This window comes from Panthera tigris, chromosome C1, assembly GCF_018350195.1.
Source record: "Panthera tigris isolate Pti1 chromosome C1, P.tigris_Pti1_mat1.1, whole genome shotgun sequence".
NCBI lineage: Eukaryota > Metazoa > Chordata > Mammalia > Carnivora > Felidae > Panthera > Panthera tigris.
This window is the reverse complement of record NC_056667.1, coordinates 29413693-29485781: the sequence shown is the minus strand read 5'-3', so window position 1 is coordinate 29485781 and position 72089 is coordinate 29413693. Positions and strand designations below refer to the sequence as shown.

The 72089-nt window shown below is 43.8% G+C and overlaps 1 long non-coding RNA gene across 1 annotated transcript; it reads left to right on the top strand.

Moving 5' to 3' along the window:
• Window positions 1-24476: 24476 nt before the first annotated feature.
• On the top strand, window positions 24477-50064 carry LOC122241196. The gene is made up of 4 exons (XR_006221226.1): window positions 24477-24596; window positions 28173-28270; window positions 48481-48639; window positions 49946-50064. It is a non-coding gene; the product is annotated as an uncharacterized LOC122241196 (long non-coding RNA).
• The last annotated feature ends 22025 nt before the right edge of the window (window positions 50065-72089 follow it).

Genomic DNA, 72089 nt, shown 5'->3' with positions numbered 1-72089 from the left:
CAGTGTGTGTGTGTGTGTGTGTGTGTGCATGTGTGTGTTTTCTATGTGGGTTGGATTTGGGACCTGGGGACTTTTTCCCCTGAGGAAGACCAGGCTCTGGCTCCCTCGGGTATTTGAAAGACTGACACACAGAAAATGGATTTGGCTTTATTCTCAGTGGCTCTGAAAGGCTGGGTGATAGTCCTGGGTAGGTGTTAGAGGTAGGTGGGGTTTTTGAACAGATCTGTCCAAAAACACAGTGGCCACTGAGGGAGGTTTTAGGTGCCTTATTGCTGGAGAGGCCAGGAAGGAGCTGAGCTGGAAGGCATGTGCCATGATACTTGCCAGGGGATTGGACTAGAATATCTTTGGTGGCCCCTCCTGCCAGAGGGTCTGGGACTCTGTGCCACTGCCTCTCAAGAGGGGCTTTGTTGAGAAGAGCCTGGGGTATATTTAGACTCTGCCTTGTTTTGGGCTGATACAGAAATATCAGACTGAGCCTTGCCTGCGGGAGCTCCCACACTCATCAGGGAGAGAAGCACATGAAAAGCTGCAGATAACTCACAAGTGGTTTTGTGTACAGATTATAGGAGTAAAAGAAGTTGAAGGAAGGAGCACCTGAGAGGCCTAGGATGGTAGGGTTTACAGTGGAGTGAAGAGTCCCTCTGGAGTCAGTGACCTAGGGTTCAAGTCCCACTTTTGACCCAGACAGTGAGGGGTATCTTTGGAGCAGCCGTTTCACTCTCTGAGTTTTCATTAGCTTCTCTGGGAATTAAAGGCCCCATTTGAACTGTAGTGTTGCAGGGTCCCATGACTAGCATCCCGTAATGACCATTTCAATAGCTGATAGCTGGGGGGAGAAAAGAAGCATTTGCTCATTAATTCATGCATTCATTCATTCATTTCATAAGTACTAGTCAAGCTCTCCCATGGGCTTGACCACTAGAGAAGGAGCTAGACAAACACAGTGATGATAGCAACGGTCCATAAGAAGACACAAACCCAGGATTAAAAATCCATCAATAGGGAAATGGCTAAGTAAATGTGGCTTATTCTTATGATTGCATAATATTCCTCACTTACAAGGAATGAACTAGATCTCTATGTATCAAATGAGTAAATCTCAAAAACAAAGCATTCAGTGAGAAAAGCACGACGCAGACCCGTATACACTTGGCTAATATGTGTCAGATACCAATTGTAGAGGACCTTGTTGCTTTTCCTGCACCCTTCCCTTCTCTTGATATGATTTTGTGCAGATATCCACAGCAAGTGTGCAGCCTGTGTGCTTTGGAAGAGGCAGACTCTACCCTTCTCTTAGAGTGCAGGATGTGTCTCGGGCCAAAGCTGATGGAGACAACCCACCCCGTGGCTATAACATCTGGTTCAGACACAGTTGCATGAGCCATTTGAGGCCATGAGAAGTGAGGAGAAGTTTGTTGGGGCTTCACCGGAAGCTTCCTCATCTTAGAGCATTTCCTGACCGACCCCCTCTCTCCCTGGATGTGGACAAAGAGGCATGCCATCCAAGGGTGGTTGGAAGCCACCTTATAGGGAGGAGGAGGAGCTGGCCTTGGAATGAACCTGAAGCCAGGGAAAGAAGAGCCAGGAGACCAAAGAGATTGGGTCCTTGATGATCTTGATGGTCCTTGATGACACTGTTGAATTGCTAAATCAAATCAACCTTGAAATCCTCCTTGCCACTAAACATTTCAGTTATGGGAGCTTGGATATCCTCAGTGAGAGTTGGGCTTTCTGTATTTGTGACTCAAAGGCACTAACCAATAAGCTATGTAAATTAAAAGAGCACATGCAAAAAATACTATACATTTTTTATGGATATATACATATGGGAGTAAAAGTACCAAGCAGGGACTAAGAGCATGTGTACTCAATTCATGATATGGTTGACTCCATTAGGGGTGGGAAAGGAACACTGAGAAACAGGTCTAGAGATGGACGACCAATAACAGCTGGCATTTATTGAACATTTACTATGTGCCAGGCAAGCACAGTTCTAAGACCCTTACATCTATTGACTTGCTGAATTTTCTTGACAACATTTCTCATCCATTTTACAGATATGCAAACTGAGGAACAGAAGGGTTAAGCAGCTTGTTCATGGTCAACTGGCTGTTAAGTGACAGAAGTGGGATTTAAACCCAGACAACCTGGCTCCAGAGTCACTTATTAGCTTTATGTTCTCCTGATAGCAATATAAGGTGACATCAACCTTGTCTGTAACATTTTGTCTTAAAAAAAAAAAAAGTGAAGCAGGGGTGCCTGGCTGGCTCAGTTGGTAGAGCATGCGACTCCTGATCTTGGAGTCGTGAGTTCGAGCCCCATGTTGGGCCTAGAGCTTACTTAAAAAAACAAGTGAAGCAAATATAATACAAATTGAACCGTCATTTGAGCTTGTGAGGAGGCCTGCAGCTGATGGTCTCATTATTCCTTGTCCTTCTGGGTGAGCTTGCACATTTCTTAAAGGAAAAAATACAGCTAGAGACAGCTCTTGTTCTCAAGGGACTCTCGGTCCCCCAGACGCATGGTCGCAGCACAGATTAAGTGCCAGAAGACAGTCCGAATTAAGTAGAGGGAGAGACCAGGCAAGCTTGGGTAGACATGAAAGTCTTTGTAACAGCCTGGCATTAGAGGCTGGGCCTAGAAATGAGTCTAAATAAAGTCTGGACGTGCCAGGTTGAGGGCAAGTGAGCAACCAGGCAGAGAAGTAGGAAAGCGCAGGAACAAAGGAGCCCATTTGGATGATACAGGGAGTGAGTGAATGTTGCTAGAAATCAGCCGAAGTCAGATGGTGATGGGGGCTCAGACTTCATTCCCCCCCTGCTCCCTACCCCCAAAGGATGGCCTTTTGTTTGCCGGGGGCTGGCTGGTGCTTCTGGAGCTTGAGTCCTCACCATCCTTGATGTTCTCACTAACATCACGAACATCTGGCTGTTTTCGCGGCATCTCCAGATGTTCTCTGGACTCCTGCTGTGAATTATCTGCTGACCCAGCAGTAGCCCCTTCCTGAGCACCCAGGGTGCTTTCAGGGTAGAACGGACAGCCACATTTAAACCGGCGAGACCCTGTCTGCCCGGGAAGCCATAGTCAGACTGAGCTGCTGCGTAGACTCTATTCTGGGCTTCCAGCCTGCTCAGGGTCACCTGCGCCGAAGCGGGTGTGATGTCCCCGGGCCATCCACAATGGCTCCTGACAGCCAGGGGAGGGACACAGATGCAGGCTAGCATGTAATTAGTGCTAGGAACGCAGCTCTCTGATCACTTTCTCCCAAGAACGTGCCTCTCTGGCTGAGAGGCAGATAATGGACAATCACAGAAGATCCTTGATTATGGCTTGATTGAGCTTATGGGAGCTCCAGACGGCTAATGCAATTGTGGCTTCCAAACCATTCAGTGGAGGGCATTTCCATATGGACGGGGAATTAAATAAAGCTGTCCTGAACACTTTACTGGGCTGTGCCTCCAGTGTCTGGCCGGATACAATCTTCCGCTTCAAGTGACCTCGACAGAGACCGTAGGGAGTGGTCACGACCTAGGACGAGAAGGCCAGCTTCCTCCTTAATTACTGTCACATTTTTCCTTCAGGGCTCCTGACCTGCCGGGCATTAGCTTTTTGCTCCTTTTCCCGGAGCCAGAGATCCACTCCCTGCCCGCCCCGCCACCCCCCGCCATCGGCACCACAGCTCTAGGCCTTGGGCTTTTCCAGAAGAATTGACTTTCAGTAGACAGAGGATCATTCTGGATGCCTTTTCCGCAGGGAGGTGACTCACTGGTCTGGTGGAGATGAGCCAGGAAAAAGCATGGGGTGAAGCACAGGTCGAAGGTCAGGGCCTTGGGGGTAGTCCTAACTCTGCCCTGACCCATGTTTGGCCAAGTCCTTCCTCTTTCTGGACCTCAGGCTGTCATCTGCGACATAAGGGAAATGAGTTAAAGGATTTCTAAAGTCTAGGGATTGAACCGGTTACCCTCACCTACGAAAGCAATAATGTAAATGAAATAGGATGCTGAATGTACCTCCCAGCTGCCTTGAAGTGTTGCCAAAAGATGGAAACCGTAGCTGCCACATGCCCTGCCTGCGGCTTCCAGAAAGAGGGTTGAACTGGTCCCAGTCTTCTCCCCGTCATCCATCCTCAGCCCTGTAGACAGAAGAACTAGAGCTCCTCGAAGGAAGGAATTTGGAGGAGTAGCGAGCCGCTGGCTTCATGAGAAGAGCTGCGCCATTCCCTCCTCTGTCCCACGGTGAAGTTAAGAAGAGAGAGTGTTCCCCCTGCTCAAAGCCAAGTGACAGTAATTCCAAGAGAATTACTCAGAGCCTGAGGTGCCAGCAAAAGTGCAAACAGGCATTTCACTCTCCAGCCGGATAACTGCCAAGCTGCAGAAACTTCCAAGCCTACCCGGTGATGCCCGGGAGTGGAGTGCGGTGGGAGAGCTCTTGGAGGGCTTGGCATGCATCCCCTGGAATGTACATGAATAGAGAAACTGCTGCCTGGAAGATTCTGAAAGTAAGTGGTAGTTGGAGTCATTTGTGAAGCCAAAGGTAGATCAAAGGACGGTCAGCCTGCACATCACTGTTGGACATGGCAAGGGCACACATACTTCATGAGGGAAGTAGCCGCTATGGCGGATACCTGGGTTTAGGCAGTCTTAGGTGGTGAAGCCACTCTACCTTTCAGGCAAGGGAACTCTGTCAGTAGAGGTCCTGGGGTGAAAGAAGGATTACAAGAGGTTACAGAGGGTATGTTGCTCATGTCAGGAGACTGTTTAGGATACAGAGCCCAGAAAGGACTCTCCCAATGAGAAAGCCAGTATTTGAAGGCCTGTCACATCAAGGGTATCAATGCCAACAGCACTGGCCAAGAGAGAAGATAAGACCAGTTAAGTTAAAGATAAGACTTCTGTTCTTTCCTTCCAATCCCTACACCTCCTGCCCCGATTCTAGATTAGCCAAGAGCATCATGAGAAGAAGCAGCACAAGTGGAGAAATAGACCATACACCTTCTCCATGGCCAGTAGACCACACCCCTTTCTCCATGGCTAGTAGACCACCCCCCTTCTCCATGGTCAGTAGACCACACTTCCTTCTCCATGGGCAGCAAACCACATACCCTTTCCATGGCCAGTAGACCTCACCCCCTTCTCCATGGCCAGTAGACCACACCCCTTCTCCATGGGCAGCAAACCACACCCCCTTCTCCATGACCAGAACATCACACGCCTCTCTCAGACTCAGGGGTGAGTCTTGAGTTTGGTTAGGGGAAGGAGCTTTGAGTCCCATGTAAGATAGAAGTTTCAATTTGGGTCGTTTTGATTTGGATAAGTTTGGACTTTTTAATACCTGAATATAAGTCTTAATTGCCAAAGAGAAAACGTTCTCACGACTGTAAGGGAGAGGATAACTCTGAGTTCTGCCTGCGATGGTATCAGGGGACAGGGAGGGGAAATCAGAAAGCTTGTGTTTAAAGGCAGTGGTTGGAGAAAAATAAAGCTATTTCCTATTTATATGCCATCAGTTTCAGACTGTTCAATATGCAGTTTTCATAACTAATTCTCTGATTCAATTTGTTATCATATTTAGTTTGGTTTAATGTCAGAAATGAAAAGGTGGAATGTACTGTATTCACCCCTCAAGCTGGGCAAATACTGTCTTGAAGGTGCAAACCACATTCCTTGGCCCCAGTCAACCTTCCCTGGCTCCCCAGAGAGCTAGGGGCTTGCTTTTTCTCCCACAGTCCCTCATGTGCTGCCCACCATCCCAGGCTTCCCCTGCTGGATTGGATTTTTGCTTTGGTCTGTCCTTTAGACACTGTGCTCCCCAAGAACATAGGCTGTATGTCTAATGTTTGCTCTAGAACAGCTCTGAGCACGTACAACTGAGGAGTGTTTCTGGCTCTGATCTTACCTCACTGCCCAGTCCAGAGTTGGGGGTCTCAGTTTTCTCATCCATAAAATGGCACCTTGGACTGGATGATTTTAAGGGCCCTTCTAGGTCCAGAAGCCTTGGACCAACAGCATGGGGTTGTCTGTTTATTTTCCCCCTGGGAAATATTCTGACAACCAGCTGTTGAGTATTCAGTGCTGGATTCCTCTGAAAGAAAGGTCTGAAATGGGCAGTAGGGACAATTCACCTCTGTGCTGACCACATAGCATGCAATCTGTTTTGCCTCATGTGGCAGGATGTACATGGGGTCACTGCAGCAGGACTGACAGATTGGGAAGGGCCAGGAGGGAGTAGCCACCATTTCTCCTCCCCAGTCTGCAGGTCGAAGGAGGGTTTGTTGTCAGGTGGCCCCTAATCTGAGTTTCACTGGGACCACACTCCTTGGGAGAGAGAGGACAAATAAGCTGGATCCCAGTCCAGGTGGCTTTGTGATAGGAGACAGGACTATGTACATGGCTGAAAACCGGGAAACAAGGTCAAGGTCTGACTCACACGACAGGGCCGCTGCTGAGTCCCGGGTATTGGCTAGAGTTTCTTAAGTTTCTGCTGCCTGGCCTCAGGATTAGTCCTCGTGTTGGGAGGCAGGGATGCTGAGGGCACAGATGAGGATTCCCAGGGCCTTGAAAGCACATGGGACACGTGACAGCCCCCAACTCACTTCTGAGATTTCCCTATTGCTCTGTCTGTTGTTTGTACTTGTAAAGGGTTGAGCACTGTGATTTGCACATAACTGTCCACAAAAGCACAGAGCTCATGCAAGGGGAGCGGGTGGGGTTGTGGTAAGCATTGGATTTGGGTTTTTTCCAGGAGGTCGGGGGTACTCTGGAGTGCTTAGCTGGGCTGAGAAAGCCTCCTGAAGTTGGGGAAGGACCACAGAGAGGATTCTGTGGGCCTCAAAGCTGTGTCATTCTGACATCACATACACACACACACACACACACACACACACGCCCTCTGTCTTTTCAAAAGACACATGCCAAGCTCTGGAACTTATATAATTAGCATAGTCACGGCAGCTGATTACTTCAGACTGCAAGGGCCTCTTATCCCTCCGTCGCTTCACATTCGGTCAGAATATTTACCACCAACATCATCCCCAAGGGCCTCAGCCTCTTGGGGGAAATTTCAGCACAGAGGGATGCGAGAGAGGTCTCTGCCTGCGAGGATGTCTAGGCGGGAGAGGCAAGGGAGAAAGAACAGAAGTGCCATTTCTGACCCCAGTCATCTCCTTGGGGGCTGTGTGTCTCGCATGAAGTGTGACTTTGCAGAGAAATTCAAACCTCAGCCAGTGGGACGCCTGGCTGGCCCTAGGCCTTCCCACGCAGTGATGACTCAGGCGGCTGGCCCCACTGGCGGCAGATTTTCATGGCTTGCTGAAAGAAAGCTGTGCTTCCTGGTCTGATTTCTTTTGGGTCTAAGCTAAGTCCCCTTAGGAATGCACCAGTGATTTTTTTTTATTTATTTATATTGAGAGAGAGACAGAGAGCAAGCAGGGGAGGGGCAGAGAGAGAGAGAGACAGAGAATCCCAAGCAGATTCTGCACTGTCAGCATGGAGCCCAACGTGGGGCTCAAACCCACAAACCATGAGATCGTGACCTGGGCAGAAATCAAGAATCAGACAATTAACCGAAGAGGCACCCAGGCACCAGTGATCGTAATTTAGGTCTCCTCGAGGTGTCTTGGGTATACTGGTTTATAGAAGGTGACTGTTTCAGCAGGAGAAACAAAAAACAAAAAACAAACAAAAAAACTTACCACAGTGCCTAGCTTGGGCCAGCATGTTGGAGAAATGTTTTAGCTTCCAATGAAAGGAGTCTCTGAAGCATCTTACTTCTTTTGGAGTTTTAATGATAAAATCAAGCAAATTTATGGAGAAAAATAAACACGAAAGTTGGTTTTATTTATGGCTCGTTTTGGTTGCAAGGAATAACCTTTATCAAACCATCGCAAACACAGGGAGAAGTTTGGGAGAAAACTTACATTGGGATATTTGAATTCAAAAGTGGGGTTCTCACAGGGGCCCGTGTGCTGATCTTCAGTCTCCCTGTGGTCAGAGCAGGAAGGAGTTGTGAGATGAAGGTGTCTCTGGGGGCCTTGGAGACAGCTGTCCCCAGGCCTTCCCCACCTTATTACTGTGGCCCAGTGTTGGGGGATGAATTGTGCCCCACCCCCAAAGATATGTTGAAGTTCTAACCCCTGGTACCTGTGAAGGTTCCCCTACTTATAAGTAGTCTTTGCTGATGTAATCAAGGAACATGAGGTCACACTGGATTTGGGTGGGCCCTACATTCAATCACTGGTGTCCCCATAAAAAATGTCACAGAGATACACAGGACACTTGGAGGGAAGATGGCCATGTGAGGATAGAGGCAGAAACTGGAGTAATGCAGTCGGGGGCCAAAGAATGTTAAGGATCACCAGCCAGCACCAGCAGCTAGGAGGCTAGGCTGGCTTCTTCTGTCCAGCCTTCTAAGGGAGCATGACTCTGCTGACATCTTCATTTCTGACTTCCAGCCTCTGCACCTGTGAGAGAATAAGTTTCCATTGTTTTAAGTATCAGTTTGTGGTACTTTGCTAGCGCTGGCCTAGGAAGTGGATACACCCAGCTACCCGCCACGACCCTGCTAGCAACTGGCTTCCTCCTTGTTTCCCGTTCAGGTTCCTGATACAAAAGGATTCTGGCCTCGGTCATCTTTTGTGGCTGTCCTGGGCCAGTCAGCTGTCCCTGGATGTGTTGGGGTCATGTGGAACAGGGCAGGACTCCTTCAGCTCAAAAGACCAGAGGGGCGCCCGGGTGGCTCAGTTGGTTAAGCGTCTGACTTTGGCTCAGCTCATGATCTCATGGTTCATGGGTTCTAGCCCTGCATTGGGCTCTGTGCTGACAGCTCAGAGCCTGGAGCCTGCTTCGCATTCTGTGCCTCCTTCTCTCTCTGCCCCTCCCCTGCTCGCGCTCTCTCTCTCTCTCTCTAAAAAAAATAAATGTAAAAAAAAAAAAAAAAAAAGACCGAAGAGGTCAAACCTCCTAAGCATGTCCTGCGTCCCCAGGTATCTGGCTACGAAGCCCTTCTGACCTTGGGCAGGATCGAGAAGGGGGGGTTTCTATGGAGCTGTGATCAGCCCCCCGAGGTCGTTCACAGTCTCCCCCTTTGCCTTTCCACGTACCATCTACTTCCTACTTTTCATTGCTAATGGCTTGGGAGAAAATTAGCCTTTTTTAATGGCATTTCTGTGAAAAAATACAGAGACTTGTGTCCTAAATTCAGATTCCTGGGTCCTGAGTTTAAAGCTAGATTTTGGTACCTACCAGCTACATGACCATGGCACTGGACAGACCTTTCCACTTTGCCAAGCTTTGATATCCATCCTATGAAACGGAGTCGATGTCACTGTCCTGCTTAGAATTCGATCAAGTAAGAAAATAGACGCGAACATCCTTTGATCGTGTTGAAACCCCAGCCCCACAAGGAGCCCTGGAGGGGAGAAGCAGCCCCCCAGTTTCAGGTGGGCCTCCGTGCAGTCGCTGGGATGTGCAGATGCAGGGACAGGCTCAGGGCTGGGGTGCTTGCTGGCCGCCCGCTTTTCCTTTGTCTTTTTCGATAATGCTAATTTGGTTACTCTTAGTAACAGCTATTCTCCATTACTATTACTCATTCCAGGCTCTGAATCATTCTGATGGATACAACTTGACATCAACCAATTTGCCTAATTCATCACCTTTGCATTTCTTTAACAGTAAAGACAAAGTAGGAAGGTTTTCCAAGTGGCTTTGCAATTCTTTTCTCCGAGGGGCTGCTGGGTGGAGAAGTCAGCTGGCCATTCACTGTGTGGGCTCGATTAAGCTCAGGGTGACCAGAGCTTTGCCTTATCCTTGACTCTGCGGCCTCCAGGGCTGGCTGCCCAGCGGCCATTCGGTTGCTGTCTGTGATTAAGCCCAGCACAGCTGGGGCTGACAGTGCAACCAGCTCGTGCACTGGCTTGAGCTTATCCGTGGCCTAAAGGTCAGAACAGTTCTCCTTCCTCAGCTGTCGTGATTCTTCCTTCCCCTGGATCTGGAAGGTCCGAGGTGGACTCACCCTTTCAAGTCCAGCCCTGCCACTGTCCCAGGGCAGAAGAAATCTCCCACCCAAGACTCTCTTACCCCTTGTCCTCTCCTTCCTTAGGACCCTCAATGCTTTCTTTCACGTTACAAAAGAGAAATGCTCACTCTCATAAGTCAAACAAGACAGAAACATGTAAAGGAAAAAGTTAATATTTTTTGCGTTCTCCTCTCCTGTTTTCCCCTCACCCTTGCATCCCCTTGGGTAATGCTTTGTTTTGTCTGCACCTTCCAGTGCCTTCCGGTATGTGCTCGTGCTAACATATTCATTCATATACTCACACACATAAAGGGTTTTTCTTCTCTTTTTTAAGTGGGATCATACTGGGGCGCCTGGGTGGCTCAGTCAGTTAAGCGTCGTACTTCGGCTCAGGTCATGATCTCACAGCTTGTGAGTTCGAGCCCCGCGTCAGGCTCTGTGCTGACAGCTCAGAGCCTGGAGCCTGCTTCTGATTCTGTGTCTCCTTCTCTCTCTGCCTCTCCCCCACTCATGCTCTATCTCTCTCTGTCTCAAGAATAAATAAACATTAAAAAAGAACTTTAAAAAAATAAATGGGATCATACTATGTATATACACAATTACCTTTTTTAAAAACTTAATATATTATGAACATTCCTTCATGTCAATTCACATCTATTTAGTTCATCCTATGGCTTCATAATGTTCGATATGTTTATTCAACCCTTGATGTTTTCTGGTCTTCAATCTATATATACATATATGTATATATATGTATGTATATTTTACAATGGTGCTTATGTTTCTGTGGAAAGGGTCACAAACATGGTTTCTTGGTCAAAAGATATGACATGTTTAATTCCATTTTTTTTAAGTTTATTTCTTTATTTTGAGAGAGAGCGCTCATGCGCATGCACAGTGGGGGACGGGCAGAGAGAGAGAGAGAGAGAGAGGGAGAGAGAGAATTCCAAGCAGGCTCCCTGCTGTCAGTGCAGAGCCCAATGTGGGATTCAAACTCACAAACTGCAAGATCATGACCTGAGCCAAAATCAAGAGTTGGACACTTAACCAACTGAGCCATCCAGGTGCCCCAACGTGTTTAATTCTTATAGTTTCTACCAGATAGGAGGTGGTGATTGGCTCATCTGTGAAGTAAGGGCGTGCCTGTGTCCTCATACACCCACCAGGCTTTAGATGTTACATGCAAAGATTTTATGTTTGCCTATCTTCTGGGTGACAAATGGCATGTTATCATTTTCACTCACATTTTCCTAAATACCTAGTGAGTTTGAACATCTTTTTATATTTATTGGCCATTTGCATTTCTTTTTCTGTGAATTCCTTGTTCAAATCTTTTGCTCATTTTTTATTGTATCTTTTAACACTTAATGCCTGATAGTATAGTTATTTTTGTACTTGTCCGACATTCCCCCATTCTAATAGCTAACATTTGTATAGCACCTAAAGTACTTTCCACATACATTAGCTCATTATGTCCTCACTGTGATTTTGCGAGGAATGTATTATTATCCTTAGTTTCAGGACACTAAAGCTTGGAGATCCGTTCAAGAGTTGTGCTATGGATAGCAGAGCTAAGACTCCAACAACCGCCCCCCCCCCCCCCACAGCACTGTGCAAAGAATCACAGTGACTTTTTGTCCCATATAACGCCTCCACAGACCTTATACCAGGGGATACTTGCAGAATGGGTAAAGAGACATATAGTGGATGGAAGAGGGAGGGACTGATGGATAGACGGACAGACAGAAGCTTGGCTCTGCTGCCTGATTCAATGCTTCCTCCCAGTATCTGTCTTCCAGATTTCTGCTAAAAAATGTCCTTTTTTGTAAAAAAAAAAATATTTATTTATTTATTTAGAGAAAGAGAATGGTAGAGGGAGAGAGAAAGAATCTTAAGGAGGCTCTACACCCAGCATGGAGCCAACATGGCACTCTACTTGAGGATGACCACACAACCCTGAGATCATGACCTGAGCCAAAATCAAGAGTCAGGTGCTTAACTGACTGAGCCACCCAGGCACCCCTAAAGATCGCCCCTCTTGGGGTGTCAGGGTGGCTCAGTGGGTTAAGCTTCTGACTCTTGATTTTGGCTCAGGCCATGATCTCACAGTCATGGGATTGAACCCTGTGTTGGGCTCTCCACTGAGCGTGGAGCTTGCTTGGGATTCTCTCTGTCCGTCTCTGCCCCTCCCCCCTCAAAATAAATAATAAACATTAAAAATCATAGCAACAAAAAATAAAACAACAAATGTCCTTCCTGTTCTTCATCACCATGGCCAGTGGTCTTCCACGGGTGTCCGACCTCGCTATGTTTCTTGACTTCTCCGCATGTAGTGAGGAATTCCTGGCCCACACGTGCAAAACAACCCCTGGCCTCAGGTAGACAACATTTAAAGAGTGCCAAACAACGGGAAGATATAAAACAGCAGTTCTCCGCTGGAGGTGACAGGGCCACCCTCCGGACATTTGGCAACATCTGGAGACAGTTTTGGTGTCACAGCTGGGGCAGGAGATGTTACTGGCATCCGGTGGCTTGAAACCAGGGATGCTGCTAAACATCTTACAATGCACAGGATGGTGCCCACAACAAAGAATTATGAGGCCCAAAAAGGTCAAGGGTGCCACTCTAGAAGAGCGCTGGCTTAAAGTCACAGCAAGCCCGTCAGTAGCGAGTGATGAAACAGAAGACAAAACAAGTCAGGGGGTTGGTTTTGAGTGTAAGGGTGACTATATATGAGCTGTGTGCTCTTGGGCAGGTCACTTAGCCTCTCCAAACCTCAGCTTTCTCCAGTGTCAAATGGGGATGGTCTTACCTCCCTTGAGAAGCTTCTGGGAAGATGTAGCAGAATGGTGTGTGTGAAAAGGTGGTGGGTAACATGGGAAATGGCCATTGTCATAGGAAGCTTTGGGGAAAGTCTCTTATGTATCCAGGTGTGAGTTTTTTGAGGGAGCTTGGCTTGGACTCTTTTGGTTTCTGGGCAGACTGTACATAGGGTCTTTGGATGAGAAAGTGCAGGTGTTTGTGGTTTGGAGTCCAAAAGACTAGCTGAATGCTAATATCCCAGTGTCCTTGTTTGCTCCTCTGGAAACTTTGCGGGTGGACAGCTAATCAATGGGGGGAAATGATGACTCCTGCATTGTGCACATGCAGACTGGCAGCCTGTAGCTGAGACCCAGGCCTTGGGAACATGATTTTACTCTTGAAGGAAGGCTGTGCAGGGAACCACGGTGGAATTCCTAATACTGGATCTGGTTGGCTGGGGATCAAGGTCTGATCCGTTCAGGACATCAAACAAAGCAGCAAAGGGAGAAAGGAGAAATGAGTCACAGCGTCAAAATCAGGGCCTGGAAAAATCAGGAAAAACTAAAAGGGAGAAAGAAGGGAAAGTGGGAGGAGGTCTTGAGGAATTTTGGAACCTGGGAGGGGATGCTTCGAAAGTCATTCTATATTCTCGGGCTTGGGGTAGGCAAATGATTTTTCTAATCAGACCCACACGGTTCCAGCTAAGACCTCACCTTCCACTCTCTGACCACATTTGCTGACTGAGGCTTTAGTTTCTGCTCTGTCCCGAGCCAGTCCCTCTCCTCCCTGTTCTCGTTTCCCCATACCTGGACTTCCAACCTTTCCTTTAATCTCTTTGCTCAGACTAGAATCCCACCCACCATCTTGACACCATCCAACATCTACCATGTTGACTTTGGTAGGGAAAGAGGAAGCGAGAGAGCCTCGGGGAGGGGCTGGACTCTTTTGGCCCCAGGAAATCAGATTCCTCAGCGTGCCGCCCATTTATTCTGCCCCAAGGAGCGGAAGGGTAGTCCTTTCCTTAATATTCCTGGGCTAGAACCAGTCTGCCTATGCACGAATACACATGTTCTGTGTTGAGTCATAAATAGTGGTTCATAAGCATCTTTTACAGTTTATGGAATTCACAGCATGGATACGATGCACATTCTGCCCAGGGTTCGGGCCCCAAGCCAGGCTCTGTATCTTCCCAGCATGAGTGGCCCGAATCCATTGGCCTTCTTGTCTTTCTGGAACTCTTGGGCTGGGGTTGCCCTCCTCCCAGTAAGAAGCTTCTGTGAGGGTGGAGGAGAGGAGCGATAAAGTCACGGATGTCAGGATAGCTTGTAAGGTGATTCAGACCCTAGTTCTGGGAAGGAGGAACCCGGGGAAATTTCGTTATCAGTGTTTCTCGCTCGACATAGTAGCAGGCGGGGTGGAGAGGACACAGACCGCCTGTCTCCCCATGTGGGGACCAGCCCCTCGGGGGAGCGGACTGCAGGCTGCCTCCAGCCAGGCCGGGTGGGGCGGGGACTGCGGGGGCTGGTGTGGCAGCTGTGGGCTGCACCGAGGCCTGTCAGGGAGGAATGATTAATGAACAGCCGCACCAGCTGAGGCTAACCTTTGGAGAGCCGAGCAGGACATCTGCAGAACTGTCAGCGCTCTGACAAGGACAGAGCTGAACAACCAATTATGCCGCCATCACTAAGGTGGGCTGTCACTTTAATCCCAGCCATTCACTTAGGCAAGGACAGGGAAATTTCTCCTCTGCAGAGGCGTGTGCCTTGACCACCTTAACCATTTCAGGACAGGGCAGGGACCCTCACGGGGCGCTGCTGGCTCGAAGCCTCCTGACAAGGCTTCCCACTTCTGGGCTTTCCCGGTTTCCAGGGTCTCTCTCTCGTACCGGCCATTGGAGCAGAGTTCCAAAACCACACACATGCCTCCCATTTCATTCCGCTGCCCCTATGGCCTGAAGGATAAAGTCTGAATTCCTTAAGTTGCCATCAAAGCTTTCCTTCCCATGGGTTTACTCAATCATTTATCCGGTGAACAGCTACCTATTGAGGATTTGCTACATAGTAGGCTGTCTGCTATCTGGTGAGCACAGTAATTAAATATGAGAGAATTCTTACCTTTAGAAGCTGGTGATCACAGAGTAGAGGCAGATAAGTTAGTCCCTGAGTGGAGAGGATCTCTCGGAGAGGTAGTAATGGAAAGCTGTGGGAAGGCAGAGGAGGAGCCCTATAGCCAGATCCGTGGCACAGGGGCAGGGATAATCCCGGGCTTCGTCTAAAGCACTGAGCACACATTAAGTGGGGAAAGGGAAAAGCAGGTGCAAAGACATGAAGGTGAAAAATTCATGAATTCCAGCATCCCGTGTGTCTAGAATGCCAAGTACGGGAGAAGTGGCCAAGAAGTCCGGAAAAGTGGGGACCAAGTGGTGAAGGGCTTTGAATGCCAAGATAACATGCTTTGGGTTTTACCCGGCTCCTTAGAGGGGAGTAGGTTTGGGCACCACCCTCCTACTTACATATTTGATGTTCTCTGTCACTCTGTCTTGCCACACATATCCTGGATTCCAGCTGCACTGGACTCTCTGTTGTTCTCTGACCTTGCCATATTTTCACACCTCCGTGGTTTTGCTCTTGCTTTTTCACTCTGAAATGTCCTTCTCCCGTTCCTTTTTTTTTTTTTAACTTTTTTTTTTTTTTTTTACATTTTATTTATTTTTGATAGAGAGACAGAGCACAAGCAGGGGAGGGGCAGAGAGAGACGGAGACCCAGAATCCAAAGCAGGCTCCAGGCTCCGAGCTGTCAGCACAGAGCTTGACATGGGGCTCGAACCCACAAACCATGAGATCATGACCCCAGCCGAAGTTGGACGCTCAACCGACTGAGCCACCCAGGCGCCCCTGTCCTTCTCCCATTCTTTGCTATAAAGCTAGGAATCATGGGTTAGCTGCTAAAAAGAGAGGCATCAAATAAGAGAGGCTTAAGCAAGATTGGGGATGCTATTTATTTTTTTCCTGTAACACAAAGTCTCATGATACGTAATTCAGGGCCAGTGGTAGCACATCAGCATCATCAAGGACCCAGTCTCCCTCTATTCTTCTGTTCCATCATCCTTAGTGTGGTTTCCATCTTCAGGAAACAAGAAGGAGAAGGGGAGGCAAAGGCAAAAAGAATGTAGTTTTCAACTAAGCCAACCACTTTGAGTTTTTCTAGAAGCTTTGCCTGAAACTTGTGATTTTATTTCGTTGGTCACTCCATCTGCAAACGGAAGTGGGAAATGTGGCAGGTTTTTTTTTATGGAGTTCATTCTGTCCCCCAACAAAATCAGGGTTCTGTTAAGAAGGAAGAGACAGAGAATGAGTCATAGGAGACTAATCTCTGCCACAAGGGCTGAGCAAAAAGCACTGTACGTGTGCCACAAAAGAGTCAGATATGAAAGAAATTAAGGGTTCAAAGATGGAGAAGTCATGGCACGAAAAGTAAAAGGCCTAGGAGAGAACAATGAAATGAGAATAATACGGGTAAATCAAAACAATTGTTAAAGCCTAGGTATCCTCCAGATTTCTAACATTTGTCTTGGAAAAAAAAAAGTTTTGTGTGATATAAAAGGAGAATAATATGATACAGTAATCTACCACTAAAGCTCAAGTTTGAAAGAAAAAAAAAGATGCAGCATGAAGTTGAAAGAAGAGAGCAAAAGTATGCTTAACTATCCATCTTAAATAAAAAGATCTCAAAGGATTCCAATCCACACTTGATTCTGATAATTAAAAGAATGTAAATTAGGAATTATTTTTGAGAAATGTCAAGGTTATAAATAGTGGGATTGGCACCAACATTTATCCTCTAATACATTAGAGAAATAAATGCAAAGAAAATAGAATTCATCTACCAATAGACAGGTAAAAAAGTAAACAAGAGAGTTACTATAAGAAATGACAAGAAAAAACAAAACAGCTGGTTATAACAATGTGTAGAAATGCATCAAACTCCCCTATTAAATACAAAGACTTTCAGATTTTACGAAAATAAAATTCAACTATATTCTACTTATAAGATAATCAACTGAAACAAAGTTGGGAAAAATAGATTTTTTAAAAAGGGATGGGCAAATGCTTCAGGCAAACAGAAAAGAAATCAAGGACCACAGCATTAGCTGGGCAAAGTTTCATCCAAAGCAATAAAGACACACACAAAAAAAGAGTCTTGTTTCCTGTAGAGGGAATCCCAGCCTTAGCCTGAGTAGGACTCAGAAATCTCTGAGCATTTCTTTTGAGATGTGAACTGAGGCTGAGGGTCTCCCGGGAAAGAATTCAAGCTATGTCCACTGCAGTGGTTGAGATATGGCTAGGCGTGTCTTAGGAGATGACAGGCCTTACTGTGCCAAAAGTCTTTTTGCCTGAGATTCTAGGTGGCTCATCATTTGGGATAAAGAAGCCAAGTACAAAGAGTGTGACGTGGGAAGGAAATCATAGTCACCAGAAAGTTGAAGCACTTCTTAGGACAGTGTGGTATCTATTATCAGGATTCGCCTTTTGGTCCATTCTCTGTTATTTTTCTAACCTAAGTCTTGTGGAAAGCATGGAAACTACAATTAAAGACTTAAATGAATTCTTTCCTCAAACCATAGTCGAAGGGGAAAAAAGTCAACAGGGTGACCTTGAGATCTTATAACAGAGTATAATGTAAAATGTGGAAAGGGCTATTCATTCACATCAACTTTGCATTTAATACCATACAATTTGGTGTTTTGGAAGTATTACTTTGGGAGCAGTATGGAGTAAGTCTGGAGAGAGACCAGGCACTAAGAAGATGTTACAGTAATCTAAGAGAGAAATGCGATTTGGCATCTAAAGGGCCTTAGCATATTGTCACTGGTGCACAAGGTAAAATAGGGGTGAGTGACAAATAATGCATGATTGTATCCCATACATGCCCAGAAGAGGGGCAGTGGAACTTCCACTTACAGTCATAATGGAGCAACCAGGATCAGACTTCCCTCCCACTGTAAAGGGATCTAGATGAAGGATATGAAATAGCTCTTTCGAAGCATTGGATAATGCTAGTGTGGTGCTGTGATGCTTTAGAGAAGGGGAACAAACAAGATAAGCTCTACCGTTATTCCAGATTTCTGTCTGGACGTGTCTTAGAGATCATGGTCCCAAGAGAAGCTAGAAGCTTTCTAGAAAAAGAAAAACAAATTAAACCTAAGATAAGCAGAAATAGGGAAACTAAAGAGTGGAGCTCAATAAAATGGAAAATAAGCAATAGAGAAAATCACTGACACCAAGAGATGGTTATTTCAAAAGTTCAGCAAAATTGACAAATCATTATCTGGCCTAAATCAAGAATAAAAGAGGAAGGACACAAATGATCAATATCATGAAAGAAAGAAGACATCCCTACAGATCCTACAGACATTAAGGGAGGAGAAGATATGGCAACAATGTTACACCAATACATTCAACAGCTTAGATGAAATGGACACAAATTAAAACTGACTGAATTAAAAATAGAAAATCTGCTTTGTCCCATATATTTATACAAGAAATAGAACTCATAATTTCAAAATCTTCCCACAAAGAAAACTCCAGGCCTGGATGGCTTCAATGATGGATTTTACCAAATGCAATCCTCCACAAACTCAAAAAAAAAAAAAAAAAAAAAAACAGAGGCAGGGGGAGCATCTCCCAACTCATTTTATAAGATGAGCAATCTCCTGATACCAAAAACAGACAAAGGCATTATAAGAAAAGTCTTTATAGACATTTATAGACAAGAAAAGGCATTATAGATCCTAGACTAATATCATTCATGAACCTAAAAGAAGGGCAGAGGTACCACGTAGCCATCGCAGTCCTCAATAGAATTCTGATAGGAGATTATGGCCCGAGAAGATACGGAGCTTGTAAGTGGCTGCCTCGTGGTGCAGAGGCAACATTCTGTGAGAGACAACTTGTTAATGAGCAAATGTGAACCCTTGTCACCCAAGGACTCCTAAATATAACAGAAAGAGATTAAGAAAGTCTGTAGATCCTACATGTGGGTGGGAGCAAGAGCTGGTGAAATTATGGTGTCATTTTTTTTCCCACGTGGTAGTAAGAGCTGGAAAACTTGCATTTTACTGACAGAATGTACACTTTACCATGAAAGTATAATTTCAAGAACTCTTAGGCACAAGATAACTTTGCATCCAAAAATATAGAGCAAAAAGCTTTTAGAAATATAAGAATAAATAACCATAAATGCAACCATACTGAGAGGTTTTACTATTCCTCCTTGTATTTATTTTTATTCATAACTTGGTGAATCTTTTTGATCTATATATTCAGCTTTGATTTTGGCTCAGAAAGCTTTGCCTTTTATTCTTCTTTTCATTTTTAAAAAATTACGTCTTTGATTATTGCTTCTGTTTTAGATATTCTATATGCATCTTTGGAAATATCTTTGATTTTTCTATTTAGTTTTCTTTTTCCTTTTTGTCCTCCATGTGACTTTTTCACCCATTGCTTTATCCTTGCCTTTTTATTTAGGAGTTTTATAGCTCTACTCCCAAGTCTCTCACATTAGCAATTCTTTTAAAATACTATTTTATTATTGTTACTGTTACCCTTGTTATATTATCAGTTCTATTCTATAAACCTTTGTAATCTGCCTTTCCCTTGAGCCAGAGACATGGGCGCAATCTCTAATTCTATCCTCTCTCTTCCCCTCCTATTTTCAATGCCTCATCAAGCCCTATAGCTTCAACCTTCAAAAGGTGTCTTGGAACCACCTTACCTCTATTCTCCCAGCTACTCCCTTTGTTTGGTTCCTCATCATTTCTTTTCAGGGTTATAACAAAAGCCTTCGAGCTGATCTCCTGGATGCCAGCATTTTAGGACAATAGCCTGATTCTTTAGCTAAGCTAAGAAACTCCTTATAATTTCACCCTTGTCTCCCTCACAAGATGCATCTCTCCTATTCCTCTTCTTGGATGCTCCAGTAATTAGCATTCCTGACCAGCCAGGCTTCCTCTCCTTGTGATTTTGCATGTGCTGCCTGGACATTACTGCCTATACCCCTTGGCAAGCTCTAATTCATTCTTCAAGATTCAGCTCAAACATCGCATACTCTGGGGAGGCTTCTCTCACACCTGCTACCTCTCCCTAGTGTGTGTTAGGTGGGGCCCTCCAGACCCCACATTCTCCTTCAACACAGCACATACCACATGATACTGCAGTCCACTCTTTATTTGTCCATCTCTTCTACCCCCAAATAGTGAGCTCCTTTGGAATAGGAATTATCTTATTCATCTTTATTTCCCTAGCACCTCACGCAAGGCTAGTATGAAGAGTTTTTACTTAATGAAAAACTTAGAGTGATGACCCTAACACCAAGTCCTGGACGAACAGCTCTCATGTTCACCCTTTGCTTAATGCTGCTTTAACCCAGCACCTAGACTCTGTGATACACACAACAGAGAGTCAGCCCCTAAACCAGCTGTGTCTCCAGATCCTGGCACAGGGTTTGGCACACAGTAGGCATTCAACAAACATTTTTCGAGCTGCAGTTGGCTGCAATATATTATTCTGTCCTAAGTCAGATCTGTGCATTGGAAAGGGGGCTGGAAGTCAGTGATGAAAGGCTATTTAACTGCATCCACACCAGTCTCCACAGGGATTGTATGGATTTTGTTTTATGTGGGGAAGTGATAGGACTACTGAATAGAAGAAACCCAGGGTTGCTCACTGGAAGGGTTGTAATGACAAAAGACCTGGTGGCTCACAAGAAAAGGCATCTACTGGACAGTATTTCTGAAGTTGGCCAAATTCAGTGTGATTTGCAGCAACATAGCAATCTCCTGCTCATTTGTGGGGGTCATTCAGCGGGTGGAAATCAGAATTAGAATGAAATCATGTTTACGAGACAAATAAATAACAGGGCATCAGGCTCCCTTCACCCTGCTCCTCTAACAGCTGGATGCAGTGAAGGGTCTGAAAGGCAGGATGGTGGCTGGATATTGCCAGCCAGTGGTGCCCACAACCAGGAGGGTAATTCTGGGCAATCCCAGAGGAGACTCAGAAGTACATGCCGTAGGATGGTAGTGCCGCCTTATGCAGCAGTGGCTGCGTCCAGCTGGATGGGGGCCCTGCTGGGCGCCCCCCACCCCCCATGGCCATTTGAAGAAGTAATGATACGATCTCATCAATTATTGTGCGGGACAGGGAGAGAGAAACGGTAGCCAGTAAATCTCTCAGTTAGCTCCCCCAACTTTCCTAAGCCCTCCCTGCTGAAATCTCACATTGTGGAAGAAAGCGTTCACTTTCCCTTGCCTTTCGGTTCAATTTTAATTGGATGCTTTTTTTTATTGAGCACTTCCTCACTCCTGGTGACTGCATAGAGGCCAAGGATCCAGAGAGGGGTGAATCACAGTGCCTGCGGTCATGGGGCTCTCAGCGTGCCGGGATGGTTGGGGGACAGAGACAGAGGGGCTGGGCTGGCGCAGGGTCTGACGTGGGAAGAGGACTGTGCCAAAGGCAGAGCCCAGAGCTGGGATGGCCAGAGAGCTCTCCTTTTGGCAGAATAGGGCCTGGTGAGTCCCAAGGAGGTTGAAATCCCAGGGGAAGGTTATCTAAGCCAGTGAATGGCAGTAGGACATAGGGCAGCACCGAGGACAAGAACAAGGCAACCAGCAATGGGGTTAGTAGGGCTGTTTATGGGGGTGGTGAGGACAAAGCAAAGACCTAAAAATAACCCCAAATTGACCAGGTCAGAGAGTACCCAGAGCATCCAAGGAACCAGAAGAAAAGAGTCACTCCTGCTGACTCTGGTCCCCTGGAACCTCACGAAGTGTTTCCATCTCAGGTATTAAATGCCCATCACATGGCTTCTGTCCCCAGGAGAGTAGGGTGACAGACATGCACCACTCAGGGTTGAAGCATGGTGTGAGCCACGAGCCCAGGGTGTTGCCAGGGGCAGAGGGTGAGAAGTCAGCTTCATGGAAGCAGGAGAGGCTTCATGCAAGCCATGACTTTGACTGAAAGCTCCCAGAAGGGTCAGGACAACCCTGACCTTGACACTTGCCCCAGAGAAATCGCCCCCACTAGTACCGGATGTCTGGGTGACTGACAGTTCTGTTTTATCCCTTTCCTGAAATTCCGTCTGCTCCAACTGTTCGGGGCTGGAACATTGAGATTCTGCGCAGCCGCCGGCCTATTGGAATGCACAGGAGGCAGCTAGCTGCCTGCCATCTCCCCGTCTTTCCCTGGGCTGTGTTCCCACAGAAGGCGCGAACCTTCTTTTCCGTGTCTCCTGGGTGGAACATTTGAATTCCCCTGGGAAACCCCACTAATTCAAAACCCAGTGACTCAGAATTTGTGATCATGTGACTAGGATTCAGATTAACTTATTCCCTGAACTTGATGTGAAGGGAAGACTCTTTTAATCACATAAATAGGGCAAGGTTTCATGGGTAATGATGGATTTAAAAGCTATTTTTCAAGGGTTTTAGGAGAAATCAGAGTCACAGAAGAGATCTTGGATCATTCAGCTCAATCACAGGTAGATTTGGTATCCCAGCTTCAGTAGGTATGCTTACATACATCCTGTGACGGGGAACTCACCTCTTTATGAGACACCAGATTCCATCTTAAGGCAGATTGATTCCAAAGGTCTTTCTTATACCCAAATCTGTAGGGCCCGTAATCATTGGTCATATTTCTGGCCTCTGGAGCTGCACAGTTTGTGCCACAAGGTTGCCCATTGGAGACTAAAGACAAGCACTCCAGGTTTTCTCTTTATTGGTCTTATGCACAGGAATTGGCCTTGAGGACTCAAGCCTCAGGGAGAGACTGGGGGCTTTCTGGGTGAGATGGTTTAGGAACAGCCCTCGCCGGGATGGGAGTGAACAGCAGCTGTAAAGCCCTGGCCAGGAAAGGACTGGAAGGCAGGAGGGGTTCTAGGTCCTGAATCCTGATAGGGCCAGCTGTGCCCTGAGACCAGGCTCCTGGGGGAGGGGGAACAGCTAGACTGGGGAGCAAGGGGCTCTGGACTGAGTGCTCTGGCAGGGCGCTGAGCACAGGCAGCACAGCAGGCAGATGCACCAAGAGGCTCTCTCTCTCTCTCTCTCTCTCTCTCTCTCTCCCACCCTCTTCTTCCCCATTCCCGCCCTCTCCTTCCTCCCTGCTCTTTGCTGCCTCCTCCTCTCTGCAATCGCAAGCTTTGGCTGGTGTTCCCTCTCTGAATCTCTCACCTCGTTTGGCCTGGCTCATTCTCCTCCCTTCCCATTCCTTCCATCTCACTCCCTTTTTTTCTGTTTTTGTGGTTCTCTCCCCTTTCCTGACCTCTCTGCCTCCATTACTTTCTGGGAGGCTCACCCTCTATATTCAAAGAGAATATATCATATACGCAAGACCATGCTCAACTGAAGCTACTTCTGAGCTGGGCTTCCTTTGTCTGTTATCTTGAGTGCTTTCTGTGGGGCAGTGACCCTCCCTTGAAACACAATTCTATTCCCTTCTTCTGAGTGATGGTCTCTGCATCCATTTCGGGATAGCTGAGAACAGGTAATTTCTGCAGGCAAACAGGATACACAGATGAAAATCCAGATTCACAAATACAAAATGATTTGCTTCAGGAATTATTTAAATAGCCAGTGCATTTACAATATGATTCAATTTACAAAGATTAGCTTCACATGCAACCTCTCTGTAACATCCCTCTTATGTATGGTGAGTTCATATCTGAATCTTCACTTAAAAAAAAATCAGCAAAATGTTTGAAAGCCTGATTCCTCATTTCTTTGGCAAATGGAGGAAGTAAATCTTTCTCGAAGGCAGTATACAAAGGGGGCAAAGCACAGATTTTAAATCCTGGGTCCTCCTCTATCCTCTAGGTTTAGAAAGGCTTAATCTTTCTGAGTCTCTGTCTTCTCATCTGTAAAGTGGGGACAATATATTGACCTGTCAGGTCTGCTTTAACTTAAAAATGAGTTGACATTTCAGACTCGTGACCTTTGAAGCTGGTAGGATTACTTGAGATTTGAGAAGCAAGTGTATCCAGAGTCTTTCTTAATATTTTCTGATCATATGTAGCAAAATCATAAGATTTGGAGACTGGATTTAAGAAGACCAGGGTTCTTTGCAGCAAATCCTACCAGAAGAACCACCATCAGTTTGTGGAATTAACTTCAAGAAAAACTATTGAACTAACACGTGAAGAAACCACGGGAGCACCCTGTTTTTGTTAGTGTGGCTCAGTAGGTATATTTAAAAAGATCTGTTTGGAAGACTGTGTTCCTTAGAGGCAATAGTTAGGTATGAATTTATAATTTGGAAATTCTAGGCTCTGTATCAAAAGAAGGTAGTACTCAATGATTTGGCAGAGGATGCAGATTTCAACAATGAGAAGGAAAGAGAAAATCTTAAATTAATTCAACCCAAAGAAGAGGAAAAGAGAAGAGGTGAAGACGTGATTAGCCAGACAGAAATTTGTAGGATCGGAGGCATCCCCTGTGGAGAATGGGGCTTTGGTCCAGATGCCATGGGGTTACAAGATGCTTTATCAGTTCCTTTGTGAACTAAGAAAGGGAGAGGCTGGCAACTGGGTGGCAAGAAACCGCCAGGGGGCTTCAGAGGACTACCCCCCACCCCTCACCCCCGCCCCCACCCAGAGAGAGTGTCCAGTCAGCAGTGGAGGATATCATATGAGCTTTGGACACAAAATTGACTCTGAATCCAGAGCCCATGGAGGGAGTGAACTACTCAGAAGCAAAGTATTTTACTTGGTTCCAGGACTAAATCCAGGTCAGACTGGCTTAATTTTTTTCTTGGATCTTATCTTATGTGACCTGGCAGCAATATTCAGCACAGTTGACCACCACCTTCCTCCCCTCCTTTTTTTTTTTTTTTTTTTTTTTTTTTTTTGCATACTTTTAAGTTTTTATTTTGGAAATTTTCAAACCCTGTGATGAACAACCATACGTTCTTCATCTGGACCCACCATTGGTGATGTTCACTTTGATCACTCGGTTAAGGTGGAACCCTGCAGCCCGCCCCCCCCTCCCCCGCCACCGTAAAGGGATTTGTTTCCTTTTGTATTTAATAGATGGTCTGTGGTGAGGTACTCTGATCTGGACCCCCAGTGAAAGATTTTTAGATCCATTAACAATTTTTACCTGAACGAATTATTGCAAAATGTTGAATTTCCTGTTCTATCATCCCCTCTATACTTTGTAGTTGGCATTCTACTGTGAGGAAAACTTTTTCCTCCTCTCTACCCGCCCCACCCCCTGACCAGTTTATTTATTTTTGGTTGCTTTTTTTGTATCTATGAATTTATTGGCTTTTTTCATTCAATGAGTTATAATCCATTACTGTTATTAATCACTTTAATGTTTAAATTATCCTTAAAGTGGCCAGTGGGAGCTGTCTTAGGTTGGCACCTGTGTCTCTTTCGACCTACTGAGAGACTGAACATACAAACAAACAATGGCCAGAACTTACATGAAAATAGAACTCTGACCCATGATCTGTAGCAACTAGTCCAGAAAGTCAATCCATTATCTCTATCTCTATAACTCAGATCCTTAAAAAGTCAGACTCTATATGTAGCAACTGACACAGGAAATCCGTCTTTATCCTCTGTAACGATCAGCCCCAAATGGCCAAGACTTGACTAATAACTGCCAGTCTCCCTAAATTTTGTCCCAATTTAGGAGCAACCAGAGAACCAAATATGCCCCCTAACCAATTACGTAAGATGCCCTGTTTCTATCTACCCCCCCTACGACTCCCCACATGCCAACAGCCATCAATCAGGGCATACGGAAGCTTCTTGACTATGAAGCTTTCCCACTCTTCCTCCTGCCTTTGAGTCTCTACCAAAATGCGGGATGGCCAAGTTCCATGCTATCGTAAGTTCTGAATAACTAGACTTTGCTTGTTCTCATTTGGGTGGTCTTTGCTTATGTCCATAGTGCCCCCCTCAGTTTGTTAGTGGAGCACCTCTTGGCTCTTTGGCACAAGAAGTTCCAGGCTCACCTTGTAGTCGCCCTGCTCCAGCCCTGCTATCAGCCACATTCCTTCTAGTGGAGACTGATATTTAGAAACCAAGATCTGGGCACTGCTTGTGCCCATTTTTCCTGGGATCACCGTGTCTTTTTAAGAACACTCTCTTCTCTAGAGGACTGTGATATTATACTCCCCCATTTTTCCTCCTCCTTCACTCAACACGCCTTCACAGTCTCCTTTGCTTTCTTATTTCCTTTAATCAGACTCAAAGTGTGAAATCACTCCAAATGCCAGTCCTAGGTCCCCTTCTCTTCTCCAGCATAAGATGATAAATTCAATTATTTAAAAAAATATATAAGGACATCTGGGTGGCTCAGTCAGTGAAGCGGCCAACTGTTGGCTTCGGCTCAGGTCATGATCTCACGGTTTGTGAGTTCAAGCCCCATGTCAGGCTTTATGCTGTCAGAGCCTGCTTGAGATTCTCTTCCTCCCTCTCTCCCTGCCCCTCCCCCATTCGTGCTTGCTTACACACACTCTCTCTCAAAATAAATAAGCCTTAAGATAAATAAATAGAAAAAACTATGTATATATTTATATATGTATATACTAAACACCAATGTACAGTGAAAAGAACTCAGACTAGGTGACTGAAGTTCTGGGTTCAAACCCAGGTATTACACTTGCCAATTGTATGGTCTAGGGAAAGTCTCTTATTTCTTAATTCTTATTTCAAAAGCGTTATTTCTTCATGTCTAAAGAGAAACGTAATAAATAAAATACAATAGCCATCCATTAAACATTAGAGTGCCGCAAATAATGGTTGTAACACTCGAGTGTGCCAAAATGTGCCCAGTCTCACGCACGTATTAGGAAGATGTGTGTAAAGTGTCTAGAACAGTGTCCGGCATGAAGTAAGTGCCATATATGTATAACGACAATAACAACAACAACAATAATATTACAGCTGGTTTTAACTCACATTCACTCTTTCCTCTGAGTGCTAGAAAGCCAAATATTCCCAACTCAAGGTAAACCATGTCACTTCCAGATTTAAATATAGTGGACTTAAGGTCCTTTTCCTCTTCTCTCTTCTCCAGTCATCTTGGTTAGGGAGATGGAGTGGAGAGATGGTGATGTGAGTATAGTCAGATGGTGGTTGAGCTATGAGCTTTCCTCTGACTTGCTGACCCTACTGGGAGGGGGTTCCTCTCTTCTTCCCTCCTGCTCTCTGATGTCAGCTTTTAACCCAACACACACCCCACTCCATCCTACAACTAATGAGGGCTTCAGGCCATCAGAGTCACCCAGATCACTTTTCCCTCTATTCTTGCTTCCTTTGGATCTGCCAAAGGAAGGGACCATAGAAACTTCTGTGTGAGTTACTCTCACCATGCTGGAAAGCATGGTACTCTGTGATTTAGACCAGGAGCCCATTTACCTAGAAACTTCAATCAGCCACTGCTATTCCCCCTCCCAGGTCATATTGGACCAGAGTCCCCCTAAGAATCTTGCTGACTCCTCAAGAAGCCAGGGCATCATCTCCCTCTTCTCTGAGACTCCACCCCCCCTTCTCCCTCACTCCCACCCCGTTAGTCTGACTTTTCTATCAGGCTCCTCTCATTCCAGCCGCACATCCACTCCTACAAAGGACTCAACTCAAATAGGTAGAAGGGCTTGGCCCTTCTCAGGGACCAGCCTCTAAGCTCCAGATAAACGCCCTCACGTTCTCCATCTTCTCATCTGATCTATCTATTTTGGGAAGGAAGTTGTACTTATATCACCATCTAGTCTCCCCTACTGTATGGTTTGGTGCTTAAATCTAATTTATGTTTTCTGCCATTCAAAACCAAACTTTGAGAATAAAAACAAAGTAAGCAAATAAATCTATAGTCACCTTTGTTTCTCCAAAGCTAGCTTTTAGACTGAAAACCTTCATTTTTAACACTTTCTTTCACGGTAGTTTTACAAATATCTACTTAGAGGCTCCCAAGATAAGAAATGGGACCCTGTTCTTAGCTATATTCTCCGGAGGCAGATGCATTGATGGTGGGGAAACAGTAGTGGGTACAAGAAAGCATGGAGAAATGCAATCTCAGTTTCAAAATATTCCACTTTACCATAAACACAATAGCATTTTTTTTCTGAAACAATATCTAATTTTTCTGGGAGAATACCTTTGACTCCTTAGGCTGGTCAGTTAGGTCTGGTCTGTATGATTCTATATCAACTAGGGTCAACCTGATCAACCTGTATCATCCTTGGTTTCCTCTGAGTCATCTTCTTGGCTCTGGTTCCCACCTAGGGGAGGGTGTGGAGGATGTCCTTAATGCTACACTTAAACAGGTCTGCCTTTTCTATTTGATATGGAAGGGAAGTCCTGAGTACCTCTTGCGGAGCAGAAGCCACCCAACCTGGATCGGACTTGCACCACAGAGACAGCTGGGTCCACTGGTAAAGTCTTCCCGGAGGTAAGTGTAAGGCAGGTCTTCAAAGATGGAACAGACCTATGGATATGGATGGGCTGAGAGGAAGGAGATGGGAGATAGCATGTGCATGGGGTGGGATATTCTGGGCCAGCAAGCACTGTGGGTTTGTTGGGGCAGAGCTGACATGCTTGGCTGCACAATGCTGAGAGGCTGAGGGACCATACCCAGGGGTGACCTTGGCCAAGCACAATCCTTTAGGATTGGGCAGCAGCATCAAGTGTGGGTAGTGTGTTTGGTAACTTAGAAATTTGAAGACTTCCCTGGGACTCCAGTTCCCACATATCAACAGGGGATATGGGTTTGTTCTACTCATAGATTTTAGAGCAGGAAACTGCCTTATTTTATAAGCTTGTGCACCCCAGGGCCCACCCTGAAATCTAGCACCCCATGGATCTGTCCAACTGCTGGTCTCGGCACAGCAGGATAAAGCCTTTGCTAGTCAAATGCTTTGGGCCTGGTTCAGGCCTTCGTCACCTTCATCTTTCACCTAGATTCCTCCAAGCTGGTCAGTTGAACCCAGGCAGTAGCATCCTATCTATATCAACTGGCGTCAACCCTGTTTAAAAACATTCAGTGGCTTCCATTTCCCTGTGAGTAAAGTCCAGATGCCTTCTCTAGTTTGCAATCCCCACGATGCTCTGGTCATCCCCCACCTTCACCTGGCATCACTCTCTTCTTCCAATCTGCTCCAGCCTCTCTGGCTCTCTTTTTATCCCTCGGATGAGTCAAGCTTGTTTCTTATATGCTTTTTCCTAGCAATTCTTCTGCCTAGAACTCTCTGCTAGGTCTAAAGTAGCTATTCCTTCTTATCCTCCAGGCCTCAACTCAAAATGCACTGCCTTTTCTCACCACTTACTTTAAGCCTTGATGTAGTGATGCTCCAATAGCAAAAATCATGTCTAGTGCCCGGATCTTGGTTTCTAAATACCATTCTCCATTAAAGACAACCAACTAGGGCTTCTTAGAGAAATGGCTGATTCTAGAGCTGGGACAGGAAAATGCAAGATGAGCCTGGGGCACCTTATAGTAACAGCAAGTGAATAATATCTAAAATGGAGAGAGGCAGAGACAAACAGAAGGTAAGAAAAATGATAAGACCATGTCAAAAGGACACAGGAGCCAATCTGAATGAGCTCCCAATGGCCAAAGCTGGGACAACTAGAGCAACAGAGTACATTACAATAATATTGGATTATCACCCCCCCCCCGCAAATAAAATATATTTCTGTTAGTCCATACTGCTATAAGCAAATATTGAATGAGTAAACAAACAGGGAAGAAGAGACAAATCCCACATGCAGAATTCCAAATAATTTACATCCACCTTTCTTTCTCAAGGAGGTAGAGCCTCTAAAGCATGGGTTGTGCATAGTGGCTTCCTTCCAAAGAATGTGGTATGGAAAGGGGGAGGGGAGAGTAACTTTAAGTGGAGAAACCGACCAAAGCAGCCTGAGCCATGCGATCAAGGTCAACAGCATCAGTGGTAAATCATGTTGATAGGATGCACCCTTGACATGGTGTGGTGAAAATGGCTCTTTTCTTCTGTGGTCTTCAGCCCTAAAACTCATAATTATGAATGGCATTATGAGAAAAACAGTAGAAAAATCCCAGTGAGGGATATCGTATAAAATACCCAACTGGTACCCCCCCCCCCCAAAACTGTCAAGATCATCAAAAACAGGGAAAGTCTGAGCAACAGTTATAGCCAAGAGGAGCCTAAGGATGACTAATGTAATGTGGTGTCCTGGATGGGATCCTGGAACAGAAAAAGGATATCGTGTAACAAGCCAAGGAAATCCGCATAAAGTATGAACTTTAACTAGTGGTATGTCAGCATGCCTTTATTAACGGTAACAAATGTAATATACTAATTTAAGATGTTAATAATAGGGGAAACTGGGTGCTGAGTATATGGGAACTCTCTGTACTATCTTTGCCATTTTTCTGTAAATCCAAAACTGTTCTAAAATGAAAACCTTTTTTTTTTTTTTGCTTAAAAAAAGCTCACTTAACGATATTTTTAAATGTGTGAATTTTATTGGATAAAAATAATACCTTAATTTTCTTAAGTGGAAAAAAAAAAAAAAAACCCCGAGGAACTTGAGAGGTTTCCCCAGCACGGCTAGCAAACGGTGAATCCAGAATAAGAATTCGAGTTGTCTTATTCTGTATTTCATACTACCTACTATGGCCTGAATTGTGTCCCCAGCCTTAAAATTCCTAAATTAAAGCCCTAACCCCCAATGTGACTGTATTTGGAGACAGGGCCTTTAGGGAGTAGTTCAGAGTAAATTGAGGTTAGAAGGGTGGGGCCTTAGAATCCGATAGGATTGGTGGCCTGATAAAGAAAAGAAAGAGATCTCTGTCCCAGGCTTCTCCCTGCCCCATGCACAGACTGAGGAAAAGCCATGTGAGGACAAAGCAGCAGCAAGGAAGGAAGAACACGTTTACCAGAAACTGAACCCTCCTGGACCATGATTTTGTACTTTGCAGCCTTCAGAAGAGTGAGAAAATAAGTTTCTGTTGTTTCAAGCCACGACGTCTGTGGTTTCTTGTTATAGCAGCTGGAACAGACTGACACATTACCTTAAAAATATATAGGACTATAATTTATAGAGTACGTGTCCCAAGTACTATTCTGAGAGCTGTATAGACATTCGGCCTTCGTAGAGACTCTTGACAGGTAGCTAAGTGATACTGTTATCCCCATTGTGCAAATAAAAAACCTGAGGTTTAGGAAGGGTAATGGCTGGGATCACACAGCTAACAAGGATGGGAGGTGGGTCTCCTACTCCCAATTATTTGAGGTTAAAGCCCAAACCCTGTCATCCCCTCCCCAGGGCCTTATCTGGGGGGGGGGGGGGGTCATGCTCCAGCTCCTTGAGGACCAAGTCTCCGCACAATTCATTTGGAATTCTTCTGCATGGGAGAGTTGTTTCTTCTGCTCCATTTATCAATTTATTCAACCATTTATTTATGTCTGTATGGACTCATGGATATTTACTTTACACTTTGGGTCATAATCCAATACTACTTTATTTATCTTGTGGTTCGCATAACTCTAGTTTTGGGCACTGGGAACTCCCTTGTGGCTTTGACATATCCCACCACTGTGTTTTTGCTTTTGCTTTTTTGAGCTCTCTCTTCCTTTGTGACACTATAAGATACTCCAGGACCATCTTACATATATTCTGCTCTGGTCCTAACAACCATTTCTCCAAAGAGCCCTTGTTGCTTTTACTGGAGAGTGATACTAAAAAGTAAAAACCTTGGGGCACCTGGGTGGCTCAGTCGGTTAAGCATCCGACTTCAGCTCAGGTCATGATCTCACAATTCATGGGTCGAGCTCCGCGTCAGGCTCTGTGCTGACGGCTCGGAGCCTGGAGCCTGCTTTGGATTCTGTGTCTCCCTCTCTCTCTGCCCCTCCCCTGCTCATGCTCTGTCTCTCTGTGTCTCAAAAATAAATTTAAAAAACATTTATTTATTATTTTTTTTAATATATGAAATTTATTGTCAAATTGGTTTCCATACAACACCCAGTGCTCATCCCAAAAGGTGCCCTCCTCAATGCCCATCACCCACCCTTCCCTCCCTCCCACCCCCCAACAACCCTCAGTTTGTTCTCAGTTTTTAACAGTCTCTTATGTTTTGGCTCTCTCCCACTCTAACCTCTTTTTTTTTTTTTTTTTTTCCTTCCCTTCCCCCATGGGTTTCTGTTAAGTTTCTTAGGATCCACATAAGAGTGAAACCATATGGTATCTGTCTTTCTCTGTATGGCTTATTTCACTTAGCATAACACTCTCCAGTTCCATCCACGTTGCTACAAAAGGTCATATTTCATTCTTTCTCATTGCCATGTAGTACTCCATTGTGTATATAAACCACAATTTTTTTTATCCATTCATCAGTTGATGGACATTTAGGCTCTTTCCATAATTTGGCTATTGTTGAGAGTGCTGCTATAAACATTGGGGTACAAGTGCCCCAATGCATCAGTACTCCTGTATCCCTTGGATAAATTCCTAGCAGTGCTATTGCTGGGTCATAGGGTAGGTCTATTTTTAATTTTCTGAGGAACCTCCACACTGCTTTCCAGAGCGGCTGCACCAATTTGCATTCCCACCAACAGTGCAAAAAAACATTTAAAAAAATTTAAAAAGTAAAAACCGGGGTATTAGATACGCTCATTGCTGCTGCTGAGTCCTTCTGTATATGAGCATTTGTATCTTTACTAAGCTAACCATGAGTTCATGTTTACGCTTACTTAATTACTTATTAATGAATTATTAATTACTTAATGGATTTACTGTAATCCGTTACCACATGGGTCATGCTAGCCTCCTCCCTTTGCTTACTTGTAGCCTCTCACTCTGACAATGAGAAACTTGAGTCCTACTTACCGTCCGCCATCCATTCACCTAATTGTTCACTTCCCACAGACATGCTCAGTACTATCAGCATGGTGAACTCCTTCCCCATAGGAAACAATTTTATCAACTAGGGCACAGTTCTTATTCACAGGTTGTTTGGTTGTGTTACCTTTAGTCCTACGGGCTCATTTCCAAAGTTACTTAGGTCCGAACCTCCCTGCCCCCAACCCCAACCCCAGCACTTTAGTGAGATTGTTTCTTACATTTGTAATACAGTTAGACAGCCATGTCACTGTCTGTCCTGGACCTTGACCTCCTGAAAGATTGATTGATTGATTGATTGATTGATTGATTGATTTTGGCCTATGGCTATCCAATTGCCCAAGCATCATTTGTTAAAAGACTAACTAACCTTTCTCCACCAAATTGCTTTTGTCCTTTTGTTGAAAATCGATTGGCTAATTGGGGGTTTATTTCTGAAACCCTCCATTCTGTCCCATTTACTTATGTATCTATCTTGAAGCAAATACCATATTATCTTTATTATAGTATCTTTATAATATAAGTCTTGCAATCAAGTAGTATCCGTCCTTCTATACTGTTGTTTATTTTCAAAGTTCTTTTGGCTATTCTGTGTGTTTTGTGCTTCTATATGAATTATGGACTCTGTCAGTTTCCACAGGAAAAACAAAGACTGATAGAATTCAGTTGAATCTATAGACCCATTTGGGGAGATTTTAAATACTAATAATATCAAGGGTTTTTTTTAACATTTTTTTTATTTTTGAGAGACAGAGAGAGACACAGCACTAGCGGAGGAAGGGCAGAGAGAGAGGGAGATGCAGAATCCACAGCAGGCTCCAGGATCTGAGCTGTCAGCACAGAGCCCAATGCGGGGCTAGAATCCACAAACCATGAGACCATGACCTGAGCTGAAGTCAGAGGCTTAACTGACTGAGCCACCCAGGCGCCCCTAATAATATCAAGTTTTTAATACATGAACATGGCATATCTCTCCAGTTATTTATATCTCCTTTAATTTTTCTCAAAACAGTTTTGTGATTTTCAAGTGTACAGATCATAGGTATTCTGTCAGATGTATCCTTATTTCTTATTTTTGATGCAGTGTAGATGCTATTACTTTTAACTTCAATTTCTAAGTTTGTGTTGCTGATATATTAAATTATATTGATTATATATTGTATAATCATATACCAACACATGGTATATTGGGTAACTATATGGTAGGAAATATATTGTATCTTGCAATCCTGCTAACCTCATTAGTTCTAGGGCAATTATGTCATCTGTGAATAAAAACATTTTTACTTCTTCGTTTCCATTCCGGATGATTTCATATCCTTTTTTTGCCTAATTGTACTGGCTGGTATTTCTACTGCAATGTTGGATAGAGGTAGTGAGAGTGAACATCCTTGCTTTTTTCATGATCTTAGAAAGTTTCAGTTTTCATCAAGTGTGATGTTAACTGTTGTATATTCTCAGAGGCCCTTCATCAGGTTGAGAACTTTCCCTTTTATTCTTAGTCTGTGAGCGTTTTTAATCTAAAATGGATCCAAATTTTATAAAATGCTTTTTCTGCATCTATTGAGAAAATCATATGGTTTTTAGTCTGTTATGGTAAATTACATGTATAGATTTGATGTCAAACTAAATTTTGTATTCCAGGGATTAAGTTCTACTTGGTTATGATTTATTATCACTTTTACATATTGCTGCATTTGATTTGCCAAATTTTGGTTAACACTTTTTGCATCTCTATTCATGATGGAAATCAGTCTCTAGTGTTCTTTCCTTACTATCTGTCTGGTTTTGATATCAGAATAACAATGGCCTCATCTAATGAGTGGGGAATGCCTTTACCTTTCTGAAAGAGGTTATACAGAATTGGTATTTTTTCTTTCTGAATTGTTTGTTGTAATTCACCAGTGAACCAGTGAAGTTATGTGGACCAGGAGTTTTCTTTGTGGGAAGGTTCTTAGTTAAAATTCAATTTCTTTAGTAAGCGATGAATCATAGGAATCTACCCCCAAAACCAAGAGCACACTGTATACACTGTATGTTAACTAACTTGACAATAAATTATATAAAAAATTTCATTTTCTTTAATAAATACAGGGCAATTAACATTGTCAATTTCTTCTTGAGTGAGCTTTGATAGACTGAGCCATTAAAGAAGTTTGTCCATTTCCTAAATTCTAGAGTTTACTGGCATAAAGTTGTTCACAATATTACCTTACTACACTTTTAAAATCTGTGGACTGTGTAGTGATCACCTCTATACGTCCTGGTGTGGGTAATTTGTATCTTCTCTCTCTCTCTCTCTCTGTCTCTCTCTCTGTCTGTCTCTCTCTCTCTCTTTCCTGAGTAGCCTGCATAGAGGTTTCACAATTTTAGTGATGTTCTCAAAGAACCTACTCTTGGTTACATTGATTTTCTCTACCGTTCTATTTTTTTTCTATTCTATTCTTTCCAACTCTGATATTTATTACTTCCCCATTTTCTTCTCAGAGTCTGATTTGCTTTTTAAATTATAGTTTCTTAGAGTAAAAGCTAAACTCATTGATTTGATACCTTTCTTCTTTTCTCATATAAGAGTATACATTTTCCTCTAAGCACTACTTTGGCTGTATTCCCTATTATTTCAAAATCCTGTGTTTCCATTTTAATTCAATTAAAAATACTTCCTGATTTACCTTTTGATTCCTTTTATGACCTGAGTTGTTCAGAACTGTGGTATATAGTTTCCAAATATTGGGGAATTTTCTAGATATCTTTCTGGTATTGATTTCTAACGTAATTCCATTTATGGTCACAGAACATACTTTGTATGAATTGAACAATTTTTAATGTATTGAGACATAATATATGGCCTAGACATAGACATTTTATGTTCTATCTTGGTAAATGTTCTGTGTGTACTTGAAAAAAAATGTGCATTTTGCTGTTGTTGGATGAAGTGTTCTAAAAATGTTAAATGGGTCAAATTTGGTGATAGTGTTGTTCAAGTCTTCTATATGCTGACTGATATTTTGTCTACTTGTTTTATCAATTATTGAGAAAGAAAAATTGAAATCACCAACTATAATTGTGAATTTATCTATTTCTCCTTGTAGTTTTTACTTCATTTTGAAGATAATAGATGCATAAATATTTCAGATTTTTATATCCTTATAAAATTAACCCTCTGGTCATTATGAAATGACCATCTTTACCCCTCATAATGTTTGTGTGTGTGTGTGTGTGTGTGTGTGTGTGTGTGTGTGGTGAAATTTACTTGGAGATTAATGCGGTTATTTCAGGGTATTTTTGGATTAGCAGAACACATTCGTAATAACTGTGTCAATGAGTGTGTCTACTAATTCTATCAATTATGTCATTTCTGAGTCATTTTTGATTGATTTTGTTTTCTCATTATGAATTTTTTTTAAGTCTGTTTACTTATTTTGAGAAAGAGAGAGCAGAAGCAGGGTAGGGGCAGAGAGGGAGAATCCCAAGCAGGCTCCGTGCCGTCAGTGCTGAGCCTGACATAGGGCTCGAACTCACGAACTGTGAGATCATGACCTGAGCCGAAACCAAGAGTCAGTCGCTTAACCGACTGAGCCACCCAAGCACCCCTTCCTTAATGTGACTTTTATTTTCCTGGTTCTTTGTGTGCCTGACAATTATTTTACTGGATTCAAAGATATTGTGAATTTTACCTTGTTGGATGCTGAGTATTTTTGTAGTTCCGAAGGTAGTCTTGAGCTTTGTTTTAGGATGTGGTTAGATCACTTGGAAACCATTTAATCCTTTTGGTTCTTGACTTTAAGCTCAGTTACGTGGTACCCAAGCAGCATTTAGCCTGCAATTAATATCTCCCACTACCGAGTACTTTACTTAGTACTCTAGCTGATGTCTATGACTTAAGATTTTCACTAAGTGTTGGGAACAGGCACCATTTCCAGTCTGTGTGAGTTACAGGCACTGCTCCTTCTAACCTCTTGGTAATTCTTTTCTTGGCCTCAGATAGTTTTCAACTGAACACTCCAGGCAAATGTCTGCAGGTTTCTGAAGTTCTCCCTGTGCACAGCTCACCTCTTCAATACACTGCATTGAGGTTTCTAGATGCCTTTGTTTTTCTGGACCTCCAGTTCAGCCTCCTCAACTCAGGAACATGGCGAGGCTCTTCCAGGGTTCTGCCTTCCTGCGTCATTGCCTAGAAACTTCCTCCAGGCAGTAAACCGGGCCAGTAATAGGGATGTATTTGTTTCCTGTCACTTAGGGACCTCTTTTCTTCATTGCATAATGTCTAATGCCTTCAGAGCCATTGTTTCATATATTTTATCCTGTTTTGTTCGTTTTTTGTTTCAAGTGGGAGGTTAAATGCAGCTCTGTTACTCCATCTTGGCCAGAAGCGGAAGTCCTGTCAATTCATTTTTCCAATATTTAAGCAAAGGACGAAAATTTTTTCTCTTATATTTTTCCACATAGTTACCATCTACAGTGGCCTTTATTCTTGCCTAGAGATCTGAATTTCCATATGGTCTCATTTTTCTTCAGCTTAAAGAACTTTTTCAGCATTTCTTGTAGCTGGGTCTCCTGATGACATATTATGTTGCCTTTTATTTCTCTAAAATTATTTTATCTTTGTTTTTGCCGAGTATTTTCACTTGATCTAGAATTTTATGTTTGCAGGGTTTTGTTTTTTGTTTTTTGTTTTCCTTTTAGCACTTTAATGGTGTCTTCCGGCCTCATTTGTTTCTGATGAGACATCAGCTACTTCTGGCTGCTTTTAAGGCTTTTCTATTTGTGTTTTTCAGGTATTTAACTTTGATGTGCCAGTATACGATTTCTTTGTATTTATTTTGCTTGAGAGGTGATGAAAGTTCTGGATCTGTGGGTTTCTTTTCTGATCAGATTTGGAAAACATTTGACCAATATTTCTTCAAATATTTGTTCTGCCCTATTCCCTCCCTCCTCTCCTTCTGAGATAGCAGGTTGCTCATTTGCCTACCCACTTGATGCCCATGTCACAAACCAATGAGTCTCTGTTCACTGTTTTTCAACCTGTTCACCCTGTCTGCTTCAGTTTGGATGATTTCTATTGAAGTACTTTCTAGTTCACTGATTCCATCTTCTTCTTTATCCAATCTACTATGATATTTTCTAATAAATACTTTTTTTTTTTTAATTTTTTTTTTCAACGTTTTTTATTTATATTTGGGACAGAGAGAGACAGAGCATGAACGGGGGAGGGGCAGAGAGAGAGGGAGACACAGAATCGGAAACAGGCTCCAGGCTCCGAGCCATCAGCCCAGAGCCTGACGCGGGGCTCGAACTCACGGACCGCGAGATCGTGACCTGGCTGAAGTCGGACGCTTAACCGACTGCGCCACCCAGGCGCCCCACTAATAAATACTTTTTAGACAGTATTTTTAAATTCTAGAATTTCCTTTTGGTTCTTTTTTTTTTTTTTTTTTTTTTTACAGTATTCATAGTTCTCAAATGCCCCGTCTCTTCACACATTAATACACCTTTTCTTAAAGATTGCTTATCGTATCTCTCATAGGTATTTTAATGTTCTCCTTGGCTGATTTCAGTATCAGCCTCCTTTGTCGCTTTGTTTTTATCAACTGATTTTTCTCTTCACTGGGTTACATTTGTCTGTTTCTTCACATGACCAACAATTTTCTTCAAAATTTAATTATGCATGGAGAACTCTGCATTCGGTTATCTTTCTCTGAAGAGTATTGGATTTTGTTCCAATGAGCAGGTAAATTAACACTGGATTCCCTTGGGCTTCGTAGAGCTTAGTTTTAGCCTTTGAAGAGACTCTGTTTGGCTTTTTCCTTAGTCCTGGGATGAGTGCCTTAATCCTGGGATGTGGAATTTCATCCTAGGATGTGGTCCTTCTGTGGTTTCGGTGGAAGGTGTGAGGTACTTACTGAGGCCCTCTCTTTTGGTAGCACTCAAACTTTAAACTCTGCATCCATGGTAGGCAGTTTCCAAATCCTCTGCTCAGTCCTTTTTTGCCCCCCCCCCCCAGAAATGTCCAGCTATTGTTTTCCCCACATTCAGGATCTAGGTATCAGCCAAGGATTAGAATGGCATGTATATGCAGTTGGAGGTCTCCTTTCTTTCTGGGATCCCCACCCCCTTCAATTTCCAATAGCAATTTCTGGCAGGCCCATTGTTCATCCTCTGACTCTTCAAGCCAATATGATGGCAACTTTCTACAACAGCTCTCTTGGAAGTGCTCCAGCACACCACATAGACTGGGGACTGCCTTCACATGAAAAGCTGGATAAATGGGTATTACCCAGTGTGGTTCTCTTCTTTCAAAAGTCAAATTCCCTCTAGTATCTGCCTGACTTTTGTCATTTTCCAGTACCTTTAAACAGTTAACTTTCTTTCTATTTTGTCCAGGGTTTATAATTCATATCAGTAAGATAATTAGTACAATACAAGCTACCCTACCATTACCCTAACTTGGAAGTCTCCTGGTTCCTCATTTTTTAAATGAGGATAATATCTACTTTGCAGGTTGTTTTCCTCTGTGTGTGAATTAAACAAGAGTGTGCATGTAAAACGCCTGGCATAGATAGATATTCAGGAAATGTTAGTTTCCTTCTCTTTATGTTGAACTGGCATCTGCTTCCTTTTATCTTTCCTTCATTAGTCCTTGCCTCACTCTCTGGATCCAACCTATATAGGGTAATTTCTTTCCCATGTGGCAGCCTATCAGGGCTTTGATGACAGAGATCATATCCTGTGCCTGCAAGGGTCCTTCATCTTTAGGCTAAAATTCCCACTTCCTCTTGCCACATCCCAGGCCATGGGTTTTCTCTGGGGAACTTGGAACGCCGTTAGCCATGCTATTTCTTCATCAAGGAATCTCCTAGATTTAAGCTCTGCTTCTGCCATTTGTAGACTCTGTAATTCAAGCAAGTCAACTTAGCTTCTCAGTGTCAATGTCTCCAACTGGAAAACGGGGTAATAATCCCTAGACCATTTGTGCCTTGCAGACCGAGACCCCTCAAACTTTAGCCACTGCTGGGGGGAGAGTCCGAGGGAGAGGCATCCCCAGTTCAGGTTCCCTCCGGCACCACTGGAGGGACTGGGGCTCCCGTCCTCTGATTGTATGGTTGATGGGGAAGCACAGGGGAAAGGGATGTGACAGCCCCGATTCCATTTTTAGTGGCTACTTTTATTTTGAGTCACCAAAGGCTCTTCATGTTGCAAGTCCCACTTTTCTTCAAAGACCACACAGCCTAGTCTCATCTGAGAAGTGCATATTCCTCCTGTTGCAACTTCCACCCTATTCTTTACAAAATTAACACTGGTCTTATAGAAGCAGTTCCCTCCCTCCTGAGTGTCTCTGCCTGAAACAATAGGATCAGTTAATACATCCCCAAAAGTGTCTCTCCGATCCCCAAATTCCTTTGGAAGAAGAAGAATGGTAATGATTTGGTTTTTTCTCCAAATGACCGAAAGCAATAACAAAGGCATAACAGTTCCTTTATAAACTGTGAAGTCCTTACACAAGTGAGTAGGGTGATCATAATGCTTTTTATACACAGGAGGATACTTTTGAGATTAAAAAAGGTACTATTAATAATTATGCCACTACCAACTCAGGAAAACTGGAAGGTGTATGGCATTGTGCTATTATATATACTATAGGGTCTGACTTCCTCTAAAGCCTCTGTGCCTATTCCTCTGCAGAGACTTCCTTTCTTAGGAATTGTATTGTTTGGGGACTGCACTCAACTGATGGAAGAGGCAGGGAGCTTAGGCAGGGAGTTTAGGCAGGACCACCTGTGCAGAGCCACCAGGGAAAAAAACTATGTGGTCACTTTTGTCTGAAGCACATTCTCTGCGCTAGAGGCAAAGACTTGAGCTCAAATCACCTTCTTGCGAGTCAAGGACTCACTGCCCCTCATTGAGTTGTGTCCTGCCTGGCTAATATGTGTTTACTCACACAGCTCCTTCGAAAGGTCACTGCCTTCCCCCAGAGGTGCTCGTTTGCATGTAATGGAGCTTCAAAGTGACCCTTCTCTCCTCCAGCCCAGTTCAGCCCCAGGCCTAACCCAGGCCTAAGTCTCAAACAGAATATTCAAGAAATACACAAGTTACACTCATCTTGCTATTTTCTAAGCAAACCATGCTTTTTCACTCCTTGTACCCTTCCACACCGTTATTATTGTGTCTAGAATGCCTTTCTTGTTTCTAATCTTTTCTACCTAGTAAGATTTTACTTACTTTTCAAGTCCCAACTCAAATATTATACTCTCTATGAAGCTTTCTGGATACCTCTCCCCTCGACTAATCCATGTCAGAATTCATTAGGATTCACTTCTGCTGATGTAATAGATATATATTTAAAATCATGACAATGCTTTAAGCAAGATAGGACTTTATTTCACTTTCACATAGAAGTCAGAAGGTTAGTAGTTCAAGGCTGGTATGGTGGCTCCTTGGTGTCATCAGGGATTCAAGTTCCTATCTTTCTGCTTTGCAAACCTCAGAGGATGGCTTTCCTCTCAAGGCCACCTCATGGTTCAGCACATATGTCCACATATCACATGATAGCCAGAGGAAGAAATCGCAGGAAGACAAAAAAAGGATTTTCCTAGCTACTCAAGTCCTTTTTGTGTTAATGTTGTGAATTTCCTCCTGTTAAACTAACCTTGAATTCCTGGAATCAACCCAATTTGGTCAAATGTATTATCATTTAGACACATTGCTGAATGCCACTGGCTGATGCTTTAAGGATTTTGCATCTGTGGTAGCAGCTGGATGACTCAGTCCATTGGGCATCCAACTTTGGTTTTGGCTCAGGTCATGATCTCACATTTCGTGAGTTCAAACCCCACACTGGGCTCTATGTTGGCAGTGTGGAGTCTGCTTGGGATTCTCTCTCTCTCACTCTCTCTCTGCCCCTCCTCCTTCTCTTTCCCTCTCACCGCCCCCCCCCACTCTCTCTCTCTCTCATTCTCTCTCTCAAAAATAAATAAACATTTTTAAAAAGATTTTTGCACCTGTGGTTCATGAGTGAGAGTGATCTGTAATTTACTTTCTCACGCTGTCTGTGTCCAATGTGGCTTTCATGATGATGGTAACTTCATAGAGCAGACAGAAACTGCTTCCATTTTTGGTGCTTTGGAATGTTTATGTAAGATTGAAAAATTTCTTCATTTGAATGTTTGATAGAACTCACTGGTAAAACCTCCCAGATCTGTGGTTTTCTTTATGGGAAGACTTTTAACTGCTCAACGTTATTTAATAATTATGGGACTATTTGGGCTTTCAGCTTCTTGATAAGCTATGGTTTCAAAGAATATACTCATTTCATCTAAATTTTCTTTCATATAGTCTATCTTTTAATCTAGTTCTTCCATTGACTAGTCCTGCTGCAGTCCAGACAATATCTTCAGTTCTGTCTTCTGGTTCACTGATTCTTATGATATATATATTAGCTTACCTTTGGTTCTTCAAATCTTGATCTTTTCAGATAGTTTCAAGCATTTAGCAGCTTTATTGAGGTACAGCTGACATACAATAAATGCGACATGTTTATAATATATAATTTCATAAGTTTTGCCCCATGTATACACCTGTGCAATTATCACCACAATCCAGAAAATGAACATATCTGCCACCCCTCAAAGTTTCCCTGTTCCTCTCTATAACCCATTTTTCTGTCTCTCCTTGCCCAAGCAACCACTGTTCTGCTTTCTGGCACTATAATTTAGTTTTCACTTATCGACTTTTATATAAATGAAATGATATCATATATACTCATTTTTTTTGCCTGTATTCTTTCATTCAATAAACTTATTTTAAGATCTTACATTTATATTCTTGCATGTATCAATATTTTACTCTGTGGGGGCTCCTAGGTGGCTCAGTCAGTTAAGCATCTGACTTCAGCTCAGGTCATGATCTTACGGTTTGTAGGTTCAAGCCCCGCATTGGGCTCTGTGCTGACAGCTCAGAGCCTGGAGCCTGCTTCTGATTCTGTGTCTCTCTCTCTCTTTCTGCCCCTCCCCCTTTCATTCTCTCTCCCTCTCTCTCTCTCTCCCAAAAATAAATACACATTAAAAAAATTAAAAGAAAATATTTTACTCTTTGTTGTTAACTGTATTCTGCTCCATGACTATACAATAATTTGTGCATTCACCTACGTAATTTTTGTACTATGTACTATGTCTACGTAATTTTTGGCTATTACAAATAAAGGTGCTGTGAACATTTATACATGATTCTTTGCATGGACAAAAGCTTTCATTTCTACTTAGTGTCTACAAATGGAATGGCCAGATTATATGGTAGGTGAATGTTTACCCTTTTAAGAAATTGCCAACTGTCTTCAAACGGGTTCAACCATTTTGCACTCCCCGCAGCAGTATATGAGGTTCACTTGTGCCACCACTTTGCCAATACTTGGTATGGTTGTTCTTTTATTTTTTTTAAATTTATTCATTTTTTAAGGAGGCCTCATGCCCAGTGCAGAGCTCAATGTGGGGCTTGAACTCACGACCCTGAGATCAAGACCTGAGATGAGATCAAGAGCCGGATGCTTAACTGACTGAGCCACCCAAAGGCCCCTGGTTATTCTTTGTAGACAGTCCAATAGATCTATAGCATATCTTATTGTAAGTTAAATTTGCATGTTCCTAGTAATGAATGAAGGTGTGTCTCCCCCACCCCACCTGTCTCTCTCTGATCAGTCTGGCTAGAGATTTAGCCATTTTAAGATCTCCAAGAACCACCTCTTGGTTTCATTGTTATTCTCCATGGCTCTTTGCTTTCTGTTTCATTGAGTTCCACCCTGATTTTTATTATTTCTTTTCTTCTGCTTCCTTTGGGTTTCATTTACTCTGTTTTATCTAGTTTCTTAAGGTGGAAGCTGAGGCCATTGCTTTGAGACCATTCCTCTTTTTAATATAGGAGTTTAATGTTACACATTTCCCTCAAGCTTTAGCTGCATCCCATAATTGGGATATGGTATTTTTTTCACTTACATTCAGTTCACAATACTTTCTAACTTCCTTTTTTGTGTGTTGGTTTTTTTTTTTTTTTTCTGTGAGATATAGGTTATTGAAATCGTGTTAACTTCTAAATATTTAGAGATTTTCCATATATCTTTCTGTTGCTGGCTGTGGTCTGAAACTATATTTTGAAGACATGACTCCTTTGAAAGTATTGAGACTTTGTGGCCCAGAATATGGTCTCTTGTGGTGAATGTTCCATGTAGTACATTCTTCTGTTATTGGGTGGAATGTCCTATAAGTATCAGTAAATTGGTTGATGGTGCTGTTCAAGCTTTCTATATAATTTTTTTAAGTGTATTTATTTATTTTGAGAGACAAAGAGAGAGAGAGAGAGAGCACACCTGGGGGAGGGGCAGAGAGAGAGGGGGAGAGAGAATCCCAAGCCTCCTATATTCTTGTTGATTTTCTGCCTATTGTTCTAACAACTTTTGAGAGAGGAATATTGAAATCTTTGACTATCATTGTGGCTTTGTCTCTTTCTCCTTTAAATTCTATCAGTTTTCACTTTGTATGTTTTGTTGCTCTGTTATCATATGTGTAAACATTTAGGAGGGTTATGTCTTCTTGGTAAATTGCCCCTTTCATGATTATGAAATAATACTCGTTATTTCTGGTAATATTTCTTACTCTGAAATGTACTTTGATGTTAACATAGGCGCTCCAACTTCCTTTTGATTTCTGTTAGCATGGTGTATCTTTTTCTGTCCTTTTACTTTTAACCCACTTGTGTCTTTATAAATAAAATGGATTTTTTATAGGCAGAGTATATGTTGTCTTATAATCTAATCTGGCAACCGATGCCTTTTAATTGGATTATATAGACCATGTATGAGTTTGTTGTTTTTATTTACATGATTGGGTTTAAATCTACCATCTATTTGCTTTCTATTTGTCTCAGCTGTTCCTTGTTCCCTGCTTTCTTCTGAATTAATTGGGTATGTTTTTATGATTCTCTTGATCTCTTGTTGGCTTATCAGCTGTAGCTCTTTTTATGCTATATTAGTAGTTGCTTTGGAGTTTGTGGTATACGTGTTCAACTTATGGCATTCAACCTTCAACAGGGATACTGCTGTACATATAGTATAGGAACCTTACCACACACTTCTACAATCTCCCCTCCCAGCTTTGGCGCTACTCAAAGATCCAGCTTCTACACCACACCTCACAATGCATTATTTTTTCCCTTTAAATAGTTACCTTTTAAACATATTTCAATCATAGTAGTGATTGCTACCTATTACTGAAGGTTTCTTTCAGGTCTTTTGCTATTCTATAGCTCTTTCTCTATGCTGCTCTGAGTTGTCCTTTACTGCTTTGCCCCAAGCCTGGATACAAAACCCTCCATTCATTCCCCCAAAGAACAGTCTGCCCAGTAAAGGGGTGGGTGGGAGTGGATGGCAAGGTTAATAGAAGAAAATCAGAACTGGATATCAGCTAGAGCTCTTCCTATGATCCTTCAATTGTGTGCGCTCTCCACTGAGGTCATCCACTGGCCACCTTTGCTTCTCTCTCCAGAAGTACTGCCATGTTGCTGGGCCAGAGGGAAGGCCCTGTTGATCATGTCCCTCTCCATGGATGGCAGGCCCTGGAAAGACTGTAAGATCCTCCTTTCCCCTATTCTGAGGTCCACCTCACTTCCTTCCCAGGAGACCGATAGTGAGAACATTCATCTCTTACAGAACAAATACCCCACCTCCATCCCCAGGTCAAGGTCGGGGCCCCATGTCCAGAGAAGAGGTGGGAGAGCAGATGCTGACCACCTAGAACAAGAACAGAGATACTTTGTGGAGTGGCTAGCCAACAGCATCAAGGTGGCTGTGTGGGGCACTCTTCAGGGCCCCCAGGGGATCCGGCGAGAAGTCCCTTCTCAGAGCCTCAAGCTGGCTTCCATGCTTATGGGCAACAGCCCCACTATTCATGACTTTTAAAACTCATATGGGAGGGGCGCCTGGGTGGCTCAGTCGGTTGAACATCCGACTTCAGCTCAGGTCATGATCTCACGGTTTGTGAGTTCGAGCTCCGCATCGGGCTCTGTGCTGACAGCTAGGAGCCTGGAAACTGCTTCAGATTCTGTGTCTCCTTCTCTCTCTCTGCCCCTCCCCCACTTGTGCTCTGTCTCTCTCTGTCTCTCAAAAATAAATAAATGTAAAAGAAATAAAACACTCATATGGGAGCAGTTTTCCATAATGGTCACCAGACCTTCCCTCACTGGTGCATAGGAGAAGAGATGGATGGGGTGGAATTCACCAAAGTAGAAAGTGACGGGACGGTCTGGTGTTGGAATGCCAGCAGAGGCAAGAAGCATCAGTTAATGATGGAGAAGAAATTTTTGAAGATGGTGAGAAAAAGATCAGTGAATAAAGGAGGCTCATTGACTCAACTTCTAAAAACACATGGCATTCCTTTAATCCTTTATAACTGAAAACTTGTGCATCTTCAGACTGAATGGCCACTGGGTCAAACGATTTGCATCATTGTAAATAAGTTTATATAGGTCCCTCAACGATAGGACAAAATTGTAACGGCAGCCATCTGAAATACAGAAAGTACACTAAAATAGCAAGGGATTGGCAATCCCACCAAACAGATCAGATGATGAGGACTTTCTATTACAGGATATGAAACAACTGGTGGGCCATAAATGGCTACATAAATAAGCCTTATTTTTCATTAAATGTTCAGCCATGTTTGAAATTTAGCATGGGGTGTAGTTGGAATAATTAGTACTTTTTCATCCTTTTTGAGAAAACCCTGAAGCTGTACAGTAATACTGTGTCTTGAATATGCAATATTAAACTTTGAAATATTATTTTCATAATAAAATACCAAAAATTGTAAAAAGAAATGTGCTGGGGAAAAAAAAAACCCTGGCAGTATCTAATACGGTTGAAAGTGAGCAAACCCTATCACCGTACAATTTCTTCATAAGCCTGTGCCTTAGAGCAGGAGTCCATAAACTTTTTTCTGAAAAGGGCCAGATAGTAAATAACATCAGCTCTGCAGACCCTGTCTGTGGTCTCTGCTGTGACTACTGGATTCTGCATTCAGAGCATGAAAACCATAGACACTTTTGTTTTGTGAACAAGTGGGTATGGCTGTAGTCCAATAAAACTTTATAAAAACAGGTGATGGGCCAGCACTAGCCCAAGCATCATAGTTTGACATGCCTGCTAGAGAAACTCATGCATATGTGCACCAAAATGTAGGCACAAGAATGTTATTGCCTATCGTTTGTGATAGCCCCAAACTGGAAACAATCCAAACCCAAATGTCCATTGACAGGAAACTCAAAAACTAAACTGTGGTATATGTATCAGCAAACACTGAACAGCAAATCAAATGATCTCTGTAGACACAGAAGAACATTCTTTTAAGATTCATGAATAAGTCTTAAGAACAAAATGTTAAGCAAAAGTAGCCAGGGGTGCCTGGGTGGCTCAGGGGTTAAGTGACCGACTTCAGCTCAGGTCATGATCTCGTGGTTTGTGGGTTCGAATTCCAAGTTGGGCTCTGTGCTGAGGGCTCAGAGCCTGGAGCCTGCTTCAGATTCTGTGTCTCCCTCTCTCTCTCTGCCCCTCTCCTGCTCACACTCTGGCTCTTTCTCTCTCTCTGTCTCTCAAAAATAAACACTAAAAAAAATTTTTTTTTAGGTAGCCAGACACAAAGGAGTGTATCTTGTATGATGTTTGAATTGGTAAAACTAAACTGAACTATAACTATATTATAAAACTAAACTATATTGTCTCTAGGAATACGGTCAAATAAAGCAAACAAGCAATTACAGTAAAAGTCCGAAGCAAGAAGCGAGAGCGACCAGGAATGGGTTCGCAGCGGGCTTTGGGTGCTTGAAACATCCTATCCCTTGACTTAGGTGATATTTACCTAGATAATTAACTCTTTAATATTTTATACAAATTGAACATTTTGTACAAACTTAAACCTATGTTTTGTATGTGTGACAGTTTTGTAAGAAAATGTGAGATTTTCAGTACTTTCCATCTATAAAATGCTACAGACATGGCAGATGTTAATAATAAGATGTCTAGGTCTCTTTGGAATGAGAGGTGCCATTCACAGGTTTTATTTCCTGTGTAAGAGCAGGTGCCTGTCTTGCCTTAGTGCTTGGAGCTGAGGTCAACCAGCAGTATGAACCAATCCGGAGCTCTGTAGCCATACACTTTCACATGCATGTAACATAATTTCTTAGTGGTTCATAGGCCTTTTATTTTGTAATCTGTAAAATACGAATGCGCAAGCCCTCGAGAGAACACCTGCATTGTTCCTGTACAAGTGAAATCAGACATCGGCTACATGGTATTCTGGCGTATTTGGGGTCTGCATCTGTCTTCCCTCTTTTACTCTGAAAAATATTATGAAATTGAGAAGTGCTATCTTGGATAGTGTCTCCCGGGAGCAGAGCACGTGATGAACAGACTTCCACCGTAGAAGAGATGGGTGAGGAGGTTAAGTAAATTTTCTTTGTGTAGTTCCCATTAAACTTCAATCAGAGTTACAGAAAGAAATTTCCTCCAGGCGGCTGCGAATACAGGTATTGGTTTGACTTTAATAAAAGTCATAACTGATCTCTCTGAGGTCTCTCGTGGAATGAGCTCAGCAGAATTCAGGCAGGTCCTTGAGAGGGAAAGCGCCCACTTAAACATCGCATTATCCTAATAATCCCATTCCAGAGCTGCCGTCCCATTATTTTAAAGGTCTTCATTTGCAAATTGTGGTATTTGAAAGTTTTCTTTTTACATTATTGCAGAAAGCAGGATGGATCTTCCGGAGGGCCCCGCACCTATTTACACATTCCTTCTGCTTCCAGGCCAGCGGAAGACTGCATTGTGGGTAATCCTGGCTGCCCCGAACCTTCACCTCCTTGCCTTGATTAAACCACCTGCTTAAAGCCCTGGCTACATCGGAGGTAAGGATGATTTTAATGAGATTTGTTAAGAAAGAAAAAAAAAAAGAAAGAAAGAAAAGATTCTCTCATTGCTAAGAATAGCCCTGGTCAGTTTGGAGATCAGGAATAACATTGTTGCAGGACCTAAGTCTCATTGAGTTCGGTTATTTTTCAACAAATCTTTTCAGGGCACCTGTCGTGTGCTGGCACTATTCTAGGCACCAGAATAAAGCAGGTGTCAAGACGGACAAGGGACTCACAATCCAGTAAGGGAGGCACACAGTGAACAAATGCAAAATTAGTAAGATGACTTCAGATAATAAGAAAATATTAAAAAATAAACCTGGACGATATGCTATGTGACAATTCAGGATGCTAGCGTCAATGGAGATGGGGTGGGGGTGGGGGCCTTCAGAAGGTATCATGTGAATTGATACCTGAACTATAAGAAGAAGCCACCCATACAAACATTTAAGGGAAAGGGGGTCCTGGGGAGAAGGTGTATAGCAAATGTCAAATACTTAAGGGAAGACAGGAAGAAATTCAGAGCTACCGGAATGTCCTGAACGGGGAAAGAGGGATAAGAGATGCGTCTGGAAAGGTCCTGCAGAGCCTTGAGGGCCATAATAAGATTTCAGATTTTATTGGGCATCCAAAATCTCTTTGCTCTTTTAAAAAAAAGTTTTTTTAAGTAAAAGTACTTCTTAAGATAATGTCTGGCTTTCTGGGGTGCAGAGGTACTTGGGTGGGTATGAGGGAGAAATGAAAAGTGTTTCTGAACTCTGGCTTACTCACTTAACTTGCACAACCTTGAGTAAGTTTCCCCAGCCTCTCCAAGTCCCCGTCTGTGAAATGGAGGCAGCCACACCCACTTTGGACTCCCGTGAATAGGAGATATTTGTGAAAATGCCCCACCCAGTGTCCATACTCAGTAGGCACTGGATAATTTTCAGTAGACTCTTCATCTGAATAACCCCTGGGGCCCGCTGAGCCTCTGGGGAAGGCTTCTTTTCAGTAAAAGCTCTTTGTTTAAAATGAGGTCAAGCCAGCGATCATGCATCAGGAAAAACCTGAAGATACGAACAGATCCTGGGCCAGCAGCCTTAGTGTTGTGGGGTGGGCACCCAGTTCTGGTGCCAGCTCTGCCGTTCACTAACTGAATGATCTCAGGAGACTAGGCCTCGGTTTCCAAATCTGGAAAACGGGAATACTCATCATCCTAATCTGGCCTAGGGCTTCCGGTGCTACACTCGGTGGGAACCAGGAGGGCTCTGCCCAGGTGAAGCTAGCGTCCTGGGCTCCTTTGCTTCTCTCTCCGTCCCTGCAGGCGCTGAGACCTCTGAAGAAGTCTGAATCAGGGCATGAGTTGGAGGAGCGAGTGGCCATCCCCTCCACGACTTCCCTCCATCTTGTTTCCTACTGGAATTAAAGGAGTTAATTTACGAATTTTCTCAGGATGTTCTGTAACGTACACTCTTTATCAGATTTAGGACGACTTTAGTCTAAATCTTTGGGCAAACGACCCCTCCCTTTGAGAGAGCAAGGGTACCTATCCTGATGCAGAAGCTTCCTGTCTACCCTCTCCTTTCTCCAGTCACGAGACCTGGTTGTCTCCCTGGGCCACCCGAGAGTCTCATTGGGGGTCACGTAACAATCCTGGTCAGCACAGCTTCAAAGCAAGCCCAACAGTGTTGCAGGGATTCCAGCCTCTCTGACTAGAAGGGGTCCTTCTAGGTTCAGGATTGCATCAGGAGCTTTGGCCTCCCTTCCCTTCCGCCAGTTGCCTAAGCAAAGGGACACAGATCGGAAAGGCATGGCTGAGAGCAGGCCGGGGTGAGGGGCCGCTGGGAGTGGGCAAGGCCGAGCTCAGCCTGGGGCAGAAGGTTGGAAAGGACATCCTAGTGACCAAGGTGGAAATCGGAGAAAGTCAGAAGAACTCCAACATGACATCAATGGACACGGGTATTTCTGCCCCTAAACTGCAGATGGGACCCAAAGGGACAAACCCCACTGAACCATGAGTGCTTGCATATAATGCAGGGGAAGGACAGGAGGAGTGTAAACATAGGATCAGCTGGGTTCCGGTGTGGGTTTTGCTTTTCCAATTCTGGATGGCTTGGGTGCAAGTCCGTTTCTCAAACTTCTGGAAACGAAAAGGATGGGGAAGTGGAGAGGCAGGATTGCGGACGGGGACAGGGGCCTCTCCACCGGGGAAGCCTGGCAAACACACCGTCTCCTATTTGACAGTCAGGTCGGTTCTGTGAAGTGGGGCAGGACTGATCACTATTCCCATTTACATGTGAGAAACTTGTGTCCAAAGGGATTAAGAACTTGCCCTTTGGCACACAGTTTATAAAGGCAGGGGCTCTTCTTAAATCAGCTGGCTCTAGTCCTGAGACTCTGGGTGAGCCAAGACACTCCCAGAGGTCCTCTCAACCACCCCAACGCCGAACCCACCTTCTCTACCATCATCATGCGCCCCAGAAGAGCAAAAGCAGAAACCCCCAGAAATAATGCTGCCTCCACATTCACTGGAAGAAGGGACTCACGGCCCTCTCCTGCTTAAAGGAACAATTTGTACTGATTAGGAAAGGCATTTGTTCCAGTCAGCAAATCCTTTTAAGAACTAGAATCCACTTCTCTGCTAAAAAGGCCTGCGCCCAGAGCCTCTAACTGATGATAATTGCTAGTCAATTACTCTTTTGTGAAGCCCTTTGGGCCCAGCCTGAGCACCTAGAGGGGGTGGTCCCTGCAAGCCGTGCCCTGCCCTGCTCCTTCAACATCTTTCATGAGAAACCTGAACAGGAGCTGCTTGCTCTAGGACGCGAGCAACCCATCCCAATCTGGTTTGCAGCCCACATTTTTGTGCCATATAAAATCCAGGTGGGCCAGGTGGGACATAATGACAAAATTACGTGTTGTTTATCTGAAATTAAAATTAAATTAAAATTGAACTGGGCATCCTGCATTTTTCATTTGCTAAGTCTGGCGGCCCTACATGCCACCCACCCCTTTCCCATGAGCCCTGCCACTTGGCCCCTTCAAATCATGAATGATCACTTGAGTAAGAAGGCCTTCCCTCCCCCCTCCCCACCCCGCCTAGTTTGGCTTCCCCAGAATCCATGGGAGTTGGGCGGGCATAAATGTAGACTGATACCTACTACATGCCAGAAACTTTCCATATTCTAGATCATTTTAATCCCCACCCCAACCCTCTGAAATGGTATTCTTGGTTAAGAAAGTTGAGCGTCAGAGATTTTTCTCAACTTTCTCAAACATTTCTCCTGTAAGTGGTTGGGTCAAGATTCAAATCCATGTCTGTGGATTCTAGGAAGAGAGTGGATGGTGCTGTGTTACCTCTCTAAGCCCATCTGTATCCTCCATACATTGGGAGACAAGAGTAATGATCCCTGCTCCCCACAGAGGATTAAAGGAGATGCTGCTGTACTGATGTAATCACCCAAGGGTCTGGCACAAAGCCTCAGTATCTGAGGATGGCTTTGGGGCTCATTTCCATTTTCCACCTTTCATAGATCCAACGCTGTCCAGTTCCCACGGCAAGGCAGCGTGGCCTACAGGATTCTGTTTGGCAGAAGCAGTAGCTTTAGGGATATGACTAAAGACCAGGAAGACTTGCAACTCTGCCCTAGCTCTCAAAGCACCTGCTTTGTGGTCTATATAATGAGGGATAATTGTGCTCAAACCCTCAGTGTGTGGAGTGACGAGCTAATGGTTCAAAAGGGTCTTTGAAGTCCCAAAGCCACGAGCAGTCCAAAGCTATGTGTGAATGTTCACGTCACCACCTGGGCATTTCCCAAGCTGTGCCCTGACTACCAACAGATGGCCTCATTGAAGGTTCTGGACGGTCAGAACTTGTCCTAAGAAAAGGGCAATATTTCTCAGTTTCCCATTCAGGTGATATTGGGTGCTGCCTACCTGAATGGAATCCTCCCCCTACCTCTACGACCTCCTCCCTGATTAGACTTCCTTTCAGAAACTGCACTTGGCTCTTCATAGTCATGGCCTCTCTCTAATGGATGGGTCAAATTCTAGGTCCCAATACCCCTTATCAGCACATCAGCCTGAGTCATGCTAGTTGGGGTTCCAAGATAACACAGGTGAGTAGTTGGAAAGAGTTTCACTGGTGTTCTCAAATGTCTTCCTTAGCCTTCTGTAGAAACCCATGGAATGTGTGGTTTGTGAAGAAGGTTGGAAACAATTCTGTGCCTAAGATGCATTTCTCTGAGGGCTTCCAATTCTTCCAGTTACTATAGTAACTGAGCATCTGGTTGTCAAAGACATGATAGGGGGTGGGAGAGGTAAAACCAAGAGCCACCCAGATCTCCCCTGAATGATTAGCAGGGTTAAATTACAAATGGCACGGAACTAGGTATACAGGTAAGTAGGTAGATAGATGGTTTCTTAGCATGAGTGTCCAGAGAAAGCTTAATTAAGCTCTGAGGGCAATGACCATAGCTATCTTGGTTGCTGCTGTTACTCTTGTACCTCGATCAGTGTCTTGCACATGATAGGTTCTTACATTTGATGATGGATGGATGGTTGGATGGATGGATGGATAACATCCAACATTCAGGTACCAGGCAACGGTTTAGCAGAAAAAGCCAGGATGACACTCCAGAAGGAAGTCAAGAGTAGCAGTTCTGGGGCAAAGGTGGGCAGCTCATTGGAGTCACCCTGTGCAGGCCTGGTGGGGAAGGGTGTAGATGAAAGGATTTTGGCCTGGAATCAGAGCCATAAAAAAGAGAGCCAGTATGTCTGTTCTTCTAAGTTTTCAGATAAGATCTGGATCTATTTTCCACTCTTTTCCATTTTGCAAGACCACCCCTTGGTGCATTCTTGACTCTTCCTCTCTCATATCCTTCATTCAGTATGTCATCAAATCCTGTTGGCTCTCCCTTAAAAGTACATCCCATCACTGTACTTCAACGTTTAAAAAAGGATAAAATACTTCCCAAATGCAATTACTTCTTCACAATTACAGTTTCCATCTTGATTCAAGTCATAGAACCTCTCATCTGGATAGTTTCAACAGCTCCTCACCATCTCCCTGCTTCTACTCTTGCCCCGGACACCTACTCCCCCCAAACAGCAGCCACCATGATTCCTTTAAAAAGTCAGATCAGATCGTGTCACTCCTCTGCTCAGAATTCTTCAATGCTTCCCACCCCAAGTCATTCAGAGTGAAAAAATAAGTCTTTGCAGTGGCCTGGAATGCCCCACGCCCCTGGACCTCATTCTCTTGCTGCCCAATTTCCTCTCTCACTCACTGCTCTTCTGCTGCCCCTGGATGGCTTGAGCTTGCATACTATTTCTCCAATACACTTGTTCTTCCATCTGCCCAGATGTTTCTAGGTGGGTCTGACCTAGCTCTGAGGTCGGCTAGAGATGCGTGTTATACTTGAAGCTTCTGTCCTTCCATAAAGAAATTTCTGCTTCTAATTAACTGGTCTCTTGGACCCTCAAGCTGGCTCCTCTCCTGGCCAGGCCTGCCTATGGTATGCTTCGGTTCTTGCCAGGAGAAAAAGCCAGTAATAGTCAGTGACTAACCCCTAGAGTAAAGAATTTGAGAACAAGTTATGTATGGTTGTGTAGGTTGTACACTGCACAAAGGCATGAGTCAAGGTGGCCAGTAGGCGCTGGAATCCAGCCTGAGTGCTGCTTGCCCAGCTTGCCAAACGGTGCAACCCCAGACAGCATTGCATTTTCCCAGAAGAAACAGAGACCTGCTTGGAAGCTGACCCAGCTACAGGGGCTGTCTGGATGGGAGGCAGTTGACATTCAAGCAAGAGGCCCAGAAGGCACATGCTATGGCCCAAGTCTTGATGTGGCAAATAGTGGATTCTGGGTGGGCCTAGCAGTGGGAAACCAGCAGCCAGGTGGGTGGTGGGAAAACCCTTGCCTCTCTCAGCCTCTCCAACTATATAATGTGGGTTCCAGCTAGTCTGGGGATGGGGAAGCCTCAAACTTGCTCAGAATTCATGGAAGCTACAAACCCTTCTGCAAAAAAGGGCATACACACACACACACCCTAAATTTTGCACACGATTTCTGAGGACCCACACTACGCATCTGCCCCACCCCCTATCTGTGGCTATTAAGTCAAGTACCCCTGGTAATCCAGCATGTCTCCCAGAGTCCTCCCAGCTCAGATGCAAAATCTGAGCAGCCTCTAAACACTCCAAGGAAGCACCTGCTCAGTGCAGCTGCCTCCACAGCCGTGACAGCTGTGCTGGGGGCTGGGGCTGCAGGGAAGGATGGAGATTTTGGGAAAACATATGGGAGTGTGGTCCTGCATGGTTGGACCCTGCTTGACCTAAATGACCAGGGACCTCAGAAGGAAGTTCTTACCCTCCCTGCCTCCCAACCCCCAAATTCCTGTTCTATCCTTTTTCCTTCTAGAAGGAACAGGCAAGAGCCCTGGCAGCCTCCTCCTCAGCACAGACAGCCCCATCACCAAAGGGCCCAGACAATTAATTACCCACCATCATGGCGCCGCTTACCCTTCAATTTTCCTGACTACCACAAGGATTAACTCAATCTGTGAGACTTCACTGGGCCATTTAAGGGAGCATCATAACTCTTTCTGTTCCCCAGAAATTGTAACCCGGACTCGGTTTTGTAATGCTAATTGCCTTATCTTCATAAATTCTACAGTCTTACATAATTTACCCGCATTGTAGCAGGATTTCCCAAGAATAAAAAAGCAGGTGCCGTCAATGGTAATTTGAATAAGAAAAGACATGTTAAGTGGTTCTTCTCTCACTAGTAATAGAAATTAATTAGCTTTGAGCGGCTTTGGAGGTTTTTGCATTTTTTTTTTGCTGTAACCTGTTATGTTTTCTAATTGTATGGAAAGAAGGTTTGATTTGATCACATTATTTGGTGACGGAGAGGCCTCTGTTGGGAGTCAAAGGTACAGAAGGGTGGCAGCCAGAAGAGTGGGAAGCCACCGGAGGCGTGCAGAGAGCGGGGGTTTTGCAGTCAGATAAACATGACTTCTGCGCTGGGGTGAGCCACTTGCTAGCTCCGTGACCCTGGGCAAGTCACTTCCCCTTTTTCCACTTCAGCCTTCTCCTGTGAAAGACAGGGGTCAGGAACGCCACAGGAAGGCAGGATGTCTGAAGCTGAGCAGTTAAAGAGCTTTAGCTCTGGAGCTGGACATGCCCAGCTCTGGATCCTGCGTCCACCACTCACTTGTGACTTTTCCAGCTAGGATGCCTTCATTCGAGAAACATAAGCGCCATTGACACTGGCTTCAGCAATACGAAAAGTGCATTACCTTACATGGGAACACTAGCGCTGTTGCAGGCTACGGGGGTGGTACAGTTGATGGGTGAATATCACCAAAGATCTAGATATTCTGCCTCCCCTCATTCTGCTTTACCCAATGCCGGTCGTACCCCTACTGTCCCCTGGCAGGGAATCTAAGTTTCCTGGTTCACATCTAGCAGAAGAGGGAGTGAGCCTCTCCCCCAGATACAAAGCCTTCCCTCCAGTCTGATGGAGCCAATCAGTTTGCCTGTCCACCCCTGGGGCAGTCGGTGACTCCAGGAGAAGGCCACTGGTGGGTTGTTTGACTAATCGGGATCTGAGTCCATCCGCTCGGGACTGCTTCCCTTAAATCACATATACGACACTGTATACAGGCACACTACTTTGGCACGCTCTTCATCCCCTCTGAGCTCAGTTTCCTTGTCTCTAAATTGGGCACAATAAAAGCACCACCTCCCAAGGTTGCTGAGAGGATTTGTAACACGAGCTGAAGCAAGGTGGGCCCTCCATACATTCCAGTTTCTTCTTCCTGCTCTCATTTCACTTTCCTCAAAATCCTTGAAAGAAATGCTCCAGCAGGTTATCCAAGGCAACTCTATGGGCTTCGGAAGGACTAAGAGCGGAGGAGGAGAAAGAGAAGAGCAGTAGTTTCCTTGAACATATTTTCCAAGGGCGCATCTTTCAACCACAAGAAAAGAGTGGTTAAAGGAAGGTGGCTGTCATTGAGAAGAAGACTTATTAAAGCGAAACATGAGACATGTGGAGAAAGTGGTCAAACGTCCATCTGGCTTTTCATACCCTTGCATCGAACAACACCACACACCCTGCCCCAGCTCACTCTCCGTGGATGGTTCCACCCGGAGTCCTGGCTCCAAGTCAGGGCCAGCCAGGGGACAAACAGTTCCCTCAGCTAAGGAAGGCCCCAGCGTCTTTTCCCCAGCTGATCAGACTCATACAAACAAGAGCTGAAAGGCAACTCTCCAACAAGCTGGTTGAAGCCTTTCTTTGTACAGCTTTTAAAAACCTGAAGTCTAGAGATTATCAGATTGGAGAAAAATGCCAGATCCAAGTATTTTCTGTCCACACACGAAAAAATGAATTAAAAACATTTTTTTAAATAGGCTTCACCCCCAGCACGTAACCCAATGTGGGGCTCAAACTCACAATCATGAGATCACGACTCGAGCCAAGATCAAGAGTAGGATGCTTAACCAATGGAGCCACCTAGACACACCCCCCAAAATGCATTTTAAATGTAAAGGCCTAGATAAGTTGACAGGACAGGGAAGAGAAAAAGATATAGCATGTTGTTTCCCATCCAAGTATTAACCAGGCCCGACCCTGCTTAGCTTCCGAGATCAGACGAGATCGGGCGCGTTCAGGGTGGTATGGCCGTAGACTAGCATGTTGTTTCCTATGTAAGCAGTGAGCATATGAAAGCTGTGCAGCTATATTCATATAAGACAAATTAGACTTCAAGATAAGGAATATTATGAGAGATGAAGAGAGATATTTTATAGTGATAAAAGAGTTAAATCATTAGAAAGACATGAGTATCCTAAATGTGTATCTATTAATGAGTTCTCAAAAGAAATGAAGCAAACATTGGCTAGCATACTTACTCTCTCAGTAATTAATACAACAGCTAGACAAAAACACAAATAAGAATACAGAAAATTTGAACAACACTATCAACCCATTTTACATGTGTCACATTTATAGAATAGTATGCCCAACACCTGAATGTACGTTCTTTTTAAGTGCGCACGGAATGCTCACGGAGATAGATAGGCTATGGACTAGAAAATACGTTCTTATAAATTTCAAAAGATTGAAAAGTTACAGAGTGTGTTTTCTGACAATAGTGAACTTAAAAATCAGTAACACTGAATTATTTGGAAAAGCTTCGAATAATTAGAAATTAAACAACGCATTTCATTCTTTTTTTTTAAGAAGGTTGTTTGATTTTTTTTTTTTTTAGTGTTTATTTTTGAGAGAGGGTGAGTGGGGGAGGAGCGGAGGATCTGAAGGGGCTCTGCACTGACAGCAGTGAGCCTGATTTGGGGCTCAAACCCGGGAACCGTGAGATCATGACCTGAGCCAAAGTTGGATGCTCAACCAATGGACCCACCCAAGCGCCCCTAAACAATGCACTTCTAAATGATTAATGGATCAAATGAGAAATGACAAAGGAAATTGTAAAATATTTTGAGCTGAGTGTTAATAAACATACACATATGAAAACCTGTGGGATGTAGTCTAAGCAGTGCTCAGAATGAAGCGTGTATGTGTGTGTGTGTGTGTGTGTGTGTGTGTGTATTTAAATTTTTATATTGGAAAAGAAGAAACAGTTTTAAAATAAATGATCTAAGTTTCTGCCTAAGAAGCTAGATAAAGAAGGGAAAATTTTTTAAAAAGGAAGGAAATAATAAAGATAAGAGTGGAAATGAATGAAATAGCAAAAAAACAAAGAAGTGAGAAAAATTAATAAAGTCAAAATTCATTGTTTGGCAATATTAGTAAAATTGAACAATCCCCTAGAAAAACTGATCAGAAAGAGAAATTCAGAGAGAGAGAAAGAGAGAGAGAGGGAGGGAACACACATCAAGAATAAAAGAGCCATCACTACAAATCTATAGATATTAAAAGAAAAATGAAGCAATATTTTGCCAATAAATTAGACAACTTGGAAAAAATGGACAAACTCCTTAAACACATACACAAACCCAACTGACACAAGAATAAGCAGATAATTGGAATAGGTCTTTGTTTATGAAATAATTTGAATTTATAATAAAAAACCTTCTCATAAAGAAAACTCTAGACCCAGTTGATTTCCCTGGTAAGTTCTAGTAAACATTTAAAGAATAAATAACATCACTCCTACACAAGTTCTTTTAGAAATAGAGGCTGGGACAATCCTCAACTCAATTTATAAAGCCAGCCTCACCCTGATACCCAAACCAGACAATGATATTACGAGTAAAGAAAGCCATATACCAATATTTTTTTATAAACATGGGTGCAAAAATCTTGAATAAAAAAATAATAAATTGAATCTGGAAAGATACAAAAAGGATTCTGCATCATAGGCCAGGGATGCAAGATTGATATAACATTTGAAAATGAGTATAATTTGGGGCGCCTGGGTGGCTCAGTCAGTAAGCATCTGACTTCAGTTCAGGTCATGATCTTGGGTTAGTGAGTTCGAGCCCTGCAACGGGCTCTGTGCTGACAGCTTGGAGCCTGGAGCCTGCTTCGGATTCTGTGTCTCTCTCTCTCTGACCCTCTCCTGCTTGCAGTCTGTCTTTCTCTCCCTCAAAATAAGTGAACATTAAAAAAAATTTTTTTTTAATTTTTTTTTAACGTTTACTTATTTTTGAGACAGAGAGAGACAGAGCATGAACGGCGGAGGGTCAGAGAGAGAGGGAGACACAGAATCTGAAACAGGCTCCAGGCTCCGAGCTGTCAGCACAGAGCCCGACGCGGGGCTCGAACTCACGGACCGCGAGATCATGACCTGAGCCGAAGTCAGCTGCTCAACCGACTGAGCCACCCAGGCGCCCCTAAAAAAATTTTTTTAAGAAAATCAGTGTAATTTACCACATTACAAAAATAAAGGAGAAAAATAATAGATACAGAAAAATCATTTGAGAAATTCAGCACCAATTCAGCTTGCAGAAAACTTCCTCAGTCTGCTAACGAACGTCATGAACAAAAGCAACAGTAACAACAGTAACAACAGAGGTCCTACAGGGAACACCACATTTAGTGGGTGAAATACTGAACAATTTCCACCTGATACTGGAAATAAGGTCAAGATGTCTGCTCTCACTGTTTCTATGCAGCATTGCACTGGGCGTTCTAGCCAACACAATTAGGAAGCAAAAGAAATACATATTGGAAAAGAAATAACACTGTTTTTATTCACCAATGATATGACTATTTACATATAAACGCTAAGAAATAAAAATTTTAAAACTGCTCAAACGAATACATTAATTTAGCAAGATCACTAGTATACAAGGTTAATATACACAAATCAATTATATTTCCATATACGAAAAGTAATCAACTAAAAAATTTCACTTATGGTAGCACAGACACATCAAATATTTAGGAGTACATTCAATAAAGGACATACAAGCCCTTTGCATTGAAAATACAATGTAAATAAATGTAAATAAATACAGCATAAATAAATAAGCCTTTTACAGTGAAAATAAATGAAAGAAGTTGAGAAAGGCTCAAATAAATGAAGAAATCTATTATGTTTATGGATTGGAAGTCCCAGTATTGTTAAGGTGTCTATTCTCCCCCAAATATCTATAGATACAATGTAATCCCAATCATAATTTCAACAGGCCATTTAAAAAAATAAATTGACAAGTTGATTCTAAAATATGTATGAAATTGCAAAGGATCTAGAATTTTGATATAAAGAACATGGTTGAGGACTTTCCCTGATTTCAAAACATAAAAAGCTTATAAAACTATAGTAATCAAGATATTGTAGTATAGAGGTCAGGACAGACAATTAGGTCAACGGAACAGAATAGAGAATCCCAAAATAGACCCTTCCAATATACAGTTATTTGAATTTTAACAAAAACGCTGAGGCAATTCAATATGGAAATAAAAGTCTTCTCAACAAATGGTGCTACAAACAAGGGGGGGGGAAGTGAAAGAAAAAAACCCCACAGAACTTCAACTCTTATCTCACACCATACACAGAAACTAATTTGAATGGATAATACACCTAAATGTAATAGTTAAACATGGAAGCATTTAGAAGAAAACATGGGAGACAATCTTTGTAACACTGGAGTAGGCAAACATTTCTCCACATATAAAAAGAACTAATCATAAAACACTTGATAAATTAGACTTCATCAAAACTCCAAGCTTCTGCTCTGCTATTTCTAAAGCGAAAAATAAGCCACAGACTGGGAGCAAACATTCTCAATACATATGTCTGTCTAGCTATACAGAGAAGTCCTAGAAATCAATAAGAAAAAGACAAACAACTCATAAAAATGGGCCCAATGCTTCAATATACACCTCACAAAGTACCATATGGGAATGAGTGTAAGCACATGAAAAGTTGACCAACATCACTAGTCATTAGGGAAATGCATTAAAGCCACAATGTGATGTCACTTTACACCCACTAAATGGCTAGCATTAAAAAAGAAAAGAAAAGTAAAGAAAATACTAAGTATTGATAAGAATGTGGAAACACTGGAATTCTCCACATTGCTAGTGGGAGTGTAAAATGGGGAACCGTTTGGTAGTAAATACACACTTACCATATGATCCAGATATTATGCTCCTAGGTAGTCACCCTAGAGAAATGAATACATACACCCTCTAAAAGACCCATTATGAATGCCCTTATTCATAATAGCTCCAAACTGGAAAAACCCAAATATCCATTAACAGATAAATTGATAAATACAGTACATTCACACAACTGATACTACCAGCAATAAAATTGATACTATTGATACATATTACAGCGTGTATGAATCTCAAAGACATGCTTAGCAGAAGAATCCTGGTAAAAAAATTAATCTCTGGTAGTGGAAATCAGAGCAGTGTCTGCCTGTGGGTAGACATGGAACAGGAAAATCATGGAAGCCTTTTAGTGATGGATATATCCTATATCTTGATTGGGATGGTGGGTACGTGGGTACATACGTTTGTCAAAACTCATCAAATTATATAGTTAGAATCCATGCAGTCCACTGTAGACAAGTTATACCATTTTTAAAAAGAAAAGAAAATGATGATCTGGTGGTAGAGAATGGATTTGAGGAACAGTCAAGTAGATTCTGGGAGAATACATCAGGAGGCTATTTGGAGACTAGGTGGGAGATGATGGTGCTTGGGACACAGCAGTGGCAAGGAGTTGAGGAGAAATGAACAATGTTGAGAGATATTGAGGAGGTAATATGGATGGAGCTTGATGATTGGAGGAAGACGGCATGTCTTGGGTTACTGTTAGATTTTTGACGTCATTCAGTGAGGTGGAGAACCTTAAGAAGCACCCATTTTGTAAGATAGGGTCACAGTGCACAGAGTAAACTTGCCAGGATGAAGCTTCTACCACGCCCCTTCCCTGCTTACTCTCCTGCCTATAAAATACAGTCTAAGCCTCTTAGACACATGAGACCTATTTGACTTGAACCCTGCTGACGTCTCCAAGATCAAGTCCCTAACGCTCCTTCCCTCCCACCTTGAATCCTGTGCTACATTCATTTCCAGAGCTGTTGTGTCTTTGCATGCTCCCATGCATTTGTATTAACTGAACCCTTTGCTTGGAAAATCTTTCAACTTAAGTAATGTATCAATCCTTTCTTTGGGAATCCCAGACCATTCAGTGCATGACTCTGGTATAGGAATCTTCTGCTGTAAATTTTGCTTTACACATCTATCTTTCTCAATAGATTGTGAAAGCCTTAGAGGGTAAGGTTATTTCTTATTTACCTCTGGTATTCCCTATGCCTAGTGTCAATAATGCTGAAAGAATGGATAGATGAGGAAGGACCAAGATTTCTGTCTTTCACCATTCATTTTGCAAGATCTTATTAAAGTCCAAATAGGTTCTCTGCAGAAGAGGAGAAATGCTAAATCCTTTTGGTGGTGACAGCTGACACGATGGGTGACATTTGACCAGAAAGATGCTATGGGGGTGATTTTACTATAATTATTCTCTGAGGCTCTGTAAAGTGAAAGCAGCCCCAGCTGCCCCCAAGAAAGGAAGACTACCACATAATGTACTTGGGGAAGGAAGGACACCACAAAATATGGAACCCATTTATAACAATATTGCTAATAAGGCAATGCTGAAGCCAGGTCAATGAAGCTGCTTTTGTGAGAGCACTGGACACAAGAAAAGTGTGAACCAGAGTATTTCCTTTCCTGAAGATCATTAAGAGTAGAAGAAATGTGGGGTGCCTGGGTGGCTCAGTCAGTTAAGCGTCCGACTTCAGCTCAGGTCGTGATCTCATGGTTTGTGAGTTCGAGCCCCGCGTTGGGCTCTGTGCTGACAGCTCAGAGCCTGGAGCCTGCTTCAGATTCTGTGTTTCCCTCTCTCTCTGCCCCTCCCCAACTTGTGCTCTCTCTCTGTCTCTCAAAAATAAATGTAAAAAAAAATTTTTTTTTTTTAATTTTTTTTTCAACGTTTTTTATTTATTTTTGGGACAGAGAGAGACAGAGCATGAACAGGGGAGGGGCAGAGAGAGAGGGAGACAAAGAATCGGAAACAGGCTCCAGGCTCCGAGCCATCAGCCCAGAGCCATCAGCCCAGAGCCTGATGCGGGGCTCGAACTCACGGACCGCGAGATCGTGACCTGGCTGAAGTCGGACGCTTAACCGACTGCGCCACCCAGGCGCCCCAAAAAAATTTTTTTAAAAAGAGTAGAAGAAATGTTACATTACTGGCTATTTTACTTTCTGCCTGCAAAGCACAGGTTACCTTCTTTTCTCCCTTCACTGCTTCTCCCTTGGTTCAAGCCCTTATCCTCTCTTGCCTAAGCTAGAGGCAGTAGCCAGGTCTCTCTGCTTCCAACCCATCCTAGGCTCTGGCCACCAAAACAATCTTTCTCTAATATAGATCTGACCATGTCACCTCCTCCTGAAACTCCACCTCACTTATATCCCATTGAAGAAGGCCCAAGCTTCTTAATGTGATCCAAAATGCCCTTCGTGTTGTAGCCCTTTGCAGCATAACTTTGTGCCTTGTTGATGGGAGATGTGTCAGATGAGCAAAAAGATTGAAAACTATCCTAGCCCGTCTGCTTTTCCCACCATTCTTTTTAGATGTTGCATTGATGTTCATTGGTGAGTAACACATTACCACAGATTTAGCAGCTTAAAACAACACAATCTCATTTCCTCACAGTTTCTGTGGGTCAGGAGTCCGGGCATGGTTTAGTTTAGCTCTCTGCTTTAGGATCTTACCATGTTGCGACTAAGGTATTGGCTGGGCTGTGTTCTCATCTTGAAGCTCGACTAGGGAAGAGTCTACTCTAAGGCTCGCTAAAGACGGCAACAGACTCCAGTTCCTTGAAGCTGAGGTCCTCTGCTCTGATGAGCCACCTGAAGCACTTTGCCACATGGGTGTCTCCACAAGCAGTTCACAACATGGGTGCTTGCTTCTTCAGAGCCAGCAGAAGAGAGAGAGCAAGGCTGCTAGCAAGATGGGGTCTCATAAACATCATATAATCACAGGAGTGACATCCCATCACCTTTGCCACAATCTATTGGTTAGAAACAAGTGCCAGGTCTCAACCACTCTCAGGGTATGAGCACCAGAACAAAGGATCATAGAGGTCATCTTTGGGTCTGTCCACAAGATGCCATGGACTTACGAGCTTCTGAGCCTTTGCCCATGCTGTTCCCTTTCTCTGATATGCCCTTCCCCATCTCCTGCCACTGGTGGAGAGAAATAAGCACTGCACTTGAGTGACTCCATGCTGGCTCCAAACCCAGGTTGTAAGCCAGACAGACACCTTCTGAGAAGACAGACAGACAAAGCCTCGATTCAAGTCTGCTTCTGCCACTTAACCTGTTTGACTTTTGAAAGGATACTGATTCTCTCCCAGCCTCAGTTGCCTCATTGGTACAATGGAGAAAATGGTGCGATCCACCTCATAAGGTGGCTGTGGGGATTAGATGAGGTAATACAGGCAGTGGAGTGCCTGTCACACAGGAAGCCCTCAGTAAGAGTTTTGTCACCTCGAAGATGACTTCTGGGTTCAGCTGCTCTGAGGTACCTCCCAGGGAGTGGGAGCAGAGGACATTGTCGCTACGTGGGGGCTCCCTCTCCTCTATGCAGATCCCACACCTGTGTGGCTTACAGAAGTGACTTACCAGGCAGTCAGGCCCGCCCCTCCCCAGCCTCAGCAGGGGTCAGCACTTCAGACAGGGTTGGGCCCCCAAGGGACTATGATAGCCCCCCTTGGGGCCAGCTTCCTCCCAAGGGAAGGGGGAACAACCATTGTAGCCCCAGGACAAGTTCATCTCCTGCCGCAGCTCTCAAAGCCCAGCTCCCTGGGGACAGGAGGGGGGTGGCATCATCCACCTTTTCCATGGCTGCCTCTGAGTACTTTGAATTTCATTACGGCAATTATTTCAAATGGAATTAAAAGGGTTTAAAATTAGACCCTAAACTCTTAACAATTAGTGACGCAGCGACCTGCCATCCACAGAGCCACAATAGACCTATGTCGATTGGTACGTGAGCACAATGCCAGTCTCCAGATTTGCATGCACTATTACAATAAACGGCTTTTAATAAAATGAATATTCTTAATTACTGCCGCATTAATAAGCTGCAAATTAGTCATCATTAAAGGCCCCACAGTCCCCCTCCACCTCTCTGAGAGTCACCAGTGGGCTTCACCAGATCAGCTGCTTCTGCAAACGCTCAGGTTTTCCTGTGGCCTCTTAGGAGGTGGCCATTTGGGGCATACACCCCATATTGGCCTCAGACCAGATGTGTAAAGGCCAAGTTGGGTCTCTGGGATCCTTCTTGCTGCCTCAGCTTAAACTCCAGTATTCTCTAAGCCTAGAAAGCGCTATGCCAGCTTAGGACCCTCAACCACCTTGATCACATCATTTGTTCACCCCATAATCCATTCATTGATTCACCAGGCATCATGTCAGAGAGACTCACTGAGAAGATATCCAGCGTCTGTTTGAACCCCTCTGGGGCAACCCCTGTTAAAAGGTCTTCCTTATAGGGGCTGGGATCTGTCTGAGGCACTGGGCTCCACCCCCGCACATGCCCAGGGATGTTCTGAGGGAGACCTGGGAGAGTGTCATCTTGGGTAAGAATGCTGGATTCAACAGACCTTGAATCTGCTCCTGAGTCACTGTGGGACCCTGAGCAAGTCATGTGCCCTCCTGGACCTCTGCTCCCCTATCTGTATGGTGGAGGCATTGGTCAAGGCCAAAAGCCAGCACGCTTTTTCTGTAAAGGGCCAGATAATAAGTATTTTAGGCTTCGAGGGCTAAGTGGTATCTGTCCCAACTACACAACTCTGAGAAACTGGCAGGAACTGAATTTAGCGATGAGCTGTGGTCAGCTGGCCCCCTAATCCAAATAAGTAATAAAATGCCTGGAAGATCTGGGGTTGGGGTGCTGTGAATCTGTAAAAGGGCTATTCTTTCCCAGGGAAGTTTGGGAAGAACCTTGGGCAAGCTCTCATGAAGGTCATATAGACCATATTACAGGATGCTTTGTTGTAGCAGATGATTTGTATAAATGTGACAGAGGATGTTCTGTCCTTTCCTGTTCCAGATCACACCCACCAATACACACACACACACACACACACACACACACTGCAGTGGGCAAGTTGATGGGCTCATGAGATATCAGATCCTAATCCACAGCACCTTCAAATGTTAGCCGCATGGTTGTTTTTGCAGATGAGATTAAGTTAAGGATCTTCAGATGAGGCCATCATACTGTATTAACTGGATGGGCCCCGAATGCCTTCACAAGAGTCCTTATAAGAGAGACGTGGAGGAGAAGTAGACATGGAAGAGGAGAGGCAACATGGAGAAGGGAGGCAGAGGGTGGAGTGCAGCCACAAGTGGATGGACTGCCAGCTGTCACCAGAAGCTGGAAAAGGCAAGGAGCAGGTTCTCCCCTAGAGCCTCCAGAGGAAGCACAGCTCTGCCAACACCTTGATTTCAGCCCAGTGAAACTGATTTTGGATTTCTGGCCTCCAGAATTGTAGGAGAATAAATTTTTGTTGCTCTGAGTCACCAAGTGCATGGCAATTTGTTATAGCAAGCATAAGAAACCAATACACCACCTTTTCTCCTACAGGAACCATTGACATTCCTCATGCTTCTGTTAGCTATACTTTGGCTAAAAGGAGAAACAACGGTAATGATAATCCTTTAGATAGATTCCTGCACTGTGGTTTATATTGATAAAACACTTTCATATACATACAGTAGCCCTGGGAGGAAGACATTAGAGTCTTAACTCCACAGGGAAAGAACCAGACTCCAGGAATGTGAAGTGCTTTGCCCAAGGTCACAATGAGTAGGTGTCAGAGCCAGAACTTGAACCCAGATCTTCTGATTTCAGGTCTACCCTGAAGCCCAGGTTGAAGGCTATGCTAAATACACCAGCTGCAGGGCAGCAAGGACTATCAGAGAGTTGGAGTAAAACTGTAGTTTGGGAAAGCAGTCACTCGGAATGGAATGGTAACGCTTTGATCCCCAGGTAATGCCAGGCTCAGGTTCAGGCTCTGATGAGGATTTATTGGATGTCTGGTGTCCAGTTAGCTGACAGACCCCATCCAAGAGCAGCTCCTGGTTGGGGACCAACAGATCTACTGGGGACTTGGACCCACCCAGCAGACAGGGGCTTTTGTGAGCCCTGAAGGCAACTCTTTGATTTCTGTCTTTACATGCCATTTGTGAAAATCCCAAGCAGCACTGTGGTGAATGCCAGAGAGGGGCACTCTGCAGCCAGCTAGCCCAGCATCCTTTTACCACACCACAGGTGTTGCATTGGTTCCTGCAACAATAGATGTGTTGACACTCTTGTAAGTGCTAGCGTGACGGGGAGCAAACCCAGCCAGAAATCCACCTTGTTAAAAAGCAACATCCTGTAAGGAGGAGGTTGGTTATCTAGTTTGCAACTAGAACATGGTAGTTCACCAGATCAGATCCTTATTTGTTGCAAAATGCAGGTGAACACTTTAAGTCACCATTCTCAGAAGACCACAAACATATTGACTGAGTGATTGAACAACCCCTACTAGAAACGGATAATGGAAAGTTTATTACACATTTAATTCAACCACAATTATTTCCAACAATCAAAAATGATATATAGCATGGTGTTCTAAAGTTGGAGGACTGATACATGATTTCAAGACATATTATTAAGCTATAGTAATCAAGAAAACGTGGCATTCATGTAAGGATATACAGACAAGTCGATGGAACAAAATAGCGTCAAGAAACTGACTTATTTATGTCCAGTTGATTTTTGACAAAGATTCCAAGGTGCTTCAATGGGGAAAGGATGGTCTTTCAATGAATGATGTCAGAACAACTAGGTATCTTTATGGAAAAGAAATAACAAACCTTGACCCCTACATTACGCCGTACAAAAAAATTAACTTGAATGGAGCATAGATCTAAATATATAACCTAAAACCATAAACTATAAAACAGAACATAAAAATATTTTGTTCTTTGTTATATATATAGTATTAGGATTCTCTAGAGAAACAGAACCAGTAGGATATACATAAAGAAAGATAGATAGATATAAGGGGAGACATATTATAGGAATTGGCTCACAGTTATGGAAGGCAAGGAGTTCCATAATCTTCCATCTGCAAGTTGGAGAACCTGACAAGCCATTGGTATAATTCAGTCTGAATCCAAAGACTCAAGAACCAGGGAGCCACTGATATAAGTCCTGGAGTCTAAAGACCCAAGAACCAAAAGCTCTTATGCCCAAAGGCAGGAAAAAACCGATGTCCCACCTCAAGAAGAAAGACAGCCTTCACCTTTCCTTCACCTTTTGTTCCTTTCAGGCCCCCAATTTATAAGATAATGGCTGCCCACATTGATGAGAGCAGATCTCCTTACTTGGTCTACTGACTCAAATGCTAATCTCTTCCAGAAACACCCTCACAGACACACCCAGAAATGTTTTTTTTTTTTACCAGCTATCTGGGTATCCTTCAGGCCAGTCAAGTTGACAAAATTAGCTACTATATATTTGTTTTTAATGAGTAAAATATTTGATCAGAGATTTCACAAAAGAAGATATTCATACGGTCAATAAACACATATAAAGGGGTTCAGCATCATTAGTCATTAGGAAATGCAATTTAGAACCTCAACAAAGTGCTACTTCATCCTGACTTCAATGGTTAAAACTGAAAAGCCTGACAATACCAAGTGTCAGTGGGTGCGTAGGGCAACTAGAACTCTCATATGTTCTGATGGAAGGGACAAAATTCTACAACCCCTTTCGAAAACAGTTTTGCAGTCCCTCATAAACTTGAGTATACACATAATATGACACACCAATGCCTAGATATTTACCCAAGAAAAATACATGGCCACGGAAATACTTGTACACAATGTTTGTAACAGCTTTTTTCAAAATAGCCTAAAACTGGAAACAACCCAAATGTTCATCAACAGGTGACTGCAGAAACTTGGTACATCCATACAAGGAAATACTACTCAGCAATGGAAAAATGAGAACTGTCAGTTCATGCCACAGAGAAAACATACTGTATGAATCCATGTGTATGATGTTTTAGAATGGACAAAATTAGTTGAAAATCCCACCAGCAGTTGCCTGGGGAGGGAGATGGGGGGGCAGATTGACTGAGAAGGGGCACAGGGGCACTTTTTGGGTAAATGGAAGTGTTCTATAGATTTATTGGTGTGATGGTTACACAGGTATATACATTTGTCAAAATTCAAATGGGTTCATTTATCATATGTAATTTATTACCTCAGTAAATTTTATTTTAAACATACATGCATATTGTGGGGTTCTGATCATTAATTTCCATATCCTCCCCCAAAATAAACTTGTAAAAACTCACACTCAGATATGGACATGAAGACAAATTCCACCCAGAATTTTCTTTTTCTTATGTTGTTCGTATTCTAGGAATATCCTCTAGTATGGGTCCTGTCCAGTCCCTGTCTGCATGGGCATGCCACACCGCCACACCCTTGTAGGAGGGCCTATATGAGATGCTACAAACTCCCAGCCTCTGCTTAGGGCAGCTATGTGGTTTGGGGGAATGAAAGTCACACTGTTCTGAGAACTGAACCAACTGAGAAAGAGATTCTGGGATAAGAGCTTTGCTGCGGCTAGTAAAAGCTTAGGGGTCAGCTGGGGTTCCTTTCTATCCCTCCCTCTCCAGTCACTGGCCTACCAGACAATCTCAGCCTCTTCCTCACGTGCAGTCTTGCCCCTCAAGTTGATCACATGGAGGAAGAGAGGGTGCCCTGGTCCAGAGCACAGATGCTCCAGAAGAGAGAGGACCTGGAAGGGGCTGAGCCACACTCCATCCTCATTCCAAATTACTCAGATGCAGGTAAGCCCTGGGAAGGAGGAGGGGGAGGAGAGGCCAAGAGAGAAAAGTCTCAACATCTATAAAATATAAGGGATTGTAGGGTGAGGGGAGCGGGGAGACAAGCTAGCAGCAGTGCCTGTTATTAGGGTGATTCCACATTCTATTCTTTCAGGAACAATCCCAATTTAAGCCTGCTGTCATGTAGTAATTACAGATGGTGTCCCTTTCACCCCCAAAAGTGTCTCTGTTTTGATAACTAATGATATGGTCATGCCATCTACCAATCACATGGAAGGGATTTGCTTTCTTCCAATGCTGTCAATGCCTTGCTTCTCACCTGTTACTTTCTATGTTTCAAGCCCAGCAGCTCTTCCTCTCTCCCTGGGCACCCAATCTACTGCATCCAGGTCCTGCTCACACTGCAGGCTCAGGAACGCTTTATAAATCTAATTTTAACCAGTCATAAAATGTCCCTTTGTCAAACTGGATCCAAGTGGCCCATGGAGCAAATTCACAACAGCCCTGATCTTTCTTGCACGTGCTCAGGGAACCATGAAGTGCTTCGCTGCTCAGGGCCTTGCTGTTTCACTCTTTCCTCTGCTGTGGGTGGGGCTGCACTGTTGCTGGAAGAACCATAGAAATGCACATGACAGGGTCCTGTCATTGCAGAACTGCTAACTTGGACCATTGTGGCAACAGTATGTAACTCAAACATACTGGGGAGTTCAGCAAAGAGACTTGACACTCTGAGATGGAGGGCGATGGTCTACTAGTGGATGGGGAGAGGCAGCAGGAGGCCAGGCTACCTAGGTAGAGCCTGAGAGGTGAGAAGGCTTGCTGGAAGCAGAGACCAGAGTGAGGCCCCTTGGGCTCATGCATGCAACATGATGATAGCCCTTTGGGTCTTCCCTGCTGCCCCTCCATCCTTGTCTGGGACTTCAGACCCTCTCATAGGATGTACTCCAGCAATCCTCCACAGTGTGGTCCATTGGGCCACACAGTGCACTGCAGCAGAACGGTCTCCTTAAAACACAGCTCTGTTCATTCAACGCCGCCCCCCGCCCCAGCTCAAGAATTTGCAATGGCTCCCCTTGCCTACAAAACGTCTGCCACCGCAGCCTGCCATTTAAGACTTGCTTCCCTCCTGTGGTCACCTCACAGTCTCCTCCTACAAGATGTAAGAAGCTTTTCACTTACATCTTGCTGTGCTCTTTTTAGGCATTTGCATCCAAGAGAAGAAGTCCTCATGCTCCAAGAATCAGCTCAAATGCTCCCTTCTCTCCACAGCCTTCTCTGATTCTTCTAGGCTGCAGTAGCCTCGACCGTTCCATTGCCTCGTTGTGCTTTATTCACACCTGTCTTTGGTGACTCTCATCAACCTGCTTTGTCCCTTACTTCACTGGGGTCATGTGCTCCACTAGCCCCACAAGACCAAGAGACCCAATAGGGCAGGAAGTGTGCCTTTCATCTCTTTGTCCCCTGGGTCCAGCCCATGGCAAGGCTCAGAGCCAATGGTTAAGAAGTTCTGCTGGGTCACATGGAAGGATCCCATGGGACAGCATCCACAACCCCTCAGCAGACCACTGCCTGCTTGATCTGAGCCCTGTCCATGCCCGGGGTACCCTTAATGACCAGCCAGGGCTTTCTTTGGGAGAGTTTACAAGACAGTCGCCTAGCCTTCCAGTCATCATTATGTCCTTTGGGTGGAACCAGAGGGGGGAAAAATGAAGTATATTAGTTTACTGCTTGATCTTTGCTCCTCTTCAGCAGAGCCAAATCTAAAGTGAATATTGATGACTTTACAAAGCCCAGTGTTTGGTATTCACTAAAAACCATTGTGTATTCCCTAAATAGTTCGTTTTGTTTTCAAAAGTTCTAAAAAACTCGCTGTATTGAAATGCATGTTGTTGCATCGATTTTTCTAAAATACACCTTGTTATCTTTTCTTTGGTAATTGGTGACTGGTAATGACTTTGGCAATTTAACATGTTCTTGCAGACACTTTTCCCATTCCCCTTGATAACTGAAGTCAGGAGCGAGGGCCTGTCTGTCAATCTCTGACGCCTGTCAGCCTGCATGATTGAC